General features: G+C 39.2%; 1 protein-coding gene across 3 annotated transcripts; it reads left to right on the top strand.

Annotated features, from left to right (window-relative positions):
• Nucleotides 1-13,947: 13,947 nt before the first annotated feature.
• Nucleotides 13,948-32,895, top strand: MED6 (mediator complex subunit 6). Of its 3 annotated transcripts, XM_030812729.1 has the most exons (9): nucleotides 13,965-14,016; nucleotides 15,384-15,489; nucleotides 16,883-17,042; nucleotides 17,962-18,053; nucleotides 21,275-21,357; nucleotides 21,665-21,773; nucleotides 23,270-23,385; nucleotides 28,844-28,871; nucleotides 29,682-32,895. In XM_030812729.1, the coding sequence occupies exons 3-9, from the start codon at nucleotides 17,014-17,016 to the stop codon at nucleotides 29,810-29,812; spliced, it is 588 nt and encodes a 195-aa protein (XP_030668589.1). In that variant the 5' UTR covers nucleotides 13,965-14,016; nucleotides 15,384-15,489; nucleotides 16,883-17,013; the 3' UTR covers nucleotides 29,813-32,895. The 3 variants fall into 3 exon arrangements, with proteins under 3 accessions (XP_030668586.1, XP_030668596.1, XP_030668589.1); XM_030812726.1 differs by lacking the exon at nucleotides 15,384-15,489 and having other exon boundaries at nucleotides 13,948-14,016; XM_030812736.1 differs by lacking the exons at nucleotides 15,384-15,489; nucleotides 23,270-23,385 and having other exon boundaries at nucleotides 13,948-14,016.
• The last annotated feature ends 39,194 nt before the right edge of the window (nucleotides 32,896-72,089 follow it).

Genomic DNA, 72,089 nt, shown 5'->3' with positions numbered 1-72,089 from the left:
GGATTACAGGCATGAGCTACTGCGCCCGGCCTTCCCATTTTCTTTATCCATTCATTTGTTATTGGACATTTAGGTTAATTCCGTATCTTGTAGAATTCGGCTGTGAATCCATCTGGTCCTGGATGGGGATTTTTTGTTAGAATTTTAAAATTACTGATTCAATTTCATTACTCATTATTGGTCTGTTCAGGGTTTCTATTTCTTCCTGGTTCAATCTTGGAGGGTTGTATGTTTCCAGGAATGTATCAATTTCCTCTAGGTTTTCTAGTTCGTGTACATAAAGGTGTTCATAGTACTCTATGAGGATCTTTTGTATCTCTGCAATATCAGTTGTAATACCACTTTTCACATTTTTGGTTGCGTTTATTTGAATCTTCTCTTGTTTTTTCTTGTTTAACTAGAAGTCTATCAATTTTGCTTATCCTTTCAAAACACCAACTTTTTGTTTTGTTTATCTTTTGTGTCATATTTTTGGTCTTGATCTCATTTAGTTCCTGTCTCATCTTTGTTTTCTTCCACTAGCTTTGAATTGTTCTTGTTTTTCCACTTCCTTGAGGTGTGACATTAGGTTATTAATTTGAGATCTTTCTATCTTTTGATGTAAGCACTAAATGCTATAAACTTTCCACTTAACACTGCTTTTCCTCTATCCCAGAGATTTCGGTATATTGTATCTTTATTTTTATTTCTTCTGAAGATTTTTTTAAATTTCTGCCTCAATTTAATTGTTTACCCAAAAGTCGTTCAGGTGCAAGTGGTTTAGCTTCCAAATTTGTGTAGTTTTGAAAGTTCCTCTTGGTATTGATTTCTAATTTTATTCCACTATGATCCAATAAGATACTTGATATGATTTAGTTTTTTTTAAATTTATTGATACTTGCTTTGTAGCCAAACATATAGTCAATTGGGGAAAATGTTCCGTGTAGAGATGAGAAGAACGCATATTCTATGGTTGTTGGATAGGATGTTCTTTAGATGTCTATTAGGTCCATTTGGTCTAGCATCCAGTTGAAATCCAGAGTTTCTTCATTGATTTTCTGCCTCAGTGATATGTCTAGTGCTGTCAGTAGGATGTTGAAGTCCTCCACTATTATTGATATTCTGTTGAAGCAGCACAAAATGGATTAAGATACCCCCAATATCCAGACATAGGGAAATGCTTGCAAAACTTTGAATATGTCAGGATGCTTTATGTTCACATATTTCCTTTCCTCTTCCTTTCTCCTTTCTTGTTCTCTCTCAAATGTCATCTTGTATATGAAACCATTGCTGAAAACCCCACCTCGTTACCCTCATTATTTTCTAGGTAGAATATTTTAATGCCTAGAGTATAGGAATTGTATAATAATAAATATTCACAATGATTAATTTTTGAACAAATAAACAAATGGGTATGCCCCGCATTCACTGGTAGGGAAATTTTTTTGGCAGGAGCAGTGGCTCAAGCCTGTAATCCCAGCACTTTGGAAGGCCAAGGTGGGAGAATTCCTTGAGTCCAGGAGTTTGAGACCAGCCTGGGCAACATAGTGAGAATCCATCTCTACAGTTTGTTTTTTTTTTTAAGTTAGCCTGGAATGGTGGTGCATGCCTGTAGTCCCAGCTACTCAGGAGGCTGAAGTGGGAGGATTGCTTGAGCCTGGGAGGTTGTGGCTGCTGCGAGCCATGATTGTGCCACTGTACTGTAACCTAGGTGACAAAGCGAGACACTATCTCAGAAAAAAAAAAAAAAGGAAAAGTTGTTTGTTTGTTTTTAAAGCTACACCTCTGTCTAGGAGAGCTTGTTCCTTCCTAATAGGTTTCAATTACCGCCTCTACACAACTAACTTCCAAAGAAGTTCCAGTTCTACATCTCTTATTGCTTGACGGATATTCTGGTGGGAGAAATAAACCAGAGGCAGGGATAGTAATCAGGAGTCTATTACAATAATCTAAGTGAGAGGTAGTAAGAATGAAAATTGGGGACATGGCTGGCCGCGGCGGCTCACACCTGTAATCCCAGCACTTTGGGAGGCCGAGGCGGGCGGATCATGAGGTCAGGAGATCAAGACCATCCTGGCTAACACGGTGAAACCCCGTCTCTACTAAAAATACAAAGAATTAGCCAGGTGTGATGGCGGGTGCCTGTAGTCCCAGCTACTCGGGAGGCTGAGGCAGGAGAATGGTGTGAACCCGGGAGGTGGAGCTTGCAGTGAGCCGAGATCGGGCCACTGCACTCTAGCCTGGGCAAGAGAGCGAGACTCTGTCTCAAAAAAAAAAAAAAAATAAAAAAAAAAAAGAAAAGAAAATTGAGGACACGTTTAAGAGATACCTGAGCTATGAGTTGCCTCCAAGGCAGATGGGGGAGACTCTTGCCAGCGCTCTGAAATTACACAGTATGTGCTGCTGCCTACTTTTCCTGTGGCGAAGACTGACACAGTGAATGCTGACAGGGCTGAGGAAGGTCAAATATTTTCAAAGCCCCATTCTTTTTTCCTTTATTTTACTTTTCAAAGTCTGATGGGTAGGGAATCAGCAGAGTTAGGAAATGAAAAAGAAAATTTCAGTTTCTCTTTTCTGTACCCAAGCCCTGAGTCTGATGTTTGGTTTTTGCTTCCCAGATATGTAAAATCAAAATAGCCAGTGCCCCTAGAAATTGCCTGACATTAAACCAAAACATTCCCTTATGCTTTTTATTCACAATATATGGCTTTTGGCAGATTAGCATACAGGACACCTGAGTCCACCTCCATTTATTACCAGATATGGATACTCTTGGAGTGTGGGTCCAGGACTCAGTCCCATGTGTGATCTTTCAGGCCCTCCACCAGCAATTACAAGGTGTTGCATTGCAGGCCTCATAGGAGAAGCTGCTCTCCCCACATCTGACTTGTTGTACCACCAGTGCCTTGTAGTTTTCTGGAGGGAGTTGCAGTTGAGGACCTAGGCCCCTTTGAGCTGCAATGCTAGTATGCATAACTGCATTCCCAGCTCAGGCACCTTCATTCGGAAGCCTCTTGACTGGGGCCTCTCTTGAGACACTTCCCAGGCACCTCTGCCTGAGACCTTGTTATTGTGGGCCTTGGCTGAGACAGTTTTATCCACTTTGACTCCAGACCTTTTCACTCCTAGTCCTTCTCCCACTTTCTTTCCATGGCCCTATAAGTCCATAAAAAGCAGGAATCTTTTGTTTAGGGCTCCTTGGTAATGAAATGATTTCCCTTACCCATGCTTCCATTTGACTATTGCCTGGCACTGTTCTATTGGGAAAAAACACTAGGAAGCCAATGCCTTTCTCTTTTGACTCTTGCCTGCACTGTCACAACAAATGAATTGATTGCTATTTTCAGTTTGGCTTGTTGTCTTAATTGGTCACCTCAACACATGGTAGCTTGGCACACCTCTCTTTGGTTTCCCTGTCTTTTAAGTAGGAAGAAGAATATTCCATTTTAACCCTCTTCTTTTTTTTTTTTGAGATGGAGCCTCGCTCTGTCACCCAGGCTGGAGTGCAGTGGCGAGATCTCGGCTCACTGCAAGCTCCGCCTCCCGGCATTTTAACCCTTTTCTATATTGGGCTCTGTGCTCTTTGAAATGAGAACTTTAACTATTATTATTACTTTGAGATAGGGTGTTACTTTGTCACCCAAGCTGGAGTGCAGTGGCGCAATCACAGCTCACTGCAGCCTTGACCTCCCCAGGCTCAGGTGATCCTCCCACCAGACTCTGGAGTAGCTAGGGCTACAGGTGCATGCCACCATGCCCAGCTAATTTTCTCATATATATATATATATATATATATATATATATATATATACACATACACGCACATACATATATATATACACATATATATACACACACACATATACACATATACATATATATACATATATATGTGTGTGTGTATATATATATTTGTGGAGATGGGGTTTTGCCATGTTGCCCAGGCTGGTCTTCAACCCCTGGGCTCAAGCTATCTGCCCACCTCGGTTTCCCAGAATGCTGGGATTACAGGCATGACTCACCACACCCAGCTGAGAACTTTTATTGAATATACCATATATTCTACTTTATCTTTTCATTTTAGTGAGATTCAAATATTTCAAGAAAAGGAGAACAAAGAATTCAGATGTACATTAGAATACATTTGATTGTATAATAAAACCTCTAAAATGAGACAAATATTTTTCTTGGCTTACAGAATAATGTGACTAATTTTAGCCAGATGGAGTATGATTATGAATTAGCTACATGTAAACGAGATTTGAGACACTAAGCAATGACCCACTTCATAACTTTAAATTATACAGATGAGAGTCTTTGCCCCATGGTGGTTTAATTATTTTCTTGGAAGACATTACACATCTTCATTCAGAAACTTAATGAATTTTACAATTACTCTTTCCTCTGAAGTCACAAGTGATGACGCCCCATCTGGATTGGTAAAGAACTCACAGCAAGAAAAATCACTGATGTGGAAAAACTCAGGACAGCATTCTTTTGCTGACCACTTACCACTTTTGCACATACCCAGCAGCCCACTGAAGTGCTTGTACCTGTGTGCCTGGGGAAGGTGGGGAGAATATTTCTTCTTTTACCCCTCCAAGGTCTGTATCTTTATTACTTTGATAGTTCCTGCCTTAGTTTAGTTCACCATCACCTCTCATCTGGATTATTAGGAACTATTCTTAATATACATCCAATCCACCCTCCACACTGACATCTGAGTTCTCATTCTCGAAATGCAAGCCTTCATTGACTAGCCAGTGCCTTCAGGATCAAGTCAAAGTTCCTAAATGCAGAAGAGCCCTAACAAACTAGACCCAAGTGTCCCTTCCAGTCTCATCTTCCAGCACCATCACATTGTATGCACAAGGCACCGTGTATTTGCTCCTCTTGGAAGAAAATCCCTCCCACTTCTGTGACTCTTTACCAGCTCCCTGCTCTCCTCCAGCCAGAGAAAAGCGCCCTTTCCCTTTCCTCCACCAGGAAAATAATACTCAACTTTCAATACCTAGTTCAAATTTCAGTTGCTGTGTTCAATATGTTAGAGGCAGAACAGCAAAATGGGAAAGAGTAAGGATTCTGGACACTTGTGCTCCTCCATTGATCACATTTGTAAGATTGAGTGACTTGTTTAACTTCCCTAAGCTTCTGTTTTCTTATATGTAAGTTGGAGATTTAATAGTAACTACCACATCAGGTTATTGGGAGGATTAAATGTGACAAAATTTCTAAAGCACTTAGGACTGTGACTGGCATATCATAAGTACTTAACATGTAAACATCAACTATTATTCTAGTTTTGCTGACATTTTCTCAACCCAGTTATATTTTGGCTTAGCTGACTTTAAGAAACTTAATTTAATTAATTTATTTATTTTTGAGACAGGGTCTCACTATGTTGCCCAGGCTGGGGTGCAGTGGCTGTTCACAGGCACCATCCCACTACTGATCAGCATGGGAGTTTTGACAGAGGTTTCCAACCTGGGCCAGTTCACTCCTCCTCAAGCAACCTGATTGTCCCCTGCTCACAGGGGGTCACCATATTGATGCCAGACTTAGTGCAGACATCCAGTGGGCTCCAGGCACTACAGCCTAGAACTCCTGGACTCAAGCAATCCTTCCCTCAGTCTCTCAAGTAACTGAGACTACTAGCATGCACCACCACACCCAATTAAAACGCCTCTTATACCTAGAATTATATTAGCTTGGGTGAATTGAATAACCAAGGTAACGGCATTATCCACTCTAGTTCATTTATTCCTTAATATTTACCACTGCTGCATCTCATGGAATGTGGTTCGAACAAGTTAAATTGAACTGCCATGTGGCAGTGACCCTTGTAAGTATAACTCTATCAAGAACTATTAATCTGGGCTCAAGTTTTTGTATTTTGGGAATTCTGAGAGTCTGGACAGGTATTTCTAGTGCTTTGCCTTAATAATAAGCAATATGAACATCACCAAATAATTTAAAGATTCTACCTGTTCCCTGAGAGGGCAAAGCAACTCCTAAATGCCAAAGGAGATGAAAAACCAAAGAAAGAGGTGAACAAATCCACTTTGTTGGGTTTGGGTAATTTATTATGGGGAATTTACAGACACAACTGTGGTTTTGGGCACATGCAAGATAGGTAGATCTCCGTACCTCAAGCCCCAGACCCAGGGCTTATATCTTGAGAAGAAAGCATACGTGCTCTGGAAGGAATGTGTAGCCAGTTTTGAGCATCACAGCCTGTGATTTCTGTGACAACAAGCATTGTTTTGGAGGAAACCTACAATAAGTAGATGATTCTACATAAAGGGTAAATACATCAGCTAGCCATTTTGGAGGCATTCCCCAACTCCTGGTTAATCAGAAATTACATGGCAGATTGGCTTTTAAAATAAAGTAACTCTTGTCCCCATAATACCTTTGTAAAATCTTTCCACCTATGTTTGCTATGCCTGTATGGAGACAAATACTTTTATTGAATTTATACATACAAGGCTTATTTTCTTTTTTTTTTTTTTTTTTTTTTTTTTTTTTTCTTGAGACGGAGTCTCGCTCTGTCGCCCAGGCTGGAGTGCAGTGGCGCAATCTCGGCTCACTGCTAGCTCCGCCTCCCGGGTTCACGCCATTCTCCTGCCTCAGCCTCTCCGAGTAGCTGGGACTACAGGCGCCCGCCACCACGCCTGGCTAATTTTTTGTATTTTTAGTAGAGACGGGGTTTCACCGTGGTCTCGATCTCCTGACCTCGTGATTCGCCCGCCTCGGCCTCCCAAAGTGCTGGGATTACAAGCGTGAGCCACCACGCCCGGCCACAAGGCTTATTTTCATTACCACTTTGAACTTATTCAATCTAATTTCACATCTGATTTATTTCCATTTCAACTATACCTCAAAGTCAAATTTATTTTCATTCTATATTAAAATATACAACGATCACTATGATTTGTAATCTTGCTTTTGAGATCTGACAAATTCTTTTTTTTTTTTGAGACGGAGTCTCGCTCTGTCGCCCAGGCTGGAGTGCAGTGGAATGATCTCGGCTCACTGCAAGCTCCATCTCCGGGGTTCATGCCATTCTCCTGCCTCAGCCTCCCGAGTAGCTGGGACCACAGGTGCCCGCCACCACGCCCGGCTAATTTTTTTTTGTATTTTTAGTAGAGACGGGGTTTCACCGTGTTAACCAGGATGGTCTTGATCTCCTGACCTCGTGATCCGCCCGCCTCGGCCTCCCAAAGTGCTGGGATTACAGGCGTGAGCCACCGCGCCTGGCCAGTTTTTTTTTTTTTTTTTTTTTCATAGTCTAATCTTGCTTTCACATGAGTAGAATTTTCCAGATAAATTTATGTTTGTGTGTATGCGTGTGTGCATACACATTTGCTCTCCTGTGTGCTGGGTTAAGGGTGTGAGTGAGGATAGAGACACAATAGCATTCCAAGTTTCCAGGTAGAACCATGTCCAAAGACCCAGAGATATAAACATCTCAGACAGTCCGGGGATCTGTGAGAAGCTCAGTGTTGCAGGGGTTCAGTGTGTGCAGTGGTGACTTCGGGTTGAGAGATAATGCTGAAAAGTAGGTTGGGGCCCATTTACATTTCATGTTGTGGGCTGAAAATAGAGTCGGTAAAGCTTTTAGAGCAAGAAAACACTATTTATGGAAAAATTACCCTGGCAACAATGTTCAGGCAAGACAGAATGGGCACTGGGATGGGAAGAATAGCAGTGGAGATGCAGAGGAGAAGCCCGATTCGAGAGAGGAGCCTGAGAAGAATGGACAAGACTTGGCACTAGATTAGTGTGGGAGGTAAGGAAGAGGGAGTGGCAAGGTTTCTTAGTAAGATCAAGAATACAGGTAAGAGTGAATCTCTTGTACTTTGAAACAGAACAGCAAGTTGGAGCTATCCAGTATGCAGTTACAAATATGTTCCTGGGACTCATGAGAGAGGTCTAGATTAGGCTGTTTTGTGAGCCATGATAACAGAGACAAAAACTGCAGCCACAGTGTGAATTAAATCATCCAGAGAGGAGAGTGAAAAGCAGGAAGATAGGAAAGATGAGGAGTGGGGCTGAGGATTAGAGGTCTTATAGGTAAAACAGAGGAAGAGAAGCCACTGTAAGGAATAGAAAAGGAATAGTCTGAGAGGTGGCAGAAATACTAGTGGAGGGCAGTGCCGTGGAGACCAAGAAAAGACAGTATTGAGAAGCTGGGGTGTCTAACACTGCCAGATTTTGTATCCAGCACTTAGAGAAGGCATTGGTTTCTTAAGCACACATGATCATATAAGGCATGAAGCAAAACCAAATGAAAATTAAAGAATAGGTATTATGTAGAACATGTTCCTTGAGGAAAACGCAATTGAGTTAGAAGTTAATAACAGGCCGGGCATGGTGGCTCATGCCTGTAATCCCAGCACTTTGGGAGGCCAAGGCAGGTGGATCACCTGAGGCCAGGACTTTGTGACCAGCCTGGCCAACATGGTGAATCCCTGTCTCTACTAAAAATACAAAAAATTAGCTAGGTGTGGTGGTGCGTGCCTTTAGTCCCAGCTACTGGGGAGGCTGAGGCAGGAGAATTGCAATGGAGCGAGACAATGTCTCAAAAAAAAAAAAAAAGTTAACAAAAAGATAAATTTTAAAATTCCATATACCTGGGAATTAAAAAATAACTCACAAAGAAAAAATCAAATCAAAACTTAAAAAACACTTAGAACTAAATGATAAAGAAAATACTATACATCAAAACTTAAGGTATACAATGAAAGTGTTTCTTTCGGGGAAAATTTATAGCCTTACGTGCTTACTTAAGAAATGAATAGAAGGCCGGGCATGGTGGCTCACGCCTATAATCCTAGCACTTTGGAAGGCCAAAGTGGAGGCAGATCACTTGAGGTCAGGAGTTTGAAACCAGCCTGGCCAACGTGGTGAAACCCCATTTCTACTAAAAATACAAAAAAAATTGGCCAGGAGTGGTGGTGGGTGCCTGTAATCCAGCTACCTGGGAGGCTGAAGTAGGAGAAATGCTTGAACCCCAGAGGCGGAGCTTGCAGGGAGCCAAGATTGCACCACTGCACTGCACTCCAGCCTGGGCATCAGAGGGAGACTCCGTCTCAAAAAAAAGAATAGAAGCTGAAGATTAATTGTTTAATGTTCATCTCAGTAAATTAGAAAAAGAACAACAGAATAAAGCCAAAGGAAATAGAATAAAAATATGAACAAAAAAATGAACAGAAATAAGTGAAACAGAAAAAATATAATAGAGTGAATTAATCAAGATAAAAGTTCATTCTTTAAAAGTACAATCAAATTGGATAAATCTTTGGTGACATTCATCATGAAAAAAAGAAGAAAGAAATATAATTAAAAAGGGAGATGTGGGTTTAGATATAGCCCAGATTAAAAGGACAATATGAGAATACATTGAGCTACTTTATTACTGATAAGGTCCCAGAATTACTACTTTCTTCCCTGCATTTTTCTTCAGGAAACTGTCTAATCCTCTACCCACAGATCCTTAAGAGTAAAGCAAGAACTACCAGCAGATTTCCAAGATACTGCCACAGCCACCTCCTTTTCAGGGTTTGCTGGGATTGTTCCTTGAGACACAGCAATTTGACTTTGAGTCCCTACCTGCCGTATTGAGTTGGCAGTCAAGTATCTTCCTTGGGATGCTTCTCTTTGCTCTGCTCCAGAATTAACCAAGCATCTCAGGGGCATACTCACCCCAAAGAATGTGGGGGTTATTAAATATTCACCCCAAAGAATGTGGGGGTTATTAAATATTTTCTCATGCCATACTGGAGTATGATTACCTAGTTTGCCTTTGTTATTGCTTTTTGATGCCTTGATGGAGTCTTGCTTAAAGTTAGTGCTGTGTAATCTCATGGGCCCTTGACAACTATCCTGCAATGAGAGGAAAATCCACAAAGGTTCTTTGAGGGAAGATGATTCTGTTTGGACTAAGCTTATTTGTACTCTATGTTTAGGATTCTAGGGTTAAAGCTTTGTGATTAGATTTTTTTTGTTTATGATTACAGCCACTTCCTAAGGTGAACAGCTGCTTTCAGAATTACTGCCACAGGTCAGGTTTTGGCATTTGCCTTAAGGGGTTGTGTATCTTTTCTTGTAACCCTTAAATCACAAAAAAATTGGTACCATATCTCTCCCTAGACCACTGGGGCCAATCTCAGAGTTTCCAAGGTAACTTTTCAGAGATAATTCCTCAGTATTTCTAAGGCAATTTTCTGCTTTCTATAATGAAGTAGCTGGACTTTTCCTCACTAAATAAGAAGGAAAAACACCCCACACATTTGTCATTTGCTAAAATACTTTCCTGATAGGACACCAAATAAAATATAACCATGTTGTTTTTATTTAGAATATTAGTATAAATAAAGTTGTGCATTTGGCATTATTCTAACATCAGGAGAGATTTTAAGAATTTTCTTATAACTTCCCATAAATCAATTTCCATTAACAATTTCATATTTCATTTATTATTGAATTAATGAAGTTTATTATTTATCTGAGGGCCACTATATCATCCATTCATTTCTACATGAATTTGTTCATTCAACAAATATTTGTTGAACACCTACTGTATCAAAAACACACTGCCAGAGACTAAGTAAGTAACACCAGGCAAACACAGACATGACCATGTCCTCATAGAGTTTACAGTCTAGAGAATTTTTTTTTAGAAAAGAGTCTGAATTCAGGCCACGCAATTATAGAGGTATTCCTATAAGGAAGGGCACACATTTCTATAGGTACAGAGTGGGATGACATGACGTGTAAATTTAGAATATTGGAGAGAATGTTAGAGAAAGAAAAACATAGTAATGAAGATCATGGTGTCAGGTATTTAAAGGGAGCGTGTGTGAAGAAAAGCTGTTTTTCTAGATGGTGATCTTATGGAGGAAGATGAGTACCACACATTATCAATTATCCAAGAGCATCATTTCATCTTTAACCAATCAGAAATCATTTCCACTTCCATAGTGAAGATCTTGTTTTTTCTCTTTTACTTGCATTCTTTGTTTTTTTTGTTTTGTTTTGTTTTTTGTTTTTTTTTTGAGACGGAGTCTCGCTCTGTCGCCCAGGCTGGAGTGCAGTGGTGCAATCTCGGCTCACTGCAAGCTCCGCCTCCTGGGTTCACGCCATTCTCCTGCCTCAGCCTCTCCGAGTAGCTGGGACTACAGGCGCCCGCCACCACGCCTGGCTAATTTTTTTTTTTTTTTTTTTTTTTTTTTGTATTTTTGGTAGAGACGGGGTTTCACTTACTTGCATTCTTACACTTACATATTAAATTATCTAAGTTTCCAAATCATAAAGCCTCAGAAGGTCATACTGTATATAGCGGAGGCAGGTACACATTTTAATATATCCTACAGAAAATAGATTACACCAGTATTACTGATTTTATGGAGGAGACAGTACATAGCAATTTTGTGTGCATGTGTGTGTTTTAACACAATAAAATCTTATTTCTTGCTTTGGATCCAGTTTAGGTCAGCAAGGTGGCTCAGCACCTGTGGTCAGTCATTCAGAGACCCCACCCCCCCAACTCCCCATCACCACCACTTTCAATCCATGACCTGAGGTTTTTCTGGCATCTAGCTGGTGAATACAGAGAGAGAAAGTGAAGATGGAACCAGTGTTTTTCACTATCTTGGCCTGGAGGTAACACTTATCACTTCCATTCACAGTCCCTTGAGAACTGGCTACATAGCTCCATCCAGGTACAAGGGTGGTGGAAAATATAGCTTAGCTGTATACTCAAGTAGATAATAAGTTTGGCGAGAAGCTAGCTCATCTGCTTCAGTCAGTCTCATTTAAAAATGGGAGTAATAGCTTCTGCCTCATAAAATTGTTTTGAGGGAACAACTAGATAGTTCATCAAAGTGCTTAGCACAGTGCCTCATCCATAGTAAGTGGCTCAATAAGCACAGCAAATACTTTTGACATCCATAAACAAATTTCCAGTCAGAACTAACTACTCTTTCAAATCTTTTAATAGTTCCTATGTTCTTTGAATAAAAAATAAATTATTGACCAGGCTCTCTATCATCTGGCCCCCGCCTTCATTCTCAGTCTCTTTTCCCACCATTCATCCTTCACTCACACAACCCAGCTTACACCGGCCTTTCTACAGTTCTCAGACCAACCCCTTTCCCACTGTAGGGTCCATGGTCCCCTCTGCCTGATATGCTTGTGGCCCAGCTCTTCACATGAGTGATTTGCTTTCATCTTCCAGGTCTCATCTCAGGTATCACTTCCTGAGAGAGGCCTGTCCTGACTGTCCTACCCAAAGTGGCTTCCTCCCTATCTTGTGTTCTCTTGTTTTTGTTACCACAATCTTTTTTATTTCTATTTCTTTATTAATTGAAACAATTAATATAAAAGAAATAGAGATGGGAATCTCGCTGTGTTGACCAGGCTGGTCTCTAGCTCCTGGGCTCAAGCAATCCTCCCATCTTGGCCTCCCAAAGTGCTGGGATTACAGGCGTGAGCCACCTTGCCCTGCCTTCCTCAAGTAATCTTTCTAAAATGGAAGCTTGATCACATTTCTCCCACTGCCTACAAAATGAAGGTTGAGCTTCCAGGTCTTATTTACCATGCATACCATATGTTTTATTATCTACAGATCTGCATTCTGTCACTATTCTTCCTGATCTTCTAGCCTAATCAAAACACAAGGAAACAAAAAACTAGAAAAACAAAACAAAAAGCTTTATGTATCACACTTTTTATTGGACACGATACTCCTCCTTTTTGCAATGTCCTCCTACTAGGCTCCCAACCAGGCCCTCCTGAAAAATTCTCTCTCAAAACTCTACTCTGTGCATGCACATACCTCTGTTGGGACACCTATTTTATACATAACCATCTCAGGCAGAAAATTCCCAAACTGAAATGTACAGGCAATGTACTTTTATTCTACGGAGTTAAAAAATTTTGAATTCCTTGTCTATGAGGTTGAAAATCCCAATTAAATTTATGGTCTTCCCCTTTTGCCCCTGGGTTGTGGTTAAATTCTTGGGGAGTCTTCGCAGTACCTAAGTTTTGGAGAAGATGTAGGCACCCGCCCTCATCCCTCCTTCAGATTTTGGCATCCTCTTCCTAGTATCTGTGTGTTGTTTGCATATTTCTATATCGCTTTGCTTTTACAGAGCCACACTGAAGCTTGAGAATCTGAGGCTTTCTGTAGCTTCCCCGTACACAGAATCATTCCCTCTTTGGAGTCTTGCTACCTACTCTGGACTACTTGGAATGCAGACATTTGCTCATTACTCTGGGACCCAGGGGTATTCCCTTTCTCTTAATCTTATTAATATTTCACTTCAGAAGCATGTCCTGTGTTGTGAAATTTTTCTCAGAGGCTTCTTTAATTGGTTTAGATTTTTAATGGATTTAGTCACATAAAAGCCAATAAATGACTCCCAAATTCTTAAGTCCTGTCCCATCCCAATACCTGAGGCAGGGAGAAAAATATAAATGACCATCGTTCCTAAATCTGATAGCTCAGTGGATACACGAGGAGCTTTTAAAATTAGGAGACGCTCCCAAGCACAACTCTACAGCATCAGAATTTGTTTTCTTGACGATCACAGACGATCAAGACAGAATTCTTCCATCAGTGGTGGGCGTTGGGCGGGACTCCACTCGGTCTTTCTGTCCTCTAAGTCTTCTAATTTTTTTTCCCAGTAATCCGCCCTCCCGTTCTCCTTCTTCGGCCCATCCCCCTTCTAGTCTTTCCCTGCTCCCCTGCACCAACCTTTCTGCGTCGCGTCCCCTCCCATCCCCCCAGCCCACCTCGCGTTTCCCGCCTCCGCCCGCCTCTCCCGCGTTCCGCCCCCTCCCCTCCCACCCGCACCTCCCAGCCCTGCCTCTCTCCTGCCCGCCCCGCCCCCTCTTCCGCGCTACGTCCCTCCTCACCCATGCGCACGCTCTTCAACCCGCTGCTTCCGGCGGCCTAGGCTTACGTTTACTTTGCGCCGGAAAGAGAGCCTGTGAACGCTTTCGGAATTATGGCGGCGGTGGATATACGAGGTATACTGTATCGCTATATTTTGTCTCTTGATTGTCTATGGACTAGTTTGGGATGTTATAGCTCGCGGTTTCAAGGTTTAGGTTCCTTTGTGTGAGGTCTCAAGCTTTTTTGAGTTGTTTTTGTGGACAACCCAAGGCTGTGATCTAGCGAAACGTTGACGAGTTGTTTTTTTTTTTTTTTTTTTTTTCAAGTTCTTGGAGCGTCTCTTGGAAGCGTCGGAGAGAAGGGGTTGGAAGAAGCTCTGGGTTTTGAGCTTTCAGAGCTGGAGTATTGTTCTACACACATATCTCTGCAACAACATTAGGGCTATTCTTTTGGAGTGAAGGAATAGCCTTTAGGCAGAGAAGGGAATGGGGTAATGAGCCAACTTGATTTGATTAATCTCTTGGGGCTTGGCGTGGTGGCTGCCTAATTCTTTAGACCGCGCCGCACGGGTCCCTGAGCATGAATCCCAAATATTTTCTTTTTTTTTTGAGTCGATAATACTTTACACCGAACGTCCAGCAATTATTATGGGCAGGGGTCGTATTTTTTTCACAGCTGAACTGCAGAGGTACTCAAATATTGAATCAGTCAGTGAATAAATGTATGGAGATGCCACCCCTTAACTGCTGCTTGGTCTTGGGGAGCACGTAGAGTTGTTTTTGTTTGTGTATACAGCACTTGATTTTTAAAGGGAGGTGTTTGAGATGCCTTTTTTTAAATATTAACTGGATTGGGGTCTAACACATTTATTACAAATATTCTCATTTATAGTTATCTGGTGCCCTTCAGCACTTCTGGATCATGATTTTACATACGTGTCTTTCATTATTAATTTCATCACTTATGATTGTTAGAATGCTGTTAGAATGCTTGGGCTATGTCAGCATGTTGCCTTGCTACAGAATAAAAAAGAGAAACATTTAGTTTGTAAAATGTTTTACTTATAATTCAGATTGTTAGGATCATGGCAAAGACTCTAAAATAAGAGTGTGTTTGGTGTGTTAAAGGAACAGCCAGGAGGCCAGTGTGGCTGGAGGGAAGTGGGAGAGGATGTGGGAAGGAGATGAGGTCAGAAAGGTGTTGAAAGCTATGATAAGGTCTTTGGCTTTTCCTCTGAGTAAAACGGAGAGCCATTGGAGGGGTTTCCATCAGAGCAATGATGTGATCTGACTTTTTTTAGGACTACATTGGCTGCTGGGAACAGTGTAGGAGGGCAAGGGTAGAATTAGGAAAACCAGTTAGGAGGCCATTTCTGAAAATGTTATTTCCTGGCCTGTTGTGTATTTGGTTATTGCATGTTCCAGTTATGATGAACTATCTAAATGGTCTATACTAATTATTTGGTTATTAACGCACTTTATCTGTCTCCTTTATTTTATAGCACACAAAGTACATTTTACCTTTATATAATTTTTCTCAGTTGAGTCACTTGGCTCAAAACTGCCTGTCACCTTGAATTAGGTCTGACTTCTTTGAAGATGCCTGAGGTAATGACAGTATAAGAGAGATTGAAGTTTTTCAACCAGTATGGTATAGGCATTTTGATGTTCATGATTTACACCTAGTGTTGTTCAGTACAGTCAGTGGTATGAAGCATGAAAGCCAATAGCCAATACAAGCTCATTTATTAAAAGTATCTAGCTCTATCATGTCTTTTTAAAAGCTGTGATTTAATTCTACTCTAAATATGAAACCGTGTGGCTGTAGTTAAGGGAACTCTACTTCCTGTTTATCCCGTAGCTTTTACATCATTATCATCTCATCTACAATAATAGCTTCCTAACTTCTCTATCCCTAATTGAGAGATCTCAAACTGGTAGCTATAGATGTGTTCTCTTGGGCATACATGTTATTTGAAAATTTTGAATTCCTTGCCAGCATGAAGGATTTCCAATTAAAAAAAAAGCCCTTTCTAAATTTTAAATCTTATCACTTCTTCACCTAATGAAATTATTCTCTAAAGATATAATATACTTTATATTTTTACACCTCTGTATATACATTCTCTCTGCTTGGAATTACTTTGCCCTTTTCTCTGTGTAAGTTTCTATTTATTCTTTAACATATCATGCTAAAACCCACCTTCTCACCACATGAAAAATGATTGTCGTTTCCCCAGGTCCTCTGTAGTTTCGTAACACGTTTCTTCATGTCTTTTTTTTTGAGACGGAGTCTCGCTGTGTCGCCCAGGCTGGAGTGCAGTGGCGTGATCTCGGCTCACTGCAACCTCCGCCTCCTGGGTCCAAGCGATTCTCCTGCCACAGCCTCCCGAGTAGCTGGGATTACAGGTGTCCACCACCATGCCTGGCTGATTTTTTTGTTTTGTTTTTTTCTTTTTTTGAGACAGAGTTTCACTCTTGTTGCTCAGGCTGGAGTCCAATGGTGTGATCTCGTCTTACCACAGCCTCCGCCTTCTGGTGCAAGCGATTCTCCTGCCTCAGTCTCCCAAGTAGCTGGGATTATGGGCATGCGCAACCATGCATTTTGTATTTTGTATTTTTAGTAGGCTAATTTTGTATTTTTAGTAGAGACAGAGTTTCTCTATGTTGGTCAGGCTGGTCTCAAACTCCCAACCTCAGGTGATCCACCTACCTCAGCCCCCTAAAGTGCTGGGATTACAGGTGTGAGCCACCGCGCCCAGCCAGAATTTTTTTGTATTTTTAGTAGAGACAGGGTGTCACCATGTCTTTATCGTAACACTTAATCATGTTATTGCCTTATTGCATAATCTCTTCTGTTACATCATGAGAGTGTGTTGGTTAGGATCTACGTTATCCTTATATTCATAGTGCCTACTACATTCGATATATAATAAATATTTGTTGGATTGGATTCTTTCTTTTTTTCTAATCCTTTATCATTTTGTTTTCTTTCCCATAGACAATCTGCTGGGAATTTCTTGGGTTGACAGCTCTTGGATCCCTATTTTGAACAGTGGTAGTGTCCTGGATTACTTTTCAGAAAGAAGTAATCCTTTTTATGACAGAACATGTAATAATGAAGTGGTCAAAATGCAGAGGCTAACATTGGAACACTTGAAGTAAGTTATTTTAAGAAGGTTAGCACTTTTTCCAAATACAAGTTTTGCAATGAACAGTTCTTTCAAGCTGTGGATCATGAAGTGCAGAGTAGAACTTTTAGAAGAAAAACTGGAGTTTTGTTTGGGTTTATGCAAATTTGACATGCAAGGTAACTGTTAGTATTCACTTTTAACAGAGGTCTTTTCTGTATAACTTCATAATGTTTAATTACAATATAACAGGTTTAGATTTCGATCTGATGAGTGATTTTGGCAATGCTACTGTTATTCTCAACCAGGCAACTATAATTATTGTCCCTTTTATGTCTAGTTTATATTACAAAAGTATTTGAAACAACTGTTGATATAATTTTCCTATTGTCAGCTAAATATTGAGGAGGAGCTTATAAGATTAAATATCTGTTATATTTTAAATGGCTTTTGTTATGGGGCAAATACAGCTGTTGAGACAACTTATTGTTGCTTTTAAACATAATCTGTCAGGTAAAAAAATTTGTTGGGATGAGGATAAGGTTTTTGATGTTTTCTAGTTTGGTGGTATATATAGTTGTGTCTTCATGTTTATTTTTATATTTTGTATGTATTCGTAGATTTGGTCAGGAAGCATCATGGCATTTTGATTGCCTTTTTGAAATGGACACTCTTCGGTGTACTTTCCTGACTGAAAATACTTAGATTTAAATTTATAATACATTTTTGTAGAGAAATTTTGTTGTTTAAAAACAAATCTTACTTTATCTATATGCCACCTGTCTGGGAAAACAGCCAATTTTACTCAACAGCCAGATTTTAACACCAAACATAGGCAGTTTTAATCCTATTTAAAGTGTTGCTGCATTTTTATATAATAATTTGAATGTCTTATAAAATTATTTGTAGGGCATTTATAGATCTTTGGATGTCTGTGTTCTGTTTTCAGTCAGATGGTTGGAATCGAATACATTCTTTTGCATGCTCAAGAGCCCATTCTTTTCATCATTCGGAAGCAACAGCGGCAGTCCCCTGCCCAAGGTAAAATGTGTAAACTTTAGGCATTGATTTCTTTTTGAAATACCATGATTTATTTACTTCCTGACCTAACTTGTTTTCTTGATTGGTTTCTGTTTGGGGGGTCTCCAAGACCACATACGTGTTCAGTACTGTGCTGGAGGACTCACCAGCCTTAGCATATGGTTTTACTTACAGCTAAGATTTGTTATGACAACACAGTAAGGGTACCAGCCAGATTAGTACTGGAAAAAGACATGTCAGGTGGGGTCTGTAGGAATCCATGTGCAAGTTTCCTACACTTTCCCTCTTGCCTGTGAAGCGCCACAGAGTGTGCTCTCCATCCAGCAGTGAACTGCAGCTGCATTCAATATGTCTGCTCAGGGAAGTCCATTGGAGACTCTGAGCCAGGGATTTTTATAGAGGGCTGGTTGCTTGGACATCCTCTGCCCACCAAATTTTTAGATTTTCCAAAAGAAATCTGGTGTCTACCATAATCACATTGTTTGTACAAATTGTCTGCAAAGGCTAGTACAACCAGCATAACGTGTAGGAAATGTTTCAAAAGCCAAGTTCCACTAGTTGTATACTTGGATACCGGGACTCTTCAAGCATGCCCAAGGACAACTCTTCAAGCACTAGCAGTCAGAGCAACTCGCTGCATCAAAGCTACCTCTGTGAGCACAGTTGGTATACCGACTGAACGTCAAGCATCCCAAGTAACTTTGTTTTATTTTTTGACCTCTGAACTTTTTATTTGCCTCCTGCTCCTCAAAGGGTACCCTGCTTCTGCTGGCTTAATGTCTCAGAACTTTGATGTTATTGGTCTCAGACACCACTCTGCCATCCACTACCTGGCGGATGGGGTCTTTTGGATGGTTTGCACGGAGTTGCTGCTGTCCAGGGCATCGCCAAGATTGAAGTCCTGGCTGTCTTCCAGCAGGCAGTGGTAGGTGGTGATCTCAGCCTCCAGCTTGACCTTGATGTTCAGCAGGGCCTCATACTCCTGGGCCTCGTGCTGCCTCTCTGCCCCGGCGTGTGCCAGCTCCAACTCCAGGTACAGCAGGATCCTGTTGAGCTGCTCCATCTGCAGGGCGTAGCAGGCCTCCACCTCCCTCAGGCTGTTCTCCAAGCTGGCCTTCAGATTTCTCATCTAGTCTAGGTCAATCTCCAAGGACTGGACCATACCTCTCAGCTCCGTGAGCGTCACCTCAGCAGCTCCAACCTTGGCAGACTGCATGGTGACAACTGTGGTGTTCTCCTCAATCTGCTGAAACCAGTACTTGTCTAGCTCCTCTCAGTTCTTCTGAGCCAGCTCTTCGTATTAGGCCCGGATGTCTGCTATGATCTTGGCGAGGTCCTGAGATTTGGGCTATCTACCTTCATCGTCAACCCAGAGCTGGCAGTCTGGGCTTGTAGGCCTTTTACTTCCTCTTCATGGTTCTTCATGAAGAGCAGCTCCTCCTTGAGAGCCTCAATCTCTGTCTGTAGCTGAAGCTGAGTGACATTGGTGTCATTGACATTGCAGAGCCCATGGATACAGACTGATACATGGCCAGCTCTGTCTCATACTTGACTCTATGAGCAGCAAGATGGGCATTGTCGATCTGCAGAACAATGTGGGCATTGTCCACAGTATTTGAGAAGATCTGAGCCCTCAGGTCCTCGATGGTTTGAAGTAATGGACCCAGTCTCTGACCTGGGGTCCCTTCTTATCCAGGTGCTCCTGGATTTTGCTTTCTCGCCTCTGGTTCTCTGTCTCCAGGCTCCTCTGTCCAGGTAGGAGGCCAGGCATTGAACCAGGGTAGGTTCAGGCTTTGCATGGTCTCCTCCTCAGTCTGGTTGCCTCCCATTCCTGCTAGAACCCTGGCCATCCCATGGCCAGGTCCCCGTACCCCAATCTGCCCTGGAAGCTGGTGGAGCAAGACATGGAGATCCGGGAACCAGAGCCTCCGGTGTCTGCATAGACGCTGGCCGTGCTGCTGACTGGCTGGGTGCCGCAGCTGGGCGCCTGGATGGAGCCCAGGGACCAGTAGTTGGTGGAGAAGGTGGAGAAGGTGGAGTGAGTGGTGAAGCTCATGCTGTCTGGGGAGGAGAGTGAGAGGACAGGACTCAGGCTTTGCTGACGACCACAATTAACGTTGTTTTTTCATCTCAGTCCACTGAGTTAATTCTTTCACAAAATGCATGGTAGATCCGGTCATATCAAATTAACAGAGAATCAATTGAAAATCCTCAGTGATGCATTCAACTAAAAGCCTCGCCTGGGTTATACTACCTGCTGAAAACTTGGTTTAGAAACAACACTGAAGAGTGTAGAGTCCAGATTTGGTTTTGAATCAAAGAGGTAGACACCGTTTCCAGTGATGACCAGAAATTGAAGACATTAGAATCAAGCCAAGACCATGGATAAAGTCATACTGAAGAGAAGATTCAAGATAGGGGAGCCAGATGGGTGTTATTCTAGCTACATCTCTCAATTAGATACCCTCATTAAGACATTTATGGACAACCTTTAACTTGGCATTGTTTTCAGAGAATGACTTGATAAAGAAGTTGTGATTCTGGAATCCAAATTTAGTTTCAAAATCAAAGATCTAGAGTCCCTGCCCAGAGTAAAAGAGAACTTTAGAACCAAGGCAAACCAGCGACAAGACAAGATTTCCATGGTGAGAGGATTCAAGGTATAGAAATTACACAGGATGGCAGTAGCCTCACTAGCAGCTATCTTATTCCTTAGGACTCAGCACTGGGGCAAGCTCATTGCATTTGATATCTTTACACTGGACCCCCAGTCTGTCTTGCTCCAAGGTCTTACTCCCTTAAGTAAGGTTGACTGACAACAGTATTGGCATCTTTTGGAAACTCGTTAGAAATGCACTATCCCTACTGAATAAGAGTCTAATTTTAACAAGGTCCCCAGGTAATTCAGATGCACATTAAAATTTGAGAAGCACTGCTGGAGGGCAACAGTGGGCATACTTTTTCTGAAAAGGGCCAGTGACTAAATACTTGGGGTTTGTGGGCCTCGTAGTCTCTGTGACAATGCTCAATTATTGCCAGAGCAGCCATAGATAATGTGTAAATGATTGGATGTGGCTGTTTTCTAGTACAGCTTTACCAAAACAGTAATTGCTAAACCCTGCCTTATGGGAAAATGTCAGATTTTAGTTCTTTTTATGAGAATCTGTTTAGCAGTTTGTGTCCATAGCTGTATTTATAAACCTTTTTTCCCACTGTTTTAGTTATCCCACTAGCTGATTACTATATCATTGCTGGAGTGATCTATCAGGCACCAGACTTGGGATCAGTTATAAACTCTAGAGTGGTAAGTGTCTTCACATTGTTTAAGCACTAAAGAAAACTTTTAATTAGCTGCCTTGCTTTCAGTAATCAAACTGGAGCTCCTCTGCCTTTTGTAAGTTGCTATAAAGTATTGACTATTAGAATGTCTTGAACTTTGGTTACCGTGAGCCAAGTCGGTGCTCAAAGTATATTTCATAGTCTCAATTATATAGTAATTTAGGTTCTGAAAAATAGGTTCTGTCTTTGCATATGTAATATTTTGTGAGTATTTACTTTGGAAATTTTGGTCGACCTAATGAGAAATTTAGAATTTATTTTCCTTTTACAAGCTTACTGCAGTGCATGGTATTCAGTCAGCTTTTGATGAAGCTATGTCATACTGTCGATATCATCCTTCCAAAGGGTATTGGTGGCACTTCAAAGATCACGAAGAGCAAGGTAAGTAGAACATCCAGACCCTCCTAAAACACTTTTTGATCCTCTGAGAATGAAGCTGTTTTCTTTAGGAAAATGGCTGTTGATCTTTTCTAAGTGTGTTTCACTTTTTCATGGGATGATGGCTTTGTTGCAGCTGAGATTCATGTAACTAGATGTGGTAATAATAGCTTTCACATAGGAACAGATGCAAGTTCACTCTGTTAGGTAACTGGTAGTCTTTGTTAAGGTGATTCAAGGTTTTAAAATATTTGGGGCCAGGTGTGGTGGCTCACTCCTGTAATCCCGGCACTTTGGAATGCCAAGGCAGGTGGATCACCTGAGCCCAGGAGTTCAAGATCAGCCTGGGCAGCATAGTGAAACCTGGTCTCTACAAAAAAAAAAAAAAAAAAAAAAAAAAAAAAAGGAACATAGGAGAGACAGTGATGTGGAATGAGCAGAGATGATATTCCTTACTTACCTGACTGTTGAGTTATCTTGGTATCTGGAACTCTTTATTCCTCCAGTCTTCAAAGCAGAGGAGATGAGAGAGATTGCTTTTTAGAGCCCTATCCCCAGATGGCCAGTCTGTTTTCTGATCTTTCCATCTCATCACCTCTTGTGGCTCCAGGTCCTCTAAGTTTCCATGTAATCTGCTACTGTCTTCATCATATTTTGCTGTTCGACTACTTCCAGAAATGTGCTTATAACAGCATACTTGTATTCTCCATTTCCTTTTCTGAGAAATAGGAACTCAGGATAAATTACTGAGGGAAACATAGCGTTTGTATAGAATTCAGACCTGTATCATCTTAATAGTAGGTATAAGCAGGAACATTTGATGAAGGAAAGTTTGCCTTTGTTGACTAAAATTGGCCCAATGGCTCTTTTCCCCTACTATAACCAAGTGTTCGGAGTAACACTTATCTGGAATCCTTCGCTTAGAGACAGTTTCCCAATACACCTCCCTCCCAAGGGCAAATCCCACATGTGATTAACTTCAGAATTTCTCTTTCAGGTTTTCTTTTTTGTCTTCATGATTTTCTGTTTTATTTTATTTTTTCAGTGAATTACAGTCTTAATAATTGAATATGGTAGATTGAGTTTGTGAAACCTGCATTTCCATTTGTTCCTAGTAGGTTTTGTGGGAAAAGACCATATAATACACTTAATATAACAAAGGTAATTTCAAGCCAATAATTTGGATTGTGATTTAGGTAATTATGAAAAACTTTAGCTTTAAAACTCTTATGGTTGTGCATGCTTATATACCAAAACTGAAGTATCTTTAAAAGACATATGTATCAGCTTAAATGTTAGAATTTAACTTCAGTTAAGAGGGAGAGTTAACAACACTTCTGTATATATACTGTGTTTACCTTATTTTGGGAATTATCTTTGGTATAGCAGCCATTAAAAATAATGAAGTTTGGGTATATTCCTGGTGGATAAAGATTTGTAAAATAGGAGACACCAAACTAAGTAGGCAATGTTTTGATTTGGACTTCGTATTCTAATAGATAAAGTCAGACCTAAAGCCAAAAGGAAAGAAGAACCAAGCTCTATTTTTCAGAGACAACGTGTGGATGCTTTACTTCTAGACCTCAGACAAAAATTTCCACCCAAATTTGTGCAGGTAATGAGAATATGTGTGGTTAATCTTGATTTGACAATTCTTTATGGCATATATATTTATTTTTAATTGAGAACTGTTTCAGATGTGACCTAAAATTATGATTTTCCTCATTAGTTAAAAAATGATCTCTGTATCAAAGGAAAGGTTTCGAAAGACTTAATGGAAGAAATGGGTAAATGGAATGGAATTAACACTGCTTTGTGTTTCTTACTGAATCTTCACAAACTATGAGGACTGCATGTAGATAATATTCTCATTCAAAAGGTTGCTGAAAGTGTCACAGATGGTAACAAAACTAGAATATGAAACTCATGCTCTTTTTACTCTACGTGCCACCTTCCAGCCTGATGTAGTAGATATCTGAACAACCTAAATGATAGAATAGTTAACACTTGTGTAACAAAAAGAACAGAACATCTGAGGTAGAGTGGCATAATAAACAGAGGAGACAGGAGTGATTAATAGAGATACACTGTGTTGGAGTTTTAAGTTATGAATTCCACTGTGTGATTTGGAGGGGCAGGGAGTTTTCTAACAGCAATAGCAAATCCACCTGCCATTCTACTAAATGAGCTTTTGGAGTCTAGTAGATATGGAATGGAATCGATGAATATGCTGTTCTCATGGCTAGTCTCAATTCTTCTGGACTTTTACAGTGTACATACAAGATCATATACCCTGTTTTTGTTAGGAGCTCTTTAAGGGATTTTCAAGGGAAATTTTAAACTAAATGAAAATTTTCACATGAGATGACTTTAGAACAGGCCTCCCCTCTCTCTTCCCTGACTCTGCTGTAGTGAGAGATAGGTGCCATTGGAATTGTGATGTGGTGGTGAAGAGAGCAGAGGACACAAGATGGAACTCAGGACTGGAAAGCCAGTTTAGAGGAATCTCATCAACTGCACTTGAAGATGGAACATTGTCTGTTGAATGAATTATAGCTGTGTGTAGGGTGATGAGTGACCTCTACAGAATGTAAGAAGTTAGGTGTAGTTGACCATTCATTTGGTGAGTACATAGTATATGCTAGGTAGGCCAGGGGAAGGCACCTAGACATGTGCTGTCCAGTACGATAACCACGAGGCACGTGTGACTATTAGCATTTGGAACACAGCTAGCCCAGATTGAGTTGTGATGTAAGTGCAGTATACATACTGGATTTCAGTCTTGTATGAAAAAGAATGTATGTAAAATATCTCAGTAGTTTAAAAATGTTGATTACATGTTGAAATAATATTTTAGGTATATTTGGTTAAATAAAATACATGTTTCTTTTTAAAAATGTGACAAGAAAATTTAAAATTACATATATAGTTTGCATTCGTGGCTCACATTTCTTTTGAACAGTCCTGATCTAGAAAATGGTAATAGAACATGCAAAACCAGAAACATGAGTTAGTGAACGTATGTTCAGAAACCAGAAAAATCCTCTGAAGGTTTACTCTGTTTGTGGAGGGGAAGAGTAATGGAAGATGAGACTTAAAAAATGGATTAAGGTCAGTTGAGAAGGATTTTGTATGCTATGCAAAGGAGCTGAGATTTAATCCTGGAGGCCTATGTTTCTTCTCTATTTTAAACTTACAACCCATTACCACTCCCATAAACATAACAGGCCTCCAGATGCATTCAGAGTTATTTTAAGTTTTAAAACAATAGCTATCATAACCAAAGACAGACCAAACCAGGAGAAATTTTGTATAATCTTTTTCAAGTATATAGTCTCTACGAGTGTATTCTCACTAAAAACTCCTCTACCTCATCTTCAAGTGACTAGCTGAGAATTATTGCTCTTGGTAATAAGGACCCATTGGATATTTAAAAGTAGTTGCAAGGGAGTAGTGTAGTCAGTTTTGTGTTTTAGGAACGTAGCTAGTAACAGTATGGTGGGGGATGCTTAGGAAATCACATGTGAAGTTTGGAGTCAGGGCACTTAAATTGTGGAAAGCTTGAATTCTGTGGCCATAGGATAGAGAGGAGACAGATTTAGGAGGTATTTCAGAGTTACGATTGCTTTAATTTGGTGGTTGGATTTGGAGAGATTGGACAAAGGGTGATTCTGGGGTTTTAGGCCTAGAATTAGACTAGGTATTGTTAACTAAAATTCAGAATACGGGGAAAGAAACAGATTTTGGTTGAAATACAGTTGTTAGGGGTTTGGTTTTCATTGACCGACCTACAGAACATTCAGTAGTTTGCTGTTGTATTTGAGTCCTGAGGTACTCCAGTGAAAGACAACTTTTTTTTCTTCCCCTGGCTAGGGATGCTGCCTTGATTCTTGTTTGCTGTCCTATCCTAGTGAGCTAGGCTAGACATTGTAGAAAGCTCAAAGACTCTCTTGATTCTTAAAATAAAAACTCTTTAGTTTATAGAAAAGTATGGTAATTTTAAAAACATGACAGCAGAGAGAGTAATTAAAAATAAAGTCCCCTCTACCCTTTAGCCTGCCTCAATAGTTATCAAAATGACCAAGCTTGTTTTATCTCTTCTTCCCCTACTTCCTTCCAATTATTATTATTATTATTATTATTACTATTATTATTTTTGAGACGGAGTCTCGCTCTGTCGTCCAGGCTGGAGTGCAGTGGCACGATCTCAGCTCACTGCAAGCTCCACCTCCTGGGTTCATGGCATTCTCCTGCCTCAGCCTCCCGAGTAGCTGGGACTACAGGCACCTGCCACCACGCCCGGCTAATTTTTTGTATTTTTTAGTAGAGATGTGGTTTCACCCCGTTAACCAGGATAGTCTCGATCTCCTGACCTTGTGATCTGCCCGCCTCGGCCTCCCAAAGTGCTGGGATTACAGGCATGAGCCACCATGCCCGGCCCCTCCCAATTATTTTTAAGCAGACTGCAGATTTCATATCATTTCAGTGAGTTTTTTACCTTTTTCTTTTAAAGGTTAACCACATTCATGCTTATATCATCATATTCCTGAACCCCACATTTCTTTTACCAAGGGCCAAAAACCAGCTCCCAAAGATAGAGTATATCCAGCTCTGTGTAACATAGCTAGGAGAAAGATGGCTTTCTCTAGAACTATTAATAATCTTTTTGCTTTTCCTACCAAAAATTTTTCCAGCCTCAGATCTAGAGAAGAAAATAATCTACTTCAAGTCTCCCAGAACTTCTTTTAGCTCATATGAACTCCTCTTTACCCACTGCATCCTCCAGAACTATTTGTAGTTCGTATAAGGATACAGCAGGTATTCTTACTTATCAATGTTATCGAGAAGTTGGGCTTGTGGTACGCAGGGATGTTGCCCCTATAAGGGGATGCTCAGGAGAATATTGGAGAAGTCCTGTCTGCTTCTTTGAAGCTCCTTTTTCCATATTTTAATTCTTGTTACTGCTGGAAGTTGCACTAATACTGATGTGATGAGCGTTTTGGTCCTTGGAGCCTTTTATGAGGACTGTCTTTTTATTGCTGGTTTTAGAAGCTGCTAGAATACCATAGGATATTACTTCAACTAGGATTATCTAAACCAAAGCCACCTGATTAAATTTGCTCCAAGACGCACTCTTGTTATATATCCCCGTCTCAAACCATGTTCTACTAGTCTGGCAGGATTTACTAGAAAAGATTAGACAGTGTATTATGTTGGGTAAATAATGACATTATTCAGTGTCCAAATACAGTTCAGTGTCCAATATAGTTTAAATATAGTTCAGTGCTGACAGTAGAAAAATCACCCTTTTCAAATTTTTTACTCTCCTCAACGTTCCTCCCTATGTTTCCTCTCCTATTTTAAAGGAAAACAATTTGTTCCCTCAGAATTACTTTGGACATGTTTAAGTATTGATATTTTCACAAGATAATGTGATTATGTGGCTTCGTTGGGGGTTCTCATGACGACTCCCATATTTGGAGATTGCTAGCAGGACTCAAAGGACTCAGCATGTAGTTGTACTCAGCTAAGATTTATTGCTATAATATAGTAAGGATGTATAGCCAGATCATAAGGGAAAAGGACACAGCAGAGTCTGGAAGAATTTATGTGCAGGCTTCCTTATACTTTCTCCTTCCCTTAAGAGGTTACGCAGAGTGCACTCTTCTCTCAACAGTGAAAATGCAGCAACATATGTGTGATATTTCTGCCCAGGGAGATCCATTAGAGACCTGGTACCCAAGGTGTGTTTTTGGAGTTGGGGGAGCTCTTCATGTAGGTATCCTCTATCTAGCACATACCAAAATTCTACAACCTCTGAAGAAAGCAGGTATTCAGCCTAAACTGCATTATTTGTGCAGTCTAGGCACAGTAAGCCACTATTATCAGGGAATGGTGGGAACCCTCCAAAAATCTAACTTTCTAGACACTAGCCAAGGGCCAACCTGGCAAGCAGGCCTTTCTAAGTATAGCAGCCTCAGGCCTTCTGTGGTGACCTTTTTATTGCACAGTGGATAATAATATGAAGCTCAGTTTTGGTCTTGTTAAGTGTAAAGATTCCCAGGACTTGCAGTTGGGGTAGGATAATTGGCAGTTGTCAGCGTGAACCTGGAACATGTAATATCAGAAAATTTTGTAGTTGTTAGGAGTGGGAATAGGTAAGAAGGCCTAGGGAGGGCATGTAAATCTAGAACGATTCAGCAAACAGATGGAGGCATTAGAAATGAAGAGGCTACTTTTTTCTTCTAAGATGATACGGAAGTAATAAGGTATTTTAAATATATATGTGTGTATATGTATATAAAGTTATAATAAGTTTGAAGGTAGATGGTAAGGAAGTTGGTGGTGTTGGCATCCTGGTTTTGTTGTTGTTTTTAAACATGGGAGACAGTGTCATCGGATGAGAATGAGGGATAGAAGAAGACAAGAGTGTTGTAGAGCATTTAACTTGGGGAATGGGGCAAAGGAGATGACAGAGCTTAATCAAGTGAAAGAATTGCTCTACAGAGTGAAGGACCTGACCTTATTTCTAACCTCTAATGCTCTTATCTTTTTTTTCCTATAGATTGGTTTTTAATAATAGACTCATCAGAAATCTCTTTTCCCTCCAAATTTCCCATGCCTGCCAACTTTAAAAGTCATGGTTCATCCATACTTCATTCTCCCTTCCCATAATTCATATCCCCTAAGGAATAAGACTCTGGAGTATTGAAAGACTTCATTATTTCTTCCCATTGGATTCTACTGAACTGCTTTTTATAAAGCATTGTAGCCTGGGTGTGGAGGTGGAAGTCTTTGTTAAATATTCAAGTGTTTTTATGGTTGGTTGACTATCTTGTTCTAGTTTTTGATTTGTGTCTTTTCTAGAATGGGGACTAAGAAGTAGAAAATGATAAATTTACTTTATAGTACATAAATGGTAGCTTTTCTTCACAAAGTCATTTGAAATGTAATTTGGATGAAGCTTTCATTTTATTGATATGACATCAAGAAGAAGAAATTTTGCCAACTTGACCTGTTTTCTTCTTTTTCCTCTTCCTCCACCTCCGTGTTTTCTGAACAATTAATTATAGCTAAAGCCTGGAGAAAAGCCTGTTCCAGGTATGGTTCATGTAATGTTCTTATTACTCTTGAAATAAGATCAAACAGCCTGTAAATCGGTAACAACTATAGCATGTGAAGTGAACTGTGATAATTTTGTCCTTCTAGAGCTGGGGCTGGGTCTCATTGGAAGAAGAATTGTCTTGGGTCACACATAAAATAACACTAATGATAGCTGATGAGCTGAAAAAAAGGGAAAAAAAGTCTCATAACGTTTTAAGAAAGTTTACAGATTTGTGTTGGGCCACATTCAAAGCCATCCTGGACCACATGCTGCCCATGGGCCATGGGTTGAAAAGTCTTGTTCTAGAGTCTCCCATTGTAGTTTTTTACTCTTAATCTTTTGAGATCTACTGAACTGTCAGCAGGTGGTGCCATTGTGGTAGTGATTGTGGTAGTGAAAAGATGAATTGGGAAGGAAAAAGTAGGTATTGAGGAGGTGTGAGGAAGCCACTGTGATTCAAGGTGTCTTCATCAAATCTGTGTTTTTACACAATGATGTTTTCTGTTACATTATTGAAAATAGGTATTGAACCATCATGGTACTGGGTTAGAATAATTATATATCTTGTTTTTACATACTGTCTTAAATGCTATGTAGTTTTGTCTAGTATCATTAATTTCCTTGAGTTACCAGGTTAGGTTTGTAACTGGGTTCTTGTATACATCTGCCTGGGGAAACAGCTAGATACTAGAACTTGAGATAAGCAGTTAAAAATGAATTTGAAAATGTGAACCATTCATATTAACCATTTATCTCATTCCCCCCACACATATCTCCCTCCCAAAAAAATCTGCTTTGATATCTAGTGGATCAAACAAAGAAAGAGGCAGAACCTGTACCAGAAACTGTAAAATCTGAGGAGAAGGAGACCACAAAGAATGTACAACAGACAGTGAGTGCTAAAGGCCCCCCTGAAAAACGGATGAGACTTCAGTGAGTACTGGACAAAAGAGAAGCCTGGAAGACTCCTCATGCTAGTAATCATACCTCAGTACTGTGGCTCTTGAGCTTTGAAGTACTTTATTGTAACCTTCTTATTTGTATGGAATGCACTTATTCTTTGAAAGGATATTGGGCTGGGCGCGGTGGCTCACACCTGTAATCCCAGCACTTTGGGAGGCTGAGGCGGGTGGATCACTTGAGGTCAGAAGTTCGAGACCAGCCTGATCAATATGGCGAAACCCCATCTCTACTAAAAATACAAAAATTAGCTGGGCATGGTGGTGGGCACCTATAGTCTCAGCTACTTGGGAGGCTGAGACAGGAGACTTGCTTGAACCCGGGAGGCGGAGGTTGCCCTGAGCTGATTATCATGCCGTTGCACTCCAGCCTGGGCGACAGAACAAGACTTCATCTCAAAAAAAAAAAAAAGATATTATTCCCATCATGATTTCTTGTGACTATTTGTTATATATCTTCTGTAACCTTTCCTCTCCTGGAGTTGAGCAACCTACACACTCACATGTTTACTGGTAGATATGTTTAAAAGCAAAATAAAGGTATTTGTATATATTGCTTCATCATGACTTTTTACTTCATCATAACTGATAATTTTTCAGATGCACTTTGAAGACACAAAGGATGTTAAAGTAGTAACTAAGCATATTTCTTTTTGTTAAGTTACATAATCCTCAGTATTAAAATAAACAGTTGCTGACATTTTGGAAGATGAAGAAAAGGAAAAACCTCACTCACCAATACCATTACCCTATAAATACTTAACAGTGTTGTGAATTTCAATCTTATTCTGTGTGTAGATACTTTTGTTATCAATAAAGAAAAGGAATTTATTTTTTTAAAAGTTATGAAGACTGAGAAGTCCAGCATTGATTGGCTCCATCTGGTGAGGGCCTTCTTGCTGGTAGGAAGTCTGCAAAGTCCCTAGGCGGCACAGGGTATCTCATGGCAAGGGGGCTGAGTGTGCTTGCTGCATATAGATGCTTTTAAAACTGTACTTTAATCATTCCTTTCATACAATTTTACTTTATTACATCTGTTGTAAGCTTTTCCCATGTTTATGTAGTTTTTATAGACTGTTTTAGTGTCTGAATTTCTGTAAATGATTGTATCTCAGTTTTCTTTCTGTGTTATATTTGGGATTTTTTTCCAGTTTACATTATTTTGAATAAGGCTGCTGTGATTAAACCTTTGTATAATGCCTTTTCAATGTTTGGTATTTGTTTCCTTAGGATAGAGTTCCAGAAGTGGAATCACTAGAGTCTCTGCATTTTTATTGCTCTTAGTCCATATTGCTAAGTTGTTCCTCGAAAGGTTGGGCTAGTGATCACTCAAACAGCAAAGTTTGAAAGTATGTATCAGGTTTTCCAGAATTGCTACCACTGAATTTTGTCGTTTATGTTTTTAGTGTTAATTAAGTAGCAATAGTGGTATTCTAGTATTTAAAGTGGTTGAAGAATTTCTCATCTTTGTTTTCTGCTTTTATGAAATGTCTAATTTTATGTATTGTGTGAGATTTTTGTCTTTCAGCTTCTTATTTTGACATAATTTCCGGCAAACAGAACAGTTGTAAGAATAGTACAAAGAATTCTTACATATACCTTTTACCCTAGTTCTCCATCTGTTAACCATTTTTCTGTATTTTAGTCTTTATTTTCTTTCTCTCTTTCTTCTGTCTCTGACTCTTGCTCTACTGTCACTTGCTGTTTCTGTCTCCCTCTCTCTTTCGATCTTATTTGTGTTTCATCAGTGGTGCCAATAATGTCATTTGCAACAGAAGAAAATCCTGAGTTACGGGCCACATTTAGTTGTCCTGTCTTTTCAGTCTCCTGTAACCTGGAATAGTTCTTTAATCTTGCTTGTTTTTCATAACCTTGATATTTGTAGTTGAAGTCATTCATTTTGTGGAATGTCTCTCAATTTGGGTCTGTTTGATATATTCTCATGATGAAATTCACCTCATGCATTTTTGTGAGGAATGCCGTAGAAAAGATGCTTACGGAGACACATGCTGTCAATTTGCTCCATTTCTGGTGATGTTAACATCAATCACTTGGTTAAGGTAGTGTCTATAAAGTGACTCCACTGTAAAGTTATTTTTCCTTTTAAAAGTTATAAGTATCTTGGAATATTTTGAGGCTCTGAGTATCCTGTTATTTCTCAAACTTTTACCCACTGGCTAGCCTCCATTGATAAGTCTTGCCTGAATCATTTATTACTCTGATGGTTGCCAAATGGTGATTTTCTGATTTCATTGTTCTATGTTATTAGTTAGCTTTCTGCTATAAACAGCTTTTATTTCTCCCCCCTTTTTAAAAACAACATTGTGGACTCCTGGATTCTTATTTTCCTCAGTATGTATATTTCTTTACTATCATTCGTATTGATGCCCAAATTGTCCTAAATTGGGCCAATGGGAGCTCCTTCAAGCCGATCCTGTGTCCTTTTGATATGACTTCATCATCCATTGAGTGATTTCTTTGCTCTTTAGCACAATCAGATATTCCAGGCTCATTTCAACCCTGGAGCCAGGCACTTCTATTTCTTTTAGTGGAGAATAGCATTTGGAAATCAAGATCTGTGTGCTGGGTATGTTCATTGCTACTGGGATGTCATTGCTTCTAGGCCTTTTCAACTGACAGGGTCAGTAATGGAGTAAAACTCATTGTAATCGTGTAACTTCTGTGGGTTAAGAAATTGAACTTTGCTAGTACCCCAGAAGCTCCTTTATGTCCCCTCCTGATTTTAACGCTTAATCACCTTCATCCTCAGTTTTATGGTAATCGCTTGTCTTTACAGTTTTACTCTGTAACCATGCATCCCTAAATAAATGTTTAGATTGCCTATTTTAAAAATTTAATATAATTGATTCAGTGTGTGTGCACTTCATGTATGGCTTCTTTTATGTCTTTGAAGTTCATCAGAGTGTTTCATTTGTAGTTATTTTAATTTCTGTGTAGTATTATGTTGCATGAATATATTACAATTTTAGAATTCATTCTAATGGTGATAGACATTTGTATTGTTCATAGTTTTTGGCTATTACAATTGCTTTTATGAATATTCTATTTTTATGAGCCTGTAATATGCAATTTCAGGAATATTCTAATCATATGAATATTATATTGCTCTTTGGTGTATATTATGGGCTGAATTGTGTCCTCTTCTTCGAATAAGGTATACAGAAGTCTTAACCCCTAGTACCTTAGAATGTGATTGAAAACAGGGTAATTGCAGATGTTATGGCTTAAGATGAGGCCATACTGGAGTAGAGTGGGCCTCTTATCTGATATGACTGGTGTCTTTATAAAAGGAAAGTTGTGTGAAGAGACAAAGGGAGAATGCCATGTGAAGATGGAGGATCGGAGTGATGCATCTACAAGCCAAGGAATGCCAAAGATTTCCGGCCAGTCAACAGAAGCTAAGAGGCAAAGAAGGATTCCCCTACAGGTTTCAGAGAAAGCATAGCCCATAGCCCTGCTGACACTTTGATTTTGGATTTTCAGCCTCCCGAATTTTGAGACAAAAAATTTGTTGTTTAAGTTCCTCAGATTGTTGTACTTTGTTAGGGCAGCTCTAGGGAACTAATGCAGTGTACATAGGCTAATTTTACTATTTTATTCAAATTGCTGGCTCATGAAGCTCCCTTTATTCAACTTCAGTTGATGATGTGAAAATACTTACCAAAGTGGTTATACCAGTTTATACTCCAGCCAGCAGGGCATAAGGCTCCACTTGTACCACACCTTTGTTGACCCTTGATATTGCCAAGGAAAAATTTAGTCATGTTTTCAGTGGTATCTTTTTGGGGCTGCAATTTACATTTCCTGGTAATTGGTGATGAACATTTTTTCATACGTTTGGCTACTTGGATACTCATTTTTGTGTTTTCAGGTCTTCTGCACATTTTATTTATTGGTTCATCAATGTGAAGTACATTCATGTTGTACTTTCACTTCACCATTATTCGTCTCCAGAACTTTGTTATCCCAAATGGAAACTCTGTACCCATTAAACAGTAACTCCACTTTCCCTTTTTCCTCCAGCTCCTGGCAACCACCATTCTACTTTCTGACATTGACTAGATACCTCATATAAATGGAATCTTACAGTATTTGTCGTTTGACTTAGCATGATGTCTTCAGGGTTATTCTGTGTTGTAGCATGTGTCAGAATTTCCTTTTTAAGGCTGAGTAATATTTCAGTATCTATGTGTGTGGGCACACGTTTTGTTTATTCATCTTTCAGTGGACATTTGAGTTGTTTCCACCTTTTGGCTACTGTGAATAATGCTTCTATGAACACTGATGTACAAATATCTGTTTGAGTCCCTGCATCCAATTCTTTTGTGTATGTATTCAGAAGTGGTAATTCTATTTTTAACTTTTTGAGGAACCACCATGCTGTTTTCAACAGCATCTGTACCATTTTACATTTCAACCAGCAATCCCTGAGGGCTCCAGTTTCTCCACATCCTCACCAATTCTTGTGATTTTCTGTTAATAGCTATCCTAATAGGTGCAAGCTGGGATCACACTGGTTTTTATTTGCAACCTCTAATGACTAGTGATATTAAGATTTTCATGTGCTTATTGGCTATTTGTTTAGCTCCTTTTGAAACATCTATTCAAGTGCTCTGAACATTTTTTTAAATTTAATTTTTTAGACTGTGTGTGTGTTTATTTTTTATTGTTTATTTTTGTTGTCTTTGTCAAATATCAGTTGATTGTAGGTGTGTGGCTTTATTTCAGGGGCCTCTATTCTGTTCCATTGGTCTATGTGTCTGTTTTTGTACCAGTACCATGCTGTTTTGGTTACTGTAGTCTTGTAGTATAGTTTGAGTTGGGGTAATGTGATGCTTCTGACTTTATTCTTTTGTTTAGGATTGCCTTGGCCAATCCATGAGTGTGGAATGCATTTCCATTTATTTGTGTCTATGATTTCTTTCAGCGATGTTTTGTGGTTCTCCTTATAGAGATCTTTCACCTCCTTAGTTGGATGTATTCTTAGGTGTTTTGTTTTGTGCCTATTATAAATGGAATTGCATTCTTGGTTTGGTTTGCAGCTTGAACATTATTGGTGCATAGAAATCCTACAGATTTTTGTATGCTGATTTTGTATCCTGAGACTTTGCTTAAATTATGTATTATGTCTAGGAGTCTTTGGCAGAATCCTTAGAGTTTTCTAGGTATAGAATCATATCATCACTGAAGAGAGATATTTTGACTTCCTTTTTTCCCTATGTGTATGCCTTTTAATTCTTTGTCTTGCCTAATTGCTCTGGCTAGGACTTTTTGAACAGACACTTCCAAAAAGACATACAAGCAGCCAAAAAAATAAAAAAAATGCTTAATATTACTAATCATCAGAGAAATGCAAATTAAAACCACGACGAGATACCATCTCATGTCAGTCAGAATGGCTATTATTAAAAAGTCAAAAAACAGATGTTGGCAAGGATGTGGAGAAAAGGGAACACTTACACACCTGGTGGGAATGTAAATTGTTTCTGCACCTGTGGAAAGCAGTTTGGAGATTTTGCAAATATCTAAAAATAGAAGTCCCATTCGACCCAGCAATCCCATTACTGGGTATCCTACCAAAGGAAAGTAGATCATTCTACCAAAAAGACACCTGCACTTGTGTGTTTATTGCAGCACTATTAACAACAGCAAAGACATGGAATCAAGGTGCCCATCAACAGTGGATTGGATTTAAAAAATGTACATATACATCATGGAATACTATGCAGCCATAAAAATGAATCAAATAATGTCCTTTGCAGCAACATGAAAGCAGCTGGAGGCCAACATCCTAAGCAAATTAACACAGAAATGGAAAACCAAATACCACATGTTCTGACTTACAAGTGGGAGCTATACATTGAGTGCACATAGACACAAAGATGGGAACAATAAGCACTTAAGATTCCAAAAGTGGGGAGGAAGGGGGGCAAGCATTGAAAAACTTATGAAGTACTATGTTCCCTACTTAGGCAACAGCATTGTTAGAAATCCAAACCTCAGCATCACACAATATACCCTTGTATCAAACCCCCATGTGTACCTCCTGAATCTAAAATTTAAAAAAGAGGCATCTGTTCATGTCCTTTGCCCACTTTTAATGTTATTTATTTTATTCTTGTTCATTTATTTAAGATCCTTATAGATTCTGGATATTAGTCCCTTGTTGAATGCATAATGTGCAAATAATTTCTCCCAGTCTGTAGGTTGTTTGCCTATTCTGTTGATTGTTTCTTTCGCTGTGCAGACGCTTTAGTTCAAGTAAGTCTCATTTGTCTATTTTTTGTTTTTGTTGCATTTGCCTTTGAGGTCTTAGTCATAAGTTCTTCACCTAGGCCAATGTCCAGAAGAGTTTTCCCTAGATTTTCTTCTAGGATTTGCATAATTTGAGGTCTTACATTTAAGTCTTTGGCGCATCCTGAGGTAGTTTTTGTATATGGTGAGTATTAGAGGCCCAATTTCATTCTTCTGCATACGCCTAGTCAGTTTTTCCTGCACCACTTACTGAATAGGGTCTCCTTTCCCCAGCGTTTATTTTTGTTGACTTTGTCAAAGATCATTTTAAAAAATGATTTTTTTTGGTGGTTTTGAATTGTAGAAGTTCTTTTATATATTCTGGATGTTAATTCAGTATTAGTTTTATGATTCACAAAGATTTTCTCCTATGCGAGTTGTTTTTCATTCTTTTGATAGTGTCCATTGATGTACAAAAAACTTTAATTTTTCTAACGTCGAATTTATTATTTATTCTATTGCCTGTGCTTTTGGTGTCATCCAAGAAATCACTGCCAAATCCAATGTCATTAAGTGCTTCCCCTATGTCTTCTTCTAAGTGTTTTCCAGTTTAAGCTCTTACATTTAGTTCTTTGATCCATTTTGAGTTAATTTTTGAATATACTGTAAAGTAAGAGTCCAGCTTGTTCTTTTGCATGTGTATATCCAGTTTTCCCAACTCCATTTGTTGAAAAGACTATTTCTCCATTGAATAGTCTTGGTACTTGTCAAAAACCACTGACCTTGTATTTGAGAGACTCTATTGTATTCCATTGGTCCATATGTCTGTCTGTATACCAGTACTACACTGTTTTTGATTACTGTAGTTTTGTGGTAAGTTTTGAAATCAGGATGTGTGAGAACTCCAATTTCATTATGTTTCAAATGAATTTTAGGGGTTATAGTTCTGCGCCAACCATTTTTCTTTCAAGGCTTGAAGGTAGTTGTTTCATATATTTTTTCTAGTGTTCTAGTTCTTATGATGTAAGGACATATTTGGTGCCAGTTACTCCACTATGGCAGAAAGTGGAAATCTAGTAGTTTTCAGTTTTATCAAACACATTTTATATGTACTTTTTTGGGAGGAGCATCTGTTGAGATAACAGATGATACTTCTCTTTTCTTCTGATAATATGATGGATTACACTGTTTTCGTTTTCATCCAAATGTTAACCAATGTTGTATTTCAGGAATAAACCCCACTTTTTCATGATGCTATCTTTTTATGTACTATTGAGGTTAATTTGCTGAGATTTTGTTTAGGATTTTACACTTGATTTAACACTTAAGATTAGCCTGTGATATTCTCTTTCCTGTAAGTTTTTATTTTGGTAACAAGGTTATGTGAGCATCATATGAGTTGGGAAATATTCTCTTCCCTGAAAGAGTTTGCATACCAAACAGTGTGGTTCCTGGAAGGGCTTCTAAGACCTTTATGCCTTTGAATGCCTGTTCTTGTACCTAGGCTTTCTTACCCTTCTCTTTGCCTTCCTTCTTGCTTATTCTTCACAGCCCAGCTCAGGGAACATTTACTGTGGGAAACATTTCCTGAGTTCTGGTCTCACTGGGTTGTGAATCCCCCTTCTGTCTATTATGAAGGCAGCTTAATCCTAGCACTTTCCCTAGCAGGAAAACGTTAGCAAGTCCTCCTATTATTTATTTTTGTAAGTGCTTCATTGGCATGCTTAACACAGGGCACTGCTACCTACCTGCTACAAAGCCCATTCTCCTTCCCCCTCATGTCCCTCTTCAACCCTCTTTATGTACCCTATGTAGTTCTGACCTTCTTCTGTTACCCTGCTCTCTGTGAATTACTCCATGCACATGGCACATGTCGGATATTGCCATCTGCTTGTTAGTATCCACTGTTGATCTTGAGTTTCTGAGGGTCAGTTGTTTATGGCTATTGAGTACATGAATGAATGAATGAGTTTTATTATTTCTTCCTCAAACACAGTAGAATCTACCAATGAAACCTGTATTATATTTGGATAGAAGACTTTTAGTTATAGATTAATTTTCTTTCCTATTCAGATTTTTTTTTTTTTTTTTTTTTTGAGATGGAGTCTCGCTTTTTCACCCAGGCTGGAGTGCAGTGGCTCAATCTCGGCTCACTGCAAGCTCCGCCTCCTGGGTTCACGCCATTCTCCTGCCTCAGCCTCTCCGAGTAGCTGGGACTACAAGCGCCCGCCACCACACCTGGCTAATTTTTTGTATTTTTAGTAGAGACAGGGTTTCACCGTGGTCTCGATCTCCTGACCTCGTGATCCGCCCGCCTCAGCCTCCCAAAGTGCTGGGATTACAAGCATGAGCCACCGCGCCCGGCCCCTATTCAGATTTTTTTAAAAAAATTTTATCAGCTTTTGTAAATTATATCTTTCTAGTTAGTAATTTGTCTATTTAAATTTAAAGTTAAGGCTAAATTAAAGTTAAAGTTAAGGCTAAAGGTGGTTTGTAACAGTGTGTGATATTTTACTGTCTGCAGAAGGTGTTATGCCCCCTTTTAAAATTTCTGACAGTTGCATTGATAGTTGTCTCTTTTTCGGATCAGTGTTAGTAAAGTTTTACTTTTTTTTTTTATCTTCAAAGAACAAACCTACACTTTTGTTGATATCTCTATTTTATTTTATTAACTGCTAATCTTTATTATTGCCTTAATTCTACTTTCATTTATTTTAATTTTTATTCTTTTTAAACTTTTTGAGATGGATACATAGCTTGTTGATTTTGCCAGCTTGATTTTCTTTTGCACTTTTAGAATTGAATTAAACATGCTAACTGCATTCTGTAAGCTTTAGTCTGTTGTATTTTCCTTAGCATGTAGTTTTAAATATTTTTGAAAAATCTCACACAGCACTGTTAATTGACTCTACTTGGGTCTTCTGTCTATTCATATTGTATATTCAAATTTTTGTCTCTTTTTTAAGGCTAATTTTGAAATGCAACCTTTTCTGAGAAGCCTTTCCTGAAAACTTTCCCTCTTGTAAAGATCTATAGTTGTCTGGTAATACCTTCCTTATGACACTTATTTTTACCTAGAATTATAGTTACTTATGTATATCTCAGATCTCACTTTGAACAGCATGTCCCTTAAGAACAAACTCACCTGAAAATTTTAATAAATATGTATATTTTTTAGTTTTACTGAGGTATAATTTTAAACAAAATTTTACAACTGTAATATATATGTCTTGTTTAGTTTGTATACATACATATACTAGGTGATACCATTACCACGAACAAGGCGTTAGACATATCTGTTGCCTCTAGATCTTTTTGTGTGTTCTTTTGTGGGTATGGGTGTGTTGTGAAGAATAGTTAACGTGGGATCTATTCACTTAATATATTTAAAAGCAGACATGGGGTTTCACCATATTGGCCAGGCTGGTCTCGAACTCCTGAAATCCCATCTCTACTAAAAATACAAAAATCAGCTGGGTGTGGTGGTGTGCACCTGTAGTCCCGGCAACTTGGAAGGCTGAAGCAGAAGAATCGCTTGAACCTGGGAGGTGGAGGTTTCAGTGAGCTGAGATCACGTCACTGCATTGCAACCTGAGTGACCGAGCAAGACTGCCTCAAAATATATATATATATATATATATATGTATTTATTTATATTACATATATATATGTATTTATTTATATTACATATATATGTTTTAAAGTACACGATACAATATTGTTAACTGTAGGTACTATGTTGTGCAGCAGATCTCTAGAACTTATTTATCTCGTGTTACAGAAAATTTATACCAATTGAAAAACAATTTCATGTTTCTTCCCCCTCTATCCTCTGGCAACTGCCATTCTACTCTCTGCTTCTGTGAGTCTAGTATTTTTTTTAGGTGCTTCATTAAAGTAGATTCATCTAGTATTTGTGTGTGTTTGTGACTGGCTTTTTTTACTTAGCATAATGCCCTCTAGGTCCATCTATGTTACTGCAAATGGCAGGATTTTCTTATTTTTTAAGGTTGAATGGTATACCATTATGTATATATGCTGCGTTTTAAAAATTCACTTGTTTCATTTGTTTTTCTAGTCTCTATTTCATTTATTTCTGCCCTGATCTTTGTTGTTTCTTCCTTTTGCTAACATCAGGCGTCGGTTTTCTCTAATTCCTTGAGATGTAACATTAGCTTGTTTATTTGAGATCTTTCTTCTTTCTTTCTTTTTTTTTTTTTTTTTGGGGGGGGATGGAGTCTCTCTCTGTCCCCCAGGCTGGAGTGCAGTGGTGCGATCTCGGCTCACTGCAAGCTCTGCCTCCCGGGTTCACGCCATTCTCCTGCCTCAGCCTCCTGAGTAGCTGGGACTACAGGCGCCTGTCACCATGCCTGGCTAATTTTTTGTATTTTTAGTAGAGGCAGAGTTTCACTGTGTTAGCCAGGATGGTGTCAATCTCCTGACCTCGTGATCTGCACACCTTGGCCTCCCAAAGTGCTGGGATTACAGGCGTGAGCCACCGCGCCCAGCCTCTTCTTTCTTAATGTAGCATATATTGCTATAAAATTTCCCCTTCGTACTGCTTTTGCTGCCTGTTATAAATTTTGGTATGTGGTGTTTTCATTTGTCTCAAGACATTTAAAATTTTTTTCTTTGACCAATTGGTAGTTCAGGAGTATTAATTTCCACATTTGTGAATGTTGTACCTTTTGTCTTATTGATTTCTAGTTTCGTATAATTGTTGAAAAAATATTTCAGTCTTCTTTAATCTGTTAAAACTTGTTATGTGGCCTAAGGTGATCTTCTAAAGAATGTTCTGTGTGTGCTTGAGAAGAATTGCTGTGGGCTAGACTGTTCTGTATATAATCTGTTAGGTCTATTTGATTTAATGTGTTGTTCAAGTCTGCTGTTTCTTTATTGATTTTCTGTCTGGATGACCTTTCTATTGTTGAGAGTGGGCTACTGAAATCTGTTATTGTATTGGTATCTACTTTCTTCTTTGTTCTATTAATATTTGCTTTATGTATTTAGGTGCCCTGATGTTGGGTATATGCAATTGTGTCTTCCTAATGAGTTGACCTTCTAATCATTATACAATGATCTTTTTTGTGTCTTGTGACAGTTTTTGATTTAAAGTCCATTTTGTCTGATATAAGACTAGCCACTTCTGTGCTCTTTTAATTACCATTTTCATGAAATATCTTTTCTATCCTTTCACTTCACTTTCAGCTTAAATGCACCCTTATAGCTAAAGAGAGTCTCTTGTAGGCAGCATCTGGTTGGATCTTGTTTTTGTAGTCACTCAGCCACTCTGTCTTTTTCAAAAAAATTATGAATTCAGGTGGTGCTTGTTATGTTGGTGTATTGAGTAATGCTAGGGTTTGGGCTTCTAATGAACCCATCACCCAAATAATAAACATAGTACCCAATAGGTAGTTTTTCCAACTCTTTCCCGTCTTTGTCCCTCATAACTGGAATCCCCAGTATCTGTTGTTTCTATCTTTATGTCTCATGTGTATCCATTGTTTAGCCAACTGATAAGTTAGAGCATGCAGTATTTGATTTTCTGTTTCTGCATTCATTCTCTTAGGGTAATCGCCTCCAGCTGCATTCATGTTGCTCCAAAGGATACAATCTCATTTTTTATAGCTGTGTAGTATTCCATGTTGTATATGTACCACATTTTCTTGATGCAGTCCACCTTTGACAGAAACTTAGGCTGATTTCATGATTTTGCTATTGTGAAGAGTGCAGTGATAAACGTACAAGTGCACATGACCTTTTGATAAAATGATTTCATTTCCTTTAAGTATATACCCAGTAGTGGGATTGCTGGGTCAAATGGTAGTTCTATTTTAGTTCTTTGAGAATTCTCCATACTATTTTTCTAGAGGGGTTGAACTAACTCACATTCTCTACCAACAATTTATAAGCATTCTCTTCTCTACAGCCATACCAACATCTATTTTTTTTTACTTTTTAGTAATAGCCATATTACCAGTGTGAGATGATATCTCATTGTGGTTTTAATTTGTATTTTTATCTGATGATTAGTGATGTTGAGCATTTTTTCATATGTTTTTTGGCTGCTTGTATGTCCTTTGAGAAATCTCTGTTTATGTCCTTTGCCTACTTTTCAATGGTTGTTTTTTTTCTTGTTGATTTTTGTTCCTTATAGATCATAGATATTAGTCCTTTGTTAGGTGTGTAGTTTGCAAATATATTCACCCATCTGTAGGCTGGCTGTTTACTGTGTTGAAACTGTTTCTTTTGCTATGCTAAAGCTCTTTAGTTGAATTAAGTCTGATTTGTCTATTTTTGTTTTTGTTGCATTTGTTTTTGAGGTCTTAGTCATAAATTCTTTGGGCCAATCCAGAAGAGTTTTCCCTAGGTTTTCTTCTAGGATTTTTATAGTTCAAGGTCTTACAGTTGAGTCTTTAATCTAATTTGAGTTAATTTTTGTATATGGTGAGGTAGAAGTCCAGTTTAATTCTTCTTTGTATAGCTAGCCAGTTTTCCCAGCACCATTTATTGAATAGGGAGTCCTTTCACCATTGATTGGTTTTGCCAACCTTGTCAAAGATCAGATGGTTGTAGAGGTGTGGCTTTATTTCTGGGTTCTCTATTCTATTCCATTCGTCTATGCATCTGTTTTTGTAGTGTAGCAGTAAAATTTGAATTTGGGTAATGTGATGCCTCCGGCTTTATTCTTTTTGTTTGGGATTTCTTTGGCTAGTCAGGCTCTTTTTTGGTGCCATGTGAAGTTTCCATAATTTTTTTGTAGTGCTGTGAAAAGTGACATTGGTAATTTCATAGGAATTGTGTTGAATCTGTAGGTATCTTTTGGCAGTATGGTCATTTTAGTTATATTGATTCCTCTAATCCATGAGCATGGAATGTTTTTCCATTTGTTTGTATTATCTATAATTTCTTTCAAAAGTGTTTTGTAGTTCTTCTTGTAGAGGTCTTTCGCCTTCTTGGTTAAACATATTCCTACTTATTTTTTGTGTGTGGCTATTTCTAGATGGAATTGAGTTCTTGATTTGGTTCTCAGCTTGAACGTTATTGGTGTACAGACATTCTACTGATTTTTGTACATTGATTTTTGTATCTTGAAACTACTGAATTTATCAGGTCTAGGAGTCTTTTGGATGAATCTTTAAAGTTTTCTAGGTACAGGACTATGTCAGCAGTGAACAGAGATAATTTGACTCACTGTTTTCCTATTTTGATGTCTGTTGTTTCTTTCTCTTGTCTGATTGCTCCAGCTAGGACTTTCAGTACTATGTTGTATAGGAGTGGGGAGAATGGATGTATTAGTCAATTCTTATGCTACTTATAAAGACATAGTTGAGACTGGGTAATTTATAAAGGAAAAAGGCTTAATTGACTCACAGTTCAGCATGGATAGGAGGCCTCAGGAAACTTACAATCATGGCTTAAGGGAAAGCAGACACATTCTTCTTCACATGATGGCAGGAAGGAGAAGTGCAGAGAGAAGGTGGGGGGGAAGCCCCTTATAAAACCATCAGATCTTGTGAGAACTGATTCACTATCCTGAGAACAGCATGGAGGTAACCACCCCCATGATTCAATTACCTCCTACCGGGTCCTTCCCACAACACATGGGGATTATGGGAACTACAGTTCAAGTTGAGAGTTGGGTGGGGACACAGCCAAAGCATATCAGTGGACATCCTTGTCTTGTTATCATTCTTAAGGGGAATTCATTCAAATTTGCCCATTCAGTATGATGTTAGCTGTGGGTTTGTCATAAATGGCTTTTATTATTTTGAGGTATGTTCCTTCGATGTCTAGTTTGTTGAAGGTTTTTATGAAGGGATGCTGGATGCTATTGAATGCTTTTTCTGTGTCTGTTGAGATAATCATACGGGTTTTGTTTTTAATTCTGTTTGTGTGGTGAATAATATTGATTTGTGTATATCGAATGATCCTTGTTTCCCAGGAATAAAGCCCACTTGATCATGATGAATTATCTGGTTGATAAGATGTTGAATTAAGTTTGCTAGTATGTTGTTGAGGATTTTTGCATCTATGTTCAGAAAGTATATTGACCAGTAGTTTTTTTTTTTTCTGTGTCTTTGCTAGATTTTGATATCAGGATGATGCTAGTTTTGTAGAATGAATCAGAGAGGAATTGTCCTTGATTTCCTATAACAGTTTCAGTAAGATTGGTGCCAGCCTTTTGAACATTTGGTAGAATTTGGCTGTGACTCTGTCCAGGCTTTTTTTGGTTGGTAGATTTTTTTGTTACCGATTCAATTATCTGACTCATTGGTCTGTTCAAGATTTCAATATCTTTCTGGCTCAATCTTTGGAGGTTGTGTTTTTCCAGGAATATATCCATTTCTCCTAGGTTTCCTAGTTTGTGTGCATAGAGATGTTCCTAGTAGTCTCTGGTGATCTTTTGTCTTTCTGTGGTATCAGTTGTAATGTCACCTTTGTCATTTTTTATTGTGGTTATTTGAATGTTGGTTTTTTTCTTGAGTAATCTCGCTAGCACTCTATCAATCTTGTTTCGATGAACCAATTTTTCATTTCGTTGATGCTTTGTTGTTGTTGTTTTGGTCTCAGTTTCATTTAGTTCTCTAATATTTCTTTCTTTCTTTTTTTCTGATACCTTTGGATTTGGTTTGTTTTCCTAAGTCCTTTAGATATGACCTTAGGTTGTTAATTTGAGATCTGTCTTTTCACGTAGGCACTTAGCACTATAAACTTTCCTTTAAACACTGCTTTTGCTTTACTCAAGAGGTGTGGGTGTGTTGTCCAAGAAGATACTTGATATGATTTCAGTTTTTTGCATTTATTGAGACTTGCTTTATGACTGAGCATGTGGTCAAATTTAGAGAATGTTGCATGTACAGATGATTAAAGAAGTGGGTATTTGTGGTTCTTGGGTGGAATATTCTGTAGATGTCTATTAGGTACTTGAGTCCAATTTAAGTCCAGAGTGGTTTTTTTTTTTTGTTAGTTTTCTGCCTCAGTGATCTGTCTATTGCTGTCAGTGGGGTAGTGAAGTCCCCCACTATTATTGTTTCACTGTATATCTCTGAAGTGCTACTAGTATTTGTTTTATAAATATGGGTACTTTAACATTGGGTGCAGGTATAGTTAGGATAGTTAAGTCTTCTTATTGATTGAATTGAATGTTTTATCATTAAATAATGCCATCTTTTTCATTTTCTTTTTTTTAGCTTTATTCATTTAAAGTCTACATTTATGTGCTACAAGAATAGCAACTTGCCGGGCACGGTGGCTCATGCTTGTAATCCCAGCACTTTGGGAGGCCGAGGCGGGCGGATCATGAGGTCAGGAGATCGAGACCATGGTGAAACCCCGTCTGTACTAAAAATACGAAAAATTAGCCGGGCGTGGTGGCGGGCGCCTGTAGTCCCAGCTACTCAGAAAGGCTGAGGCAGGAGAATGGCGTGAACCCGGGAGGCGGAGCTTGCAGTGAGCCGAGATTGCGCCACTGCACTCCAACCTGGGCGACAGAGCGAGACTCCGTCTCAAAAAAAAAAAAAAAAAAGAATAGCAACTCATCCTCTTTTTTGTTTGTTTTCCATTTGCATGATAGATGTTTCTCCATTTCTTTACTTTTAGCGTGGGAATGCCGTTCCATGTGAGATAGATCTATTGAAGGCAGCAGAATACTGTTTTTTAAATCCAATTTGCCACTCTGTGTCTTTTGAGTAGAGTATTTAGACCATTTACATGAACGACTAATATTGATATGTGAGGTTTCGTTTCTGTCATAGCTTTCTTAGCTAGTTGTTTTATAGTCTCAATTGTGTAATTGTTTTGTAGCATCTGTGCACTTTATACTTATGTGTTCTTTTATGGTAGCAGTATCATTCTTTCGTTTCCATCTTTAGAACTTCTGTGAATATTTCTTGTAGGGCTTGTCTGGTGGAGACAAATTCCCTTAACAGTTGCTTGTCTAATAAAGGCTTTATTTCTCCTTTATTTATGAAGCTGTTTGGCAGGATATGAACTTTTTGGCTGCCATTTTTTTTTCTTTAAGAAGGCAAAAATAGGCTTCAGTCTCTTCTGGCTTGTAAGGTTTCTGCTGAGAAGTCTGCTGTTAGTCTGATGGGACTTCCTTTATAGGTAATTTGGGCCTTTTCTCTAGCTACCTTTAAGGTTTTTTTTGTATTAACCTTGGGGATGGTTGTGTTGTATAGTATTTCTCAGGTGTACTCTCAGTTTCTATCTGGTTCTTGAACTCACTAGCTAGATTAGGGAAATTTTCCTGAATTATTTCCTCAAATACGTTTTCCAATTTGCTTGCCTTTTCTTTGTATTTCCAAAGGCTTTGTTCTCTTTTTTACTTTTATCTGGGTTAATTTGAATGACCAGCCTTCAAGTTCTGAAATTCTTTCTTCTGCTTTGTCTAATCTGTTATTAAAACTTCCAGCTGTATTTTGAAATTCCTTTAGCAAAATTTTCAATTTCAGAAGTTCTATTTGTTTTTTTCTTAATATAGCTATCTTGTCTTTCGTATCCTGAATTATTTTTCTAGTGTCTTTGTGTTGGATTTCAACTTTATCTTGGATCTTATTGAGTTTCCTTGAAATCCTTATTTTGAATACTTTATCATTTCAAACTTTTCAGTTTGGTTAGTATCCATTACTAGAGAGTTGGTGCAATCCTTTGGAGGCGTCAGGACATCCTGGCTTTTTATATTGCCAGAGTTCTTGCTGATTCCTTCTCGTCTGAGGAGCTGCTACTTCTCATTTTTGAGTTTGCTATCATTTGCATGGGATCTTTTAATTTTTCAATCCTTTTTTCCCTTGAGGGTATGACTGTGGTGTATGTTGTGTATGATCTTTTTGTTTCATTTATTGGCACTTTCAGGGGGCCAAGGCTGTATATGGGTACCTTGGTTGCGGATAGCCTCTGTGTAGTGACTTTCTTAGATGCTGATTGTTGTAGCAATGTATTGAACATAAGAGCGGACACACTATTTCCTGTGGGGTTGAGAGTGCAGGTGCACAGGTCTCAGGAAACTTATCTCAGACTAGCACTAAGCCCTTCTGGTAGCAGGTTTTTTGTTTGATGGTGCAGTTCAGGCTGTAGTCCAGTAGATGGAGATGACACTTAAGAGCAGGAGACTGCTCATGCTCAGGCTGATGTCAAGTGGTGTTGACAGGAGGCGTGAGAGGGGTTAGGGGGCCAGTGGGGAACAGGAAGCAATCTTGTTGGGGCCCGCTGAGATCTTGGAGGAAAGGTTGGGGAGGTGCACCAGGTCTTCATCCTGAATCAGCAGGAATGCCATCTGCTTTGCTATCTTGCCCCTGTTGCAAAGCTCACGACCTTAGTTCATAAATACTTTTGATTCCTGGTTGCAGAGCAGCTGTGGGCCACCGAAACACCCTCTTGAAGGCTGGGACAGAGCCTCTTCTCCCAGTTCAGGGCAGGCAACTCTGTGATTTTTCTGTTCTCTGTTGCTGGGATGCTGCCATTCTGTGTAGGGAGGGCGAGTTAGGCCCTGCCATTCAAGTAAACCCCATGCAGTATGGGCTTACTTTCAGTAGGGATGGAGCTGCAGTGAAAAGCTTAAAAAATGCTTTCTCCGAATGCATTCCCCAGCCCCCAGTGGGAAGAACCTCTGCTGTGTCTGCAATAGTGTATGGCATTGGGTGGGTGGGAGATGTCCCTCTCTCCATGTTCATTTCCTGGTGTTGGCACTGCCTCCTTCAGCAATCAGTGCTGCATCCACATTCCCTTTGTCCTAAGGGGACTTTGGCAGGCTGCACTCCCTTGTTGGTAGCCCATGCTGATGGTTAGATCTCCAGGGCCCTCACAACTTCCTGGGGGCCCATCAGTCTCCTGTGCTTGCCAAAGCCAGAGTGGGTTGTAAGTTATATTTGTGAGGGTTCTGGTGGTGTGATGACTCAAGGGCAGAGAAACCCTAGGCAGGGCAGAGGTCCATTAGGTGTCTACACCAGTATTACACCTGTCATCTCAGTTTGGGTCAGGGGAGTACATGAATTCCTACAGGGCTAGCCAGCTGGTTCTCTATCCCTGGGAAATTCCCAAGTCACCACCAATAGCTTTGCCCTAGGTCTTGAGGACAGAGGGGTTCCCAACAGTTTGGTGGTCAGCAGATTGTTAGAGGGGTGAAGGGAGCAGAGCAGCATTCCCACCTCCTTTTTTTTTTTTTTTTTCTTGGACGGAGTTTCGCTCTTGTTGCCCAGGCTGGATTGCAATGGCATGATCTTGGCTCACTGCAACCTCCGCCTCCTGGGTTCAAGCGATTCTCCTGCCTCAGCCTGTTGATTAGCTGGGATTACAGGCGCCTGCCACAACGCCTGGCTAATTGTTTCATATTTTTAGTAGAGATGAGGTTTCACCATGTTGGCCAGGCTGGTCTTGAACTCTTGTCCTCAAGTGATCTGCCCGCCTCGGCCTCCCAAAATGTTGTGATTACAAGCGTGAGCCACTGCGCCCGGCCTCCCAAAATGCTGTGATTACAAGCGTGAGCTACCGCGCCTGGCCTCCCACCTACTTTTTCTGCAGGACTCCAAGTTTCTCTGGGGTTGATCTCTGCCAGATTCTTCCTCTTTGTCTTTTGTTTGGGGAATTTAATTGATTTACATATAAAGTAATTATTGATCGGTAGGGGCTTACTATTGCTATTTCATTAATTTTTTTCCGTCTATTCTGTAGTTCTTTTATTTCTTCTCCCCTTTTGTCTTCTTTGGTGACTTGATTTTTGTAGTGTTATGCTTTGATTTTTTTCTCTTTCTCTTTTGTGTATCTCCTATAAGTTTTTTCCTTTCTGGTTACCATGGGACTTACATAAACATATTTCTAACAGTCTATTTTAAGCTGATAACAACTTAACTATGCTCACATACAAAACTGCCCATTTACTCTCCCCTAATTATTTGTTATTGATGTCACAATTTACATCTTCTTAAATTGTGTAGCCATTAATTGTTATAGTTCTTAGTACTTTTGTCTTAACATTTATATTAGGGTTAAAAGTGACTTACATACTTTACAATATTAGAAGATTCTATATTTACTTATATATTTACCCTAAGCAGTCAGTTTTATACTCCTGTGGTCTTTCATGTTGCTATTTAGTGTCTTTTTGTTTCAACTTGAAAACTTTGTGTAGCGTTTTTCATAAGATAAAAAACCTAGTGGTGATGAACTTCCTAGGCTTTTGTTTGGGAAATTTTTTTCTTGCCTTCATTTCTGAAGGACAGCTTTGCTGGGTATAGCATTCTTGGTTAGTAGTTTTTTTTTTTCTTTCAGCACTTTAAATATGTAGTGATCCCCCAGTACCTGTGGGGTTATTGGTTCCAGGAAACTGCACAGATAATGTAATCCACAAATTCTAAAGTCTGTTTTATAAAATAATGTATTGGCATATAGACCGTGTACATCTTCCTGTATACTTTACATCAGCTGTAGATTACTCATAATACCCAATAAAATGTAAATGCAACATAAATATTTGTTCTAAATATATTACACTTATTTAAATTTTTAATTGTTAGATTGTTTTTTGTTTTGCTGTACAGTTGCTTGAATCTCCAGATGCAGGACATGTGGATATGAAGGGCTGACTGTATATATCATCTCACTCTCTTGGCCTGCATAGTTTCTGATGAGAAATCTGCCAGTAGTCTTATGGAGCTGCTTTGCCTATAATGAGTCACTTTTCTCTTGCTGGTTTGAAAATTCTCTAGTTGTCTTTGATTTTTGACATTTTGACTATAATGTCTTGTTCTAGACCTTTTTGAATTTATTCTATTTGGGCTTCATGAATCTGGATGTTCATTTCCATGCCCAGATTTGGGAATTATTGAGTCATTTTTTTAATTAGGGTTTTTACAGCGTTCTCTTTCCTTCTTCTCTGGGCCTTCCATAATGTATATATTGGTTTGATGGAGTACCATGATTCCCTTAAGATTTCTTTACTTCTTTTCATTATTTTTTCGTTTTGCTGTTCTGACTGTAATTTCAAATTGCCCATTCTCGAGTTTTCAAATTCTGTCTTCTGCTTGATAAAAGTTTGCTGTTGAACCTCTCTTGTGATTTTTTAATCCAGTTATTCTTTAATAAAATCTAATTTTCATAATAAAAAATAAAAAATAAAATCCAATTTTCTAGTATTTTTAAAATTTAATTAAATTATGTTTATTTTATTTTATGTTATTTTTGAGATGAGGTCTTGCTGTGTTTGTTGCCCAGAGCTGGAGTGCAGCAGTGTGATCATAGCTTACTGCAGGTTCAAACTCTGGGGCTCAAGCAATCCTTCTGCCCCAGTCTTCTGAGTAGCTGGGACTACAGGCATACACTACCATGCCTGTCTATCAAAAAAAATTTTTTTTAGACAAGGGGTCTTGCTGTGTTACCCAAGCTGGTCTTAAAATCCTGGCTTCAAGCAGTCTTCCCACTTCAGCCTCTTGAGTACCTGGGATTACAGGTGTGAGCTACTGTGCCTGGCTAAAAAAAAAAAAAAAAAAAAAAAAAATTACGTCTATCTCTTTGTTGATATTCTCAGGTTGTCCATGTTTTATTTTTTGATTTAGTTTAGTTGTCTATCAACATTCTCTTTCACTGAGCTGCTTTAGGATGATTAATCTGAATTATTTTCAGATACTTCATAAATTCCCATTTATTTTGGGTCGGTTGGTAGAGATCTATTTTCTTGCTTTTTTTCAATGTTTTCTTGATTCTTCATGTTTCTTATATGATTGTATTCATGCCTGCACATTTGATGAAACAACACTTTTTCCCTGTGTTGCAGAGCAGTGTAAGCTCTAGAGAGGCATCCTCCCTTCTTCTCTTGTTCCTGACTGGTCCAGTCATCTAACTGTCCCAGGCATCTAGATTCTACTGTTTTTAATGCTAAGTATGAGACAAGATAGACATCAGGCCCTTGGAAATGCACTGAAAGTTTGGGGACAAGGCTCAGTTTGCTTTTCCCACTCCCGCCTGAAGAGAAAGCCTTAGTTCTCTGACATTTACCAATCTTGCTCAGCAGTGCTGGTGTAAGAGGATACCTGCCCCCTCTCTTTTGCTCCTAGTTGTCTCAGGCTCACAGGCTCTACCAGTCTTTCAATGTTTCAAATGTGAGATGACAGAAATTAGCCCTTGGGGAGTACACTGAAATGGCAGTAGGCCAGGCAGCTGGCACACTCTTCACTGTCTCCTTCCCACTCATGGGAGAAGTCATGGGCTGAGGTGATCCTCTGGCTCTGAACTAAGCCAGTTTGGGGGAGGGACTGATGTGGGAAAATTAAGTTTGCTGTTTGTATTAGGCCCTTCTTGCATTGCTCTAAAGAAATACCTTAAATTAGGTAATTGATAAAGAAAAGTGGATTAATTGGCTCATGGTTCTGCAGGCTGTACTAGAAGCTGCTGGCATCTGTTTGGCTTCTAGGGAGGCCTCAGGGAGTTTTACTGATGGCGAAGGTAAAGTGGGAGCTTGCATGTCACATGGCAAAAGCAGGAGCAAGAGATAGAGTGGAGGGGGGCAGGTGCCACACTTTACAGCAGCCAGGTCTTGGGAGAATACACTCACTATTACAAGGACACCACAAAGCCATAAGACATCCAATCCTGTGACTCAAACACCTCCTAACAGGCTCCACCTCTAACACTGGGGATTACATTTCAACATGAGTTGCAGGGGGGGACAAATGTCCAAACTATATCACTCTTCTTCCTATGTTGGTTGCAAGTTTTCTCAGCTTTGTTCTTGTGTAGAGTAACACAGTTTTTTAACTGGATTAAAAGTTTCTCACACAGGTATTTCAGTCCAAATATTTATTTTTGTGTTTCTGAGAGTAAACCAACACCAGAGTTCTTGCTCTGCCATCTTGATGTCATCTCTACACATCTACTTTTTTTCCCCCAGAATATCTCTCTCCCCTGCCTGCAATATAGCAAACCTTTTCCTTTGGGGAATTGTTCATTTCTGTGTACTCCAATCGTGTGGTTGTAATGAGGGCTGCTAATTACCTGTCATTCTCCTTCTGGCTTCAGGGAAGGGTGTGTGACTTAGACCTGGCCAAACGGGTCATCTCATTTGATCGAGTTATGGTCATGTGACTCAAGCAGTGACAATGTGTTCATTTCTGGATTTCTAAATGGTAATTGTGAGAATTCTTTTCTTCTCAGATTGCTAAGGAATATGAATCCAAAGCTGATTGAAAGTTGTCAAGTTTCATTAATGAATATCCTACTGTAGGGAATATGGTTGGCAGACATTGAAATAGATGTAATTTAGAGAAATGACAAGCTACCAACATTGAGAATTCTTACTCAGAAACATATTTCTCCATTTATTCAGAAGTTGTATTAGTTTGTTCTCACACTGCTATAAAGAACTACCTGAGACTGGGTAATTTATAAAGAAAGGAGGTTTAATTGACTCACAGTTCCACAGGCTTAACAGGAAGCATGACTAGGAGGCCTCAGGAAACTTACAATCATGGCAGAAGGTGAAGGGGAAGCAAGCACTTTCTTCACTTGGTGGCAGGAGAGAGAGAAAAAAGGGGGAAGTGCTACACACTGTTAAACCATTGATCTTGTGAGAACTCACTCACTATCACGAGAACAGCAAGGGAGGAATCTGCCCTATGATCCAGTCACCTCCGACCAAGCCCCTCCTCCAACATGAGATGTGGATGGGGACACAAATCCAAACCATATTATTTCACCCCTGGCCTCTCCCAAATCTCATGTCATTCTTACATTGCAAAAATACAATTATTCCTTCTCAACAGTCTCCCAGCCTTAACTCATTTCAGCATTAACTCAAAAGTCCACAATCCAAAGTCTCATCTGAGACAAGGTAAATTCTTTCCATTTATGAGCCTGTAAAATTAGAAACAAGTTAGTTACTTCCAAGATACAGTGGAGATACATGCTCCCATTCAAAATGGGAGAAATTGGCCAACACAAAGGGGCTACAGGCCCCATGTAATTCTGAAACCCAACAAGGCAGTCATTAAATCTTAAAGCTCCAAAATAATCTCTTTTGACATGATGTCTCACATTCAGGGCATGCTGATGTAAGGGATGGGCTCCCAAGGCCTTGGGCAGCTCTGCCCCATGGCTCTGCAGGGTACAGCCCTCCTCCCAGTTGCTTTTGTGGGCTGGCATTGGGTGCCTGTGTCTTCTCCATGTGCTTGGTTCAAGCTGTCCATGGATCTGCCATTCTGGGGTCTGGAGGATGGTGGCCCTCTTCTCACAGTTCCACTAGGCAGTGCCCCAGTGGGGACTCTATGTGGGGACTCCAATCCCACATTTCCCCTCTGCATTGCCCTAGTAGAGATTCTCCATGAGGGCTCTGCCCCTGCTGCAGACTTCTGCCTGGACATCCAGGCATTTCCATACATCCTCTGATATCTAGGCAGAGGTTTTCAAACCTCAACTCTTGCCTTCTGCATCCTGCAGGCCCAACACCATGTGGAAGCTGCCAAGGCTTGGGGCTTGCACTCTCTGAAGCCATGACCCGAGCCATGACCCAAGCTTGGCCCCTTTTAGCCATGGCTGGAGCTGGAATGGCTGGGATGCAGGATGCCATGTCCCAAGGCTGCACAGAGCAGTTGGGCCCTGGGCCTTGCCCACAAACTATTTTTCTGTCCTAGGCCTCCAGACCTGTGATGAGAGTGACTGCCAGGGAGGTCTCTGAAATACCCGGCAGACATTTTCCCCATTGTCTTGGCTATTAACATTCAGCTCCTCTTTACTTACGCAAATTTCTGCAGCAGGCTTGAATTTCTCCCCAGGAAATGTTTTTCTTTTCTACTGTATGGTCAGGCTACAAATTTTCTAAACTTTTGTGGTCTGCTTCTCTTTTAAATGTAAGTTCCAATTTCAGACCATCTCTTTCTTCACGAATATGTGCATACACTTTTAGAAACAGCCAGGTCAAATCTTGAATACATTGCTGCTTAGAAATTTATTCCACCAGATACCTCAAATCATCTCTCGTAAGTTCAAAGTTACATAGATTTCTAGGGCAGGGGCAAAATGCCACCAGTATCTTTGCTAAAGCATAGCAAGAGTGACCTTTACTCCAGTTCCCAATAAATTCCTCATCTCCATCTGAGACCACCTCAGCCTGGACTTCATTGTTCATATCACTATAGGCATTTTGGTAAAAACCATTCAATAAGTTTCTAGAAAGTTCCAAACTTTCCCATATCTTCCTGTCTTCTTCTGAGCCCCTCCAAACTGTTCCAACCTCTTAATGTTACCTAGTTCCAATGTCACTTCCACATTCTCAGGTATCTTTATAGCAGAGCCCCACTCCTGGTACCAATTTTCTGTATTAGTCCATTCTCACACTGCTATAAAGAACTACCTGAGACTGGGTAATTTATAAAGAAAAGAGGTTTAATTGACTCACAGTTCTGCAGGCTTAACAAGAAGCATGACTGGGAGGCCTCAGGAAACTTACAATCGTGGTAGAAGGTGAAGGGGGGAAGCAAGCACTTTCTTTACATGGTGGCAGGAGAGAGAGTGAAGGGGGAAGTGCCACACACACTCTTAAACCATCAGATCTCATGAGAATCACTATCATGAGAACAGCAAGAGGGAAATCCACCCCATGATCCAGTCATCTCCCACCAGGCCCTTCCTCCAATTCAACATGAGATTTGGGTGGGGACACAAATCTAAACCATGTTTTCTGATGTTTGGAAAAATTTTATAATTTTTTTCTATGAGTCTGTCACATTTCTTTTCAGGTTTACTCATAGGTATTTTATAATTTTAGTTGATATTGTGAATAAGATCTCCCTCCCACCCCCATTACATTTTCTAAGTGGTTTTTGGTATGTTACTGGAAAGCTGCTGGTTTTGGAGTATTTATTAGCATCTTTATTCAGCCATGTGCCTGGACCATTATAAAATCTTTTTTGATTGATCCTTTTTGGTATTCTAGGTAGACTATCAGAAAGTTCATAAATAGTGATAGTTTCATGTTTTTATTTCTATTTCCTTTCTTTTTGTTTTAGTAATACATTTAAGATTGCCATTAAAATATTGACAAACAGTTATTCCAGGCAGCATCTTTACCTCATTCATGAATGTCTTTTAATACTCCAGATTATTTTCTATGAATATTTTTTATTCACAGCTTGTAATAAATTTTATATTGGATGAGTATTGAGTTGGATGAAAACATATATTGAGAATGCTTTAGATTTTCCTACATTTTCTCCCCTTTATTCTTAATGTAGTGAATTAGGCTAATGGATGACACAATAACATAATTATTATTAACACAAGAGCAATAATAGAATAACCTCCCTATCTTCATCATAGGCTAGTCATTTAAATACATTCCTTTATTCAAATGGATTTACTTTATGGATCATCCCTTCCTTGCTTTCTTCTTTCCTTTCTTTATCTCTACCTCTCTCCTGCTTTCCTTCCCTCCATCTACACAGGTCAAAGGAGCAGCAAGAATAAAGACCCTGAGGTGGGTGTATGCTTTGGTCTGTTAGTGGATCAGCAAGGAGACCAGCTGAAATGAACAAAGGGAAGAATAAATAGGACATGAATTAGGTAAAAAAGGAGAGAGCGATAGTGATGGCAGGAGGTATATTGGGTACAGCCTTGTAAAGCATTGTACGGACTTTTACCATGAATAAGATGGGAAGCCACTGGAGCATTCTGAGCAAAGTAATGATATGATATGACTCATATTAAAACAGAATTTCCCTGATATATGGGAATTGAGTGTCGAGTATAAGAATGGATGCAGGAGACATGTTAGGAGGCTAAGGCAATAATCAAGGTGGGAGACAATGGTGAATTTGACCAGGGTGATAATGGTGGGGATGATGAGAAGTGATCAGATTTTGAAGGTCAAAACAACAGGATTTGCTGACAGATCGGTTGTGGGGTATGATGAAAAAAAAAAAGGAATTAAGGATGACTATAAGCTTTGTTTTTTCTAGGCAACTTGAAGGATAGAATTGGGATTAACTGAGATGGGGAAGGCTGTGTGTTAAGCAGGTTTAGGGAGGAGGTGGTGGGAGGAGGGAGCTAAAGAATTCACTTTGGACATACTTATTTTCAGATGCCAATTACACATTTCAAGTGATGATGCCATGTGGGCAGTTTTTAGGTTGAATTTAGGTTTTAAGAAGTCCCAGGCTGGAGATATACATTTTGGCATCATAGAATATATATGGTCTTTAATACCATGAGATAGATGAGATCACCAATAGAATGAGTACAATAGAATGAGTATAGAGAGAGTTAAAAAGATATCCAAGGACTGAGCACTGGAACTCTAACAACACTTAGTGTTGGGGAAGAAAGGGAAGATATAAAATAATAGCAAATGAATATGAGAAGTAGCAGCTACTGAAGTGATCCCATGGAAACCAAATGAAGAAAGCAATTCAAAGAGGAAGAAGTCATCAACTCTGTCAAATGCTGATGATAGTTTTTTGTTTGTTGTTTGTTGATTTGGCAAATGTTTTTCCCTTTGCCTGAAATGTGTGTATTCTGCCTCCCCACTTTTATGTATTTTATTTATTTTTACTTTATTTTCATGTCTCCCCTCCAATAACCTGTACTTCCAAGAACACTGTGCACACCCATGTTAATAGCATTTACCCCACTCCACTGTAGTTCTGTACTCTCTTATCTGTTTCTCCCAGCTGGACAATGAGCAACTCTGAGGGCAGGAGAGTCTCTACAACTCTAAACACTGTACTTGGCACCACACACACACACACACACACACACACACACACACACACACATTCATACATGTATAACACACAGACACAGATATATATGTTTGAAAGTTAAGTAATTCACCAGCATCATTATCCAGACATCTAAGTGGCAGCTAAAGACAGCTAGAATCTCCAGGGTTCCTTTCTAGTAGCCAGGGTAGTAAATATCAAATCTGATCTATTTATGTTTTCTTACCAGATTCCTTTTTGAAACTACCTCACTGGAGATCCTAGGCTTTCTACAAAATCCTTGTATTTGACTACAAGACTTTTTATATTTCTTTATAATTTTTTGTCCCTTTATGGCTATTTTGTTATCCTTATTCTTTGCTTTGATTGCTTCTACCATTTCTCCTTCAGATTTTACAAAGGGAACCTGTACCTATCAATATTCTGTCTCTGTGATTGTGCCACACACTTGTTACCTTATATCTGGTTAAAGTGTATATCCACAGAGCTAATATGATAAAAATAGTGGAACACATTCCAGAGTTTCCTACTGAGTGCAATCCTACCTTAAATGGAAAGAAATGAGTCCTTTTTAAGGACAAGATATTTAATTTCAAAAATTCAGTGCCTGTTTGTCTTTCAATTAAATACAAGGAACCAAGAAAATCTGCCTTTGATCGCATCTTCTTAATCAAGGGTGTCCAATCTTTTGGCTTACCTGGGTCACACTAGAAGAAAAATTATCTTGGGCCACACATAAAATACACTAACAATAGCTGATGAGCTAAAAAAAAAAAGTGCAAAACATCATGTTTTAAGAAAGTTTATGAATTTGTGTTGGGCTGCATTCAAAGCCATTCTGGCCCACATGCAGCCCATGGACAAGCATGTCTTAATTAATGAACTGGAAGTCACTGGACAGTGATCATGCACTATCTTCTCTTTCCAAAATGTTTTCTTTGAATCAGTGAATACTTTGTAATACTTCTATTTCCTATTTCAATCCTAATGATATTTTCTTGAGTAAAAACTTTGTTGAAAGCAGTACTCTGATAAAAGTGTAAGATAATGAGGCAAGGCAAAAGAGTGTGAGTTGAATTACTGTGCAAAGAATTGTTAATAGTTGGGGAAAGAGACTACCCCGTGGAGCTGAGCCACTGTTTGAGCTTTCTCCATAGCCGGTAAACTCACAGTAGGTAGGGTCCACCCATATAAACCATGGAAATCTTATGACATTTCTTCAATTTGCAGTCATATATAGAATAATTGACATAGCTCCTCATATATTATCTTTTCTAGACCACAAAGTGCCATCTTTTACTTGCCCAATAGCAACTGTATCCCTTCCAAAGTAATAGTTCCCCAACACCTGGGACCATTAACTGATTTTTTAATTATAGCATTATATTGTTTTACCTTGGAAATTGTTTATATATTTTCACAGTGCACTCTCACACAAATTATTTGACGAAGGGCATCTTTTGTATATTAAACCTTCCATGCCACAGGGACTGAAATGATCTCCTTGTACATTAATTTTTTATAGCAGCTCAGAGAGGCATTCCTTGCTGTCTGGCCAAAAATATATCAACATTGTTTATTGTGACTGTTGCATATTTTGTGATAGGGGTAGACACTGTAGACCACAAAGTGTCCTATCTGATACACAGGGATCCTCAGGGCACCACCTTGCATTTTCTTTTTTTTTTTTGAGACGGAGTCTCACTCTGTCGCCCAGGCTGGAGTGCAGTGGCGTGATCTTGGCTCACCGCAAGCTCCGCCTCCTGGGTTCACACCATTCTCCTGCCTCAGCCTCCCGAGTAGCTGGGACTATGGGTGCCCGCCACCACACCCGGCTAATTTTTTTGTATTTTTAGTAGAGATGGGGTTTCATCGTGTTAGCCAGGATGGTCTCGATCTCCTGACCTTGTGATCTGCCCGCCTTGGCCTCACAAAGTGCTGGGATTACAGGCGTAAGCCACCACGCCAGGCACTACCTTGCACTTTCATAGCACTATTCAAGAAGGTTACATGCACTGATGTGTGCTCTACACAGCTTTCCCAGAGAAGCAAATTTACATTTCATACAACAAGGCCCCAAATCACAGTCTGCCCAAGGTTTTAATTTACAATTAGAGTCATGGCAAGGATCCTTTCTGCACTGAAGTTCTGACTCACAGTCACACTCTTCTTCACCTTGCAGTATCCTGGTACCACACTGTTCCAGTGGGTTAACATTGCAAGAAGACAATGTGTTTATCAGACTCCTCTGTGGTTCATGAGGTTAACCACAATGCCTAAAACGCTAGTATTTGTATTATAGGCATTCATGATGCAATGTTTTTTCCTGCATAAGCAGAATTCCTCAGTGTGGAGGATTATGGCCCAGTGGGTGAGCAGTGGCTACTGCAAAATGAAAGAAATCTCTCTTTTTACAAACTGCTGACCCAAAATGAGGGGAGCATATTCCTGGATCCAAGCTAGTCCAAAGATTAAAAATTATTGCCCACAGAGAGTCCCAGAATCACATGGCAAATGAGGATAAAGATGAACACTTCCGCATTCACTGAAACTGTCAGGAAGTTGACTTATGTCTTGTTCAACATTGATAAGATTCCCATTTCCAAATCTCAGTCTCAAAGAAACCTGAAGGCCTAACTGTATTGAAGTAGAATCTACTAAATTGATCACATTTATCTTCTGTTGCCTTTGAGTAGCTGAAACTATAGTTACCCACCACTACAACTCCACAAAGGGCCAGGAGTGAGTCCACCAGCCGACAGAATGTTGTGGTGGTTTTGAATTCTGTACCTCAAACCGCAGCTTCTGATACTCTATACAGTTGTCCCTTGGTGTACCACAGAGATTGGTTCCTGAACTCCCACGTATACCTAAATCCATGCATACTTAAGTCCTGTAGTTGGCCCTGCAGAAACTGTGTATACGAAAAGTTGGTTTTCCATATATGTGGGTTTCACATTCTGTGAATACTGTATTTTCTGCATCTGTGTTTGTGGAGGGCCGACTGTATTTATTGAAAAAATCGCACATGAGTGGGCCTGTACAGTTCAAACCCACGTTGTTCAAGCGTCCACTGTATTTCCTCTTTTGTTAAGCCAATTTCATGGCGGCAATTGAATCCTATCTTATCTGGTGTTCGTATGTGGTAAAATGCCTTATGGGCTCGATTTCATAAGTTTGCTTGGTTATCTGTATCTGTGCATCCCTCCGAAGTTTTCCAAAGGGGTGCTGAGAACTCCCAGAGACTCGGGACTGGGGGCTCCATATAACCGTGATAGTAGCAGTCATCTTGGACAAAGGGCTGATCCTCGTGGGGAGCGTGCTGCTCCGTGCAGGTGAACACTAGGAGGCGCCTGGAAAGGAAGGGCCTCTTAGGCCTTAAACGAGTGATGTGGGTATGGCGCCGCAGGTGCAGGCCATGAAGACAGCCCTCAGACTTGTTGAAGGCCCCACTTCGCCGGGGAAAATTCTAGGGAATCACCACTTGGGCGGGGCAGAGCGCCAGTAGGGCCTGGTTTGTGAGCCGCTGGCAGGGGCCAGGAGCATCTCCCGAACAGCAGGAGAGCGTCCTGCTGCAGGCTTCCGGCTGCACCTGTTTCAGGCAGCTGCCTTCTGGAAAGACTTGGTTGGTGACTGCTAGGAAAGTGGGCGTTGGAGACTAGAGTCGGAAAATACTCTTCGGAGGAGGGAGCCCTGCCTACTGGGTTTGTTGGCCGCCATCCCATCCGGGGAGTGGTTTCTCGTCCTTGGTCCGTTAAAAGGAACTGTTGCAGGTAAGGCTGGGATTCTAGGGACAGGAAGCTGGCAGGAGAGAGGTTTAACGGAAAAAGTAGATGGTGAAAGCAAGAGGGAATTGCACCAGAAACTAAGTGGTTTGGAAGGGAGAAGTAAGAGGGTGCAGAGGGACGAGTAGAGACAGCAGAAAAGTTGCACTGGGGTGATGGAAATTAAATTCAGAAGAGAGAAACTTAGGGAATCTTGGCCACATTGTAAGAGGCTATGGAAAATTAGAGCCAAGGCTGGTTCACCCCTTAATGTCTGTCTTGAAAAAAAGAAGGAAAACTAAATTTTCAGTAAGTTGTTTCCACAGAGAACTGATAAAGGTTTGCTAAATCTAGCTGCTGGCTGTCCCTAAAAGGGATTTAATGCAAGCGTTTCCCAAGAAAGACTAAGAGGGTGTTCGTGTATTTTCACCAAATTCCTGCAGTAAATAGTGTGCGTGTTATAGAAAATTCTCTAAAGTGTGATTTTTCACCTTTTTAAAAAAATTGACAGTTAAAATTGTATATATTTAAGGTATACAACTTGATGATTTGATATACACTTGCCTTGTGAAGTAATCACCACAATCAAGCTAATTAATGTATCTACATCTCACACAGTTATTTTATTTCTTTTTTTGTGGTGAGAACACATAAGATCTACCTGCTGTTAACGATAGTCATATTGTTTGTTGTACATTGGATTTCCAGAACTTATTCACTTTCATTACTGAAACTGAGGCAGGTAAATAGGGTCTGGAGGCCGGGAACATAAGGGCGATTCACACTTCAGACCATCCTGGCTAACACGGTGAAACCCCATCTCTACTAAAAATACAAAAAAATTAGCCGGGTGTGGTGGCGGGCACCTGTAGTCCCAGCTACTTGGGAGGCTGAGGAGGAGAATTTATTGGCATATTTCATTTTCAATAAATCCCTTCGTTCCTTCCTTGCTCTGTTTGTATGTTTTGTCCAATTTGTTCAAGATGCCAAGAGCCTGGACACCCTCAACTATTAACAAAACTTTGCACTCCTTGACCAACCTCTTCCCATTTCCTCCTACCCCTAGCTCCTAGCAACCACTATTCTATTCTCTACTTCTGTGAGTCTATTTTAGATTCCACTTATAAGAGATGAAGCAGTATTTGTTTTTCTGCATCTCTGGCTTATTTCATTTAGCATGATGTCCTCCAGGTTTATCTATGTTGTTGTTAATGGCAGGATTTTCTTCTTTGTTAAGGCTGAATAATATTCCCGTGTGTGTGTGTGTGTCTCTGTGTGTGTGTCCATCACAATTTCTTTATTTATTCATCTGTCGACAGACATTTAGATTGTTTCCATATGTTAGCTATTGTGAATAATGCTGCAGTGAACATGAGAATGCAGTTATCTCTTTGAGATCCTGATTTCAGTTCCTTTGGATATATATTTATAAGTGGAGTTGCTAATTGTTCTAGTTAGTAGGTAGTTCTATTTTTAATTTTTTAAGGAATCTCCATACTGTTTTCCATAATGGCTATGCCAATTTACATTCCCATCAACAGCATACAAGGGCTCCATTTCTCCACATCCACACCAACATTTGTTATCTTTTATTTTCCTGATAGCAGCCATTCTGTAAGGTATTTTATTTTATTTGTGGCTATTGTAAATGAGATTACTTTTTTATTTCATTTTCAGATTGTTCATTCTTAGCATATAGAAATGCTACCAATTTTTGTACCCTGCAATTTTACTAAATTTATCAGTTCTAATAGTTTTTTGGTGGAGTCTTTAGGTTTTCCGAATATAAGATAATATCATCAGTGAACAATAATCATTTGATTTCTTCCTTTCCAGTTTGGATGTCCTTTACTTCTTTCTCTTGTCTGATTGCTCTAGCTAGGACTTCCAATACCATGTTGAATAACAGTGGTGACAGTGGGCATCCTTGTCGTGTTCCAGACCTTCAAGGAAAGGCTTTCAGTTTTTCCCCATTCATGATGCTAGCTGTGGGTCTGTCATGTATGGCTTTTTTGATGTTAAGGTATGTTCCTTCTATACCAGTTTTTTTATCATGAAGGGATGTTGAATTTCATCAAATGCCTTTTCAGCATCAGTTGAAATGATCACATGGTTTTTGCCCTTCATTCTGTTGATATGATGTACCACCTTGATTGATTTGCATACATTGAACCATCCTTACATCCCAGTGATAAATCCTGCTTGGTCATGATGAATGATCTTTTTAATATGCTTTTGAATTTGGTTTGCTAGTTGTTTTTTATTTAGGATTTTTGCATTAATATTGATTAGTGTTATTGGCCTGTAGTTCTCTTTTTCTTGATGTGTCTTTGGTTTTGGTATCTGGATAATACTGGCCTTGTAGAATGAGTTTAGAAGTATCCCTTTCCCTACTTTCTGGAACTATTTGAGCAGGATTGGTATTAGCTCTTTAAAGCTTGAGTAGAATTCAGCAATGAAGCCATCACATCCTGGATTTTTCTTTGCTGGGAGACTTTTCATTATGGCTTCAATATCATTATTTTTTATTGGTCTGTTCAGGCTTTGGATTTCTTCATAGTTCAATCTTGTAGATTGTATGTGTCTAGGAATTTATACATTTCTTCTAGATTTTCCAATTTATTGGCATATAGTTGCTCTAGTAGCCACTAATGATCCTTTGAATTTCTGTGACATCAGTTGTGATGTCTCCTTTTTCATCTCTGGTTTTATTGATTTGGGTCTCCTGTCTTTTTTCCTTAGTCTTGCTGAAGGTTTGTCAATTTTGCTTAACTTTTCAAAAAACCAGCTTTTTGTTGTTGTTGTTGTTTTTTGTATTCATTTCAATTTCTTGAAATGTTGATCTTTTGTATTTTCTTCATTTCAATTTCATTTATCTTTGATCTTTATTATTTTTTTCTTTTACTAATTTGAGGTTTGGTTTGCTCTTGCTTTTCTAGTTCTTTAAGATGCATTGTTAGGTTGTTTATTTGAAGATTCCTTTTTTGTTGATGTAGGTGCTGTGAAAGGAAAGTATCTTGGATCCCCAAAATCACTAAGCTAAAGGGAAAATTCAAACCCAGAACTGCTCAGGGCAAACATGCCTTCCATTCTATTCAAAGTCATCCCTCTGCTCACTAGATAGATGCATATTCTGATTGCCTCCTTTAGAAAGGGTTATCAGAAACTCAAAAGAATGCAACCATTTGTCTCTTACCTACCTGTGACCTGGAAGTCCCCTCTTTGCTTTGAGTTGTCCCCACCTTTCTGGATGGAATTAATGTACTTCTTACATATATTGATTGATGTCTCATGTCTCCCTAAAATGTGTAAAACCAAGCTGTGCCCCAACAAACTTGGGCACATGTCATCAGTACTGTGTCATGGGTGCACATCCTCAAACTTGGCAAAATAAACTTTCTAAATTAACTGAGACCTGTCTCAAATTTTGGGGGTTCACAGTGCTTATATCTGTAAACTTCTCTTTTAGTATGGCTTTTGCTGTGTCTCATAGGTTTTTGTATGTTGTGTTTCCATTACCATTTGTTTCAAAAAATTTTTCAATTTTCTTCTTAATTTTTTCATTGATCCAGTGGCCATTCAGGAGCTTATTGTCGAATTTCCACGTTTGTACAGTTTCCAAAATTCCATTTATTATTGATTTCTAGTTGTATTTCATTGTTGTCAGAGGAGATATTTGATGTTATTTCAGTTTTTTGAATGTTTTCAGACTTGTTTTGTGGTCTTGTCCTTGAAAATGATCCATATGCTGAGGCAAAGAAGGTATATTCTGCAGCCATTGGATGAAATGTTCTGTAAATGTCTTTTGGGTCCATTTGGTCCATACTGCAGATTAAGTCTGATATTTCTTTTTTATTTTCTGCCTGCGAGATCCAGTGCTGAAAGTGGAGTGTTGAGGTCTCCAGCTATTATTGTATTGGAGTCTGTCTCTTGCTTTAGCTCTAATAATATTTGCTTTATATATCTGGATGCTCCAGTGTTAGGTGCATATATATTTACAATTGTCATATCCTCTTGATGAATTGACCCCTTTATCATTATATAATGACCTTCTTTGTCTCTTCTTTTTTTCTTGAAATCTATTTTGTCTGATATATATATAGTGACTCTTGCTCTTTTTTGGTTTCCATTGGCATTGCATATCTTTTCCCATCCCTTTATTATCAGTTTCTGTGTGTCTTTATAGGTGAAGTACATTTCTTGTAGGCAGCAGATTATTGATGTGCCCTCTTTGGGCAGGTGTCAGGTGAGCACAGCCCAGTTCTGCTTTCTGCTGTGACAGGGAAGCACTGAGTTCAATGCAAAACCTCACAGTCTCTGCACCGTCCCTCTCCCAAGTGCACAGATTCTCTGTGCCAGGTGGGATGGGGGAAGGGTCATGTCAGCAATTCAAGATTGTCTTTCCTACCCTCTTCAGCAATAAGAAGTCAAAACGGGGCACTGCGAATGCTCACCTGATTTTTGGTTCCTATGAAGGTGCTGCCTTTGTGTAGATAGTTGTCAAACTTGGTGTTTCTTCAGTGGGGATAATCGGTGGAGCTTTCTATTCAGCCATCTTGCTCCACCCAAAAATCTTTTCATTGTATTTTTAAAGGTATTTTCTCATGTTGCTTAAATTTTCAAATTTATTGCCATAAAGTTGTTCCTTAGTACCTTCTCATTGTTTTGAAAATGTGTATAGGAACTAATACTTACAATTTGTGTTTTCCCTATTAATATTGATCAATATTGTTAGATATTCATAAATTTTATTATTCCTTTCAAGAACCAGCTTTTGTCTTTGATTTTTAAATATTTTTTAAAAATTTAAACATCTATTAATGTTGAAAATTTATTTTTAATTGACACATAATGATTATACATATTTATGGGATATAGTGTGATGTTCGAGATATGTTTATAATGTGTAATAATGAAATTAGTGTAATTAGCATATCTATCACCTTAGACATTTATCATTTCTTTGTGATGAGAAAATTCAATATTTCTAGCTATTTTGAAATACACATTATTGTTAACCCTACTGTGTAATGAATTATTTTGTACTTTCATTCTTAGTTTTTATTTTATTCTGTTAAAGGTTTAATTAGGTATTTCCTCTGTTATTTTTAAAAATCACTTTTTATATAAAATATTTTCAGTCTTTCTCCTTTCTCATATATACCCTGAAAGCCAGAAATTTCCTTGTAAGCACTGCTTTAGCTGCATCCTACAAGTTTAATACGTAGTATTTTCCTTAGTAGTTATAAATTTTCTATTATGCATTTTGAATATATTTGGACCACAGCCATTTAGAAGGATGTTCTTTAATTTTGAGGCATGTAATTATTTTCTAGCTGTAAGAGTTAAAGAAAGAGGAAAGAAACATGAAAAGCGGCTCAACAGTCAAAGACAGGTTTATTTTGGAGAATAAACCTGCGAGGGGCTTCTGGCCGATTTTGGTCAGGAGTGCTCTCTCTTACAGACAAAGAGTTTTTATTGGTTTTAGGATGAGAGAACTTATCACAGGCTTGCAATGTTTCTTTGTGAGGGAGAAGTTTATGGCGGGGTTGAAATGTCTCTGGTTGGAGGGGAGGTTATCTTGGGGCTGACATCTCTCCAGCTGAAGGGGAGGTTATCTTGGGGCTGACATCTCTCCAGCTGGAGGGGAGGTTATCTCAGGACTGGCATGTCTCTGGTTGGGGAGGGGTTTATCTTATGGTTGGAATGTTTCTGGTTGGAGATGTCGTTTGTGGTTTATGGTCACGCTGACCTTAGCCATTAGGCTGATGCACTTTGGATTTAGGCAGTTTTTGATCAAGGTGAACCTTAAAATGGCAGTGCTTGTCCAAGATGGTGATGCTCCTGCTCTGTCAATCCAGACCCTATAGTTATAAAAAGGACGAGGGGTGGTGTGTTCTTTCTGGCTACTTCCTGTGGACGAGGGGTTGGAGAGTTTTCTGGTCTCAGAGTGACTGTAGGAGTAATGCCACCTCTAGATGTTTTTGAGTAGTTGTCTGTGAAATGGTCATGATCCTGTCAGTTAAAAATCTTTGAAAAAGGTTTGGTAGGCAGGGTAAGAACATTAGTCCTAGGCATATTATTAGGAAAGGGCCCAGGAATGGGATGACCCATGCTATTATTTTGTTTCCAAACCAATAATCTATTTGGTTGTTTTGGTATTCCTTTAGCTTTTTAGCCCTTTCTTTAAATTATATGGCAGTGTTTCCAACTAGACCCGACTGGTTGAGATAAAAACAACATTTCTCACCCAATAAGAGGCAGAGATGCATGTTTGGAAAGGCCTATGTGTTATTTTCTATTAGTAATTGTTATTCCTGCTATGAGGATAATAATTAAGCAAAATGCTACAGTAATTAAGATTCCATCTGCTATTCCACCCTAAGGGTGCTACAGTATATAGTCCTACTGCAAATAGTAGAGTCGGTAAAGCATTCCCCCAAGGGTAGCATAGTAAATAATTTCCATTAAAAAGTTTTAATATTTGGCTTAAAAAGAGAGGTAGGAATGACAAGAAGTATTTGGTGAGGTAGGGGGTATTGGAATGTAATTTAAACAGTAGAAAATATAAAAATTGAAGAACATTAGGCAACACTATAATTTAGCAACAGGTGTGCAATAGTTTTTGAAACATAATTTTCTTTCTCCAGTTTCCCATTTTTATTAAAAGACAAATCACAGTAGGACTGGTTTGCTTTATTATACTTGGTTTAATTATTTGCATACAATGCAGCAAGAATAATTATTTGTTACAAGGCCTTTTTTTTTTTTTTTCGAGATGGAGTCTTGCTGTGTCCCCTAGGCTGGAGTGCAGTGATGTGATCTTGGCTCACTGCAACCTCTACCTCCCGGGTTCAAGCGATTCTCCTCCTCAGCCTCCCAAGTAGCTGGGATTACAGGCATCGGCTATCACGCCTGGCTAAGTTTTGTATTTTTAGTAGAGACAGGGTTTCACCATATTGGCCAGGCTGGTCTTGAACTCCTGACCTCAGGTGATCTGCCCACCTTGGCCTCCCAAAGTGCTGGGACTACAGGCCATGAGCCACCATGCCTGGACATAGGCCTTTTAAATTGGCTTTGATGGAACTTTGTTCCATAGATGGAATCTGATAAGACCATTTTAAAGCCAAACCCAGCCATGGATTTGTACCATCAAATACCTATGAGTTGGGTGAATTCCTGTCCTCTTGAGGTTCCAAGATAACCTGGGGTTCCTGGCCTGTCAGAAAGTGACATTCTTTACTTATCACAGGTCAGAAACCCTGTACAGGGACTGCATACACAAAATCTGAGGCCAGTTTCCAAAGGAGTTTATTAGCTTCATAAGTCAAGTTTGATTCCTTAAAGGAAAGCACACCATTCCATTCAAAGCCTTGGTAAAAATAACCAGTTTTTCCAATTGTGTCCTCTTATAAAAGAAAACAGATTCTTATTGAACTTATGCGTGTAACTATATTGCCATAACTTAAGAATACTCATAGATAGTTCCTAAATTCTCGAGAAAATCAGGTAGAGAGAAACAAGTATGCTGCAAATTTTGTTCATGGGAGTATACTAAATTTTTAAAAGCTGTCAGTAGCTCAGAAGAAAAGTTTATTTGACTTTGAAAAGCAAAACAAAGGATTAGCAATATTTTAAACAAAACATCAAAAGGATCACTCTAGTCTCCCTATTAGTTCAGTTCATGCAGTTAATTCCTGTCCTACTTTTTATCAAAATCCTTCATTCAAGGGCACCTGTTAGAGCTTCATAGCAGTTATAAAACCACCTTCTAAAGATGGTTTTATATAAACCAGACAAGAATTGTTTATGGATGACAAAAGTTTTAGGGTAGCCAAAGTTAAAGACACAATTACCTTTGTGGCACACAATAATTTTAACATAACAATTATAATTATTACTGTACTGATAATGTACAGTGTAATTATTACTGATAATGTACAGTAAGATATCAGAATTATAAGTCTCCCATAACTTTGGAACACATACCAATAACATATTTATACGAATATAGCCCAAAGAGAACCAAACACTATTTTATATTTGACGATGCTTCCTGTATGCTTTTATACAAAATAAGCCAAGTTTTACCTTTATATTAGTGTGCTATTAATGTTAAACTCAATTTTTAATAAAACCTTGTAGACACATATACCTCATTTTACTGTTTGACCATAAGGTAAGATTTTTATAGACCTTTTTTTAACCCTGTATAATTTTTGTAAAAGAGCAGGTTAGTGTTTTAGAAAAACCCATTGTGCTTTTAATGCTCAATTTACAGAATTGCCTTTACAATTAACCTTTCAAAACTCGCTTAACCCTTCATTTTTATGTTATTCAACTTAAAACAATTCTTTAACCTTTTAATCTAGGTAAAAATGTGTCTTAGGTCTTACCTAGCTGCAAACCATGCAAATTGTACAGCTAAGCGTATTAGTAGCATTTTATAAAGCATTGAGGAGGCCTAATCACTTTTAAATTATAATTTCTTGCATAAATTGCCTTTTATAAAAATTTTTCGTGACCTTCACAGACAATCTCTCACGTGCCTCGAATTTCTGACTTGTTGTAAACATTCCTTTCCTTAAACAACCAGTTAATTTACTTTCGGACAAGAATTTACCATATAAGATTATTTTTTGCCTGGGCGTGGTGGCGCACACCTGTAATCCCAGCACTTTGGGAGGCTGAGGTGGGTGGATCATGAGGTCAAGAGATTGAGACTATCCTGGCCAACATGGTGAAACCCCATCTCTATTAAAAATACAAAAATTAGCTGGACGTGGTGGCATGTGCCTATAGTCCCAGCTACTCAGGAGGTTGAGGCAGGAGAATCTCTTGAACCCAGGAGGTGGAGGTTGCAGTGAGCCAAGATCGCACCACTGCACTCCAGCTTAGCAACAGAGCAAGACTCTGTCTCAAAGAAAAAAAAATTATTTTTATATAAATTCTCTTTAATATCAAAGATGATGATAGTCCTTTGCCAAAGCAAACTTCCTTCATGTCTGTGGACTAGACTGCCTAAGGCCACAAGATTAGAAGTTAGGGCATTTCACTAAATAGTTCAAGATGTAGCTGTCTTTATTAAACCAATATTAATGTTTCATTTGTTAAAAAAATTACACAAGCAAAGATTATTCTGTTTGGGCTGAGTTATAGTCTTGTAGCCTCTATGACAAATTTTGATACCTTATAGTATTTGGCAGAGATAAGTATAAAATTGCTTGATCGATAAATGCAAATAAAAATGTATGGTGGCAACTCTTAAGACATTTCTCATCTTACTGTGCCAGTAAGTTTTAAAGATTAAAGTCATGTGAACTGAAAGTTTCCATGGCTTTTAGTTTTCCCTTAAAAATATTTGATTTAAGCACTTATTTTTCTTAGGCCAATTAATTAGAGCTTTTTTAAAATAGACATTGCACACATAACACATATATAGCCACACAGACAACCAGAAGAAGATCCAATAGTTATAATTTTTTTTTTTTTTTGGCTAATTTCCCAATTGGATTATTGGCCTTCGGGTGAGGCCCTTTAAGAACAGGGCTAGGGGCCAGGCACAGTGGCTCACGCCTGTAATCCCAGCACTTTGGGAGGCTGAGGCAGGCGGATCATGAGGTCAAGAGATCTCGAGACCATCCTGGCCAACATGATGAAACCCCGTCTCTACTAAAAATACAAAAATTAATTGGGTGTGTATTGCAGGACCTGGCCAGCAGCCCACAATGCAATGGGGCTCTCTCTTTGTTCCCAGGTGGATCAGCAGGTTGAGAAATAATAGACACACACAAGATAGTGAAAGCTGGGTCCAGGGGGGTCACCGCCTTCTGGTCCCGCGGTGCTGCCAATGCACTGAATATACCAGCATTTATTATTAAGCTTAGTGAGGGCAGAGTAGGTTAGTGAGGGATTTAGGGTCATTTGATTATGAGGTGAGAGGGTCACATGGGGATGAAGTAATTCTTTAACATAACATCTGTATGCAGAACTACAGCATACAGAGATAAGAATTTGCACTATAGTGTGTGCATCAGTAATTTCTAACAGAGCCTTAAAATAGAAACACAGTCTTTCCATAACCTATGATTAGCAAGATATTAATCAGCAGTAACAGTTCCAGCAAAAGCTGGTTACAAACAATCCATAGAAACAGGATGTGAAGCTAGACAACCAGTTAGACCAGAAATTCTCAGAAGGGAGTATGCTTTAACCCTAAAGAGGCCTAGAAGAGCCGTGGCAAGATGAGGGCATTTATAGCCCTATCTTATCCATATGGACAGGTGCCCCTCATGCATCCATTTATAGGCTCTCCACAAGGGTCGCATTCCATTCCCAGAGCTATAAACATCTGCTTTTCTGAGATAGGAATCTTGGTGATGTGAAACCTTCCTGACTGCACATCCATTCATAGGCTCTCTGCAGGGGGAAGCACATTACGCGCTGTTGGCTCGTCTGGCAGTCCAGCCTGGCATTGTCTTTACACAATCCTGCATGCAATTTTGTATTTACAATAATCAGGAGCACTTCATCTTTTATTCCGTAGCAATAGTTTCGGGGGTCTCCGTACAGGAATCGGTGATGTGAAACCTCCCTGACTGCATGTCCATTCATAGGCTCTCTGCAGGGGGAAGCACATCATACGCTGTTGGCTCGTTCTGGCAGTCCAACCTGGCATTGTCTTTACACAATCCTGAATGCAATTTTGTATTTACAATAATCAGGAGCATTTCATCTTTTATTTCATAGCAATAGTTTCAGGGGGTCTCCCTACAGGCATGGTGACACGTACCTATAGTCCTAGCTACTTGGCAGGCTGAGGCAGGAGAATCACTTGAACCCAGGAGGTGGAGGTTGCAGTGAGCTGAGATCGTGCCACCGCACTCCAATCTGGTGACAGAGCAAGACTCCATCTCAGGAAAAATAAATAAATAAATAAATAAATAAATAAATAAATAAATAAATAACAGGGCAAGGAAAACAGTTTCCAGGGCCTAATAAACAAGTATAGCTGGAAGACAAAGATGATTTTGAGAGGTACTTATTCACCTCTAATTCCAGGGGTTCTGTGAGGAAAACAGATTTTTTCTGTTTTCCCAACAAGTCCCAGGGCACCAGAAGTCATTTTAGTGTTCTTCATACATGCACCAAGAATGGGAAGACAAAGTGGAAAAAAGTAATTCAGTTAACTGGGAAAAAACCTTTTCCAGGAAAACAAGATTTATGAAGAGAAAAACATAAAGGCCTTTTGAATATACTCAGCTTGGATATTCATTTTAATTAAGCTGAGCGCTCTTTTTCATCAGGGTGAGGGTGGAAGTTAGAATTATATAAATATCATGCCAAGTTAAATTAAAGGATTAGGTTATGTGCCAGGAATTCCCTGAGATAATGAGGGGGATTTTCAGAGAAAGATCCCAGATGCTGTTTGATCTGTGACAAATCAGACATGGAAAAAGGCATATGAATGCGAGCAGTGCCTTCAACCCCAGCCACTTCTCAGAAAGAGAGAATAGCAGAGGTGGTTTTCG

The sequence above is a fragment of the Nomascus leucogenys genome, chromosome 1a (genome assembly GCF_006542625.1).
Source record: "Nomascus leucogenys isolate Asia chromosome 1a, Asia_NLE_v1, whole genome shotgun sequence".
NCBI classification, from domain to species: Eukaryota; Metazoa; Chordata; class Mammalia; order Primates; family Hylobatidae; genus Nomascus; species Nomascus leucogenys.
This window is presented reverse-complemented; position numbering and strand designations above follow the sequence as displayed.

Excerpts from the sequence above, each read along its gene's own strand:
- MED6 (XM_030812726.1), top strand. The coding sequence starts at position 13,995 with ATGGCGGCGGTGGATATACGAG. Across the intron at positions 14,017-16,882 it reads GGCGGCGGTGGATATACGAG|ACAATCTGCTGGGAATTTCT; the intron begins GTATACTGTATC and ends TCTTTCCCATAG. Across the intron at positions 21,358-21,664 it reads CAGTTATAAACTCTAGAGTG|CTTACTGCAGTGCATGGTAT; the intron begins GTAAGTGTCTTC and ends TCCTTTTACAAG.